Source organism: Tuber melanosporum (genome assembly GCF_000151645.1).
Source record: "Tuber melanosporum whole genome shotgun sequence assembly, scaffold_36, strain Mel28".
Taxonomy (NCBI): Eukaryota; Fungi; Ascomycota; class Pezizomycetes; order Pezizales; family Tuberaceae; genus Tuber; species Tuber melanosporum.
In genome coordinates, this window is record NW_003299041.1 from 588128 (window position 1) to 658157 (window position 70030).

The 70030-nt window shown below is 46.3% G+C and overlaps 8 protein-coding genes; 4 read left to right on the forward strand and 4 right to left on the reverse strand.

The window, feature by feature from the left end:
* Window positions 1–16245: 16245 nt before the first annotated feature.
* Window positions 16246–20748, reverse strand: GSTUM_00007503001 (uncharacterized protein). XM_002839468.2 has 8 exons: window positions 19515–20748; window positions 19167–19451; window positions 18765–19087; window positions 18260–18706; window positions 17916–18200; window positions 17717–17884; window positions 17446–17663; window positions 16246–17380 (listed from the first exon to the last, which is right to left on the reverse strand). The coding sequence occupies exons 1-8, from the start codon at window positions 20476–20478 to the stop codon at window positions 16963–16965; spliced, it is 3108 nt and encodes a 1035-aa protein (XP_002839514.1). The 5' UTR covers window positions 20479–20748; the 3' UTR covers window positions 16246–16962.
* A 1438-nt stretch (window positions 20749–22186) lies between these two features.
* GSTUM_00007504001 (uncharacterized protein) lies at window positions 22187–23633 on the forward strand (the record flags this gene model as incomplete). XM_002839469.2 has 5 exons in its annotated part: window positions 22187–22236; window positions 22346–22472; window positions 22547–22606; window positions 22659–22712; window positions 22775–23633. 5 exons carry the CDS (start codon window positions 22187–22189, stop codon window positions 23024–23026), a joined length of 543 nt encoding a protein of 180 aa, XP_002839515.1. The 3' UTR covers window positions 23027–23633.
* Window positions 23634–24834: 1201 nt separating this feature from the next.
* On the reverse strand, window positions 24835–27616 carry GSTUM_00007505001 (uncharacterized protein). XM_002839470.2 has 4 exons: window positions 26425–27616; window positions 26054–26301; window positions 25518–25935; window positions 24835–25456 (listed from the first exon to the last, which is right to left on the reverse strand). Exons 1-4 carry the CDS (start codon window positions 26573–26575, stop codon window positions 25152–25154), a joined length of 1122 nt encoding a protein of 373 aa, XP_002839516.1. The 5' UTR covers window positions 26576–27616; the 3' UTR covers window positions 24835–25151.
* Window positions 27617–29241: 1625 nt separating this feature from the next.
* Window positions 29242–31018, forward strand: GSTUM_00007506001 (uncharacterized protein). XM_002839471.2 has 4 exons: window positions 29242–29824; window positions 29961–29978; window positions 30211–30319; window positions 30540–31018. The coding sequence occupies exons 1-4, from the start codon at window positions 29804–29806 to the stop codon at window positions 30611–30613; spliced, it is 222 nt and encodes a 73-aa protein (XP_002839517.1). The 5' UTR covers window positions 29242–29803; the 3' UTR covers window positions 30614–31018.
* A 4347-nt stretch (window positions 31019–35365) lies between these two features.
* Window positions 35366–37175, forward strand: GSTUM_00007507001 (uncharacterized protein). XM_002839472.2 has 6 exons: window positions 35366–35478; window positions 35555–35698; window positions 35769–35940; window positions 36064–36272; window positions 36460–36604; window positions 36899–37175. Exons 1-6 carry the CDS (start codon window positions 35410–35412, stop codon window positions 36910–36912), a joined length of 753 nt encoding a protein of 250 aa, XP_002839518.1. The 5' UTR covers window positions 35366–35409; the 3' UTR covers window positions 36913–37175.
* Window positions 37176–38054: 879 nt separating this feature from the next.
* On the forward strand, window positions 38055–40213 carry GSTUM_00007508001 (uncharacterized protein; the record flags this gene model as incomplete). XM_002839473.2 has 3 exons in its annotated part: window positions 38055–38714; window positions 38794–40002; window positions 40081–40213. The coding sequence occupies exons 2-3, from the start codon at window positions 39056–39058 to the stop codon at window positions 40211–40213; spliced, it is 1080 nt and encodes a 359-aa protein (XP_002839519.1). The 5' UTR covers window positions 38055–38714; window positions 38794–39055.
* An 860-nt stretch (window positions 40214–41073) lies between these two features.
* GSTUM_00007509001 (uncharacterized protein) lies at window positions 41074–45325 on the reverse strand (the record flags this gene model as incomplete). The annotated part of the gene is made up of 4 exons (XM_002839474.1): window positions 41074–43875; window positions 43993–44610; window positions 44685–44795; window positions 44846–45325. 4 exons carry the CDS (start codon window positions 45323–45325, stop codon window positions 41074–41076), a joined length of 4011 nt encoding a protein of 1336 aa, XP_002839520.1.
* Window positions 45326–46111: 786 nt separating this feature from the next.
* On the reverse strand, window positions 46112–48095 carry GSTUM_00007510001 (uncharacterized protein; the record flags this gene model as incomplete). The annotated part of the gene is made up of 5 exons (XM_002839475.1): window positions 46112–46336; window positions 46384–46947; window positions 47120–47514; window positions 47587–47825; window positions 47911–48095. The coding sequence occupies 5 exons, from the start codon at window positions 48093–48095 to the stop codon at window positions 46112–46114; spliced, it is 1608 nt and encodes a 535-aa protein (XP_002839521.1).
* Between the last annotated feature and the right edge of the window lie 21935 nt (window positions 48096–70030).

Below are 70030 nucleotides of genomic sequence, written 5' to 3' on the forward strand. Positions count from 1 at the left end.
AGTTTTCACTGCAGTTTCTCAAGAGGATGATGTAGAGAGTAGCATCATCAAATTCGGCCTCGTATTCTAATAGTCGGCATTTGTTCCAGTATGCCGAAAATGTTAGTTTTCCTTGTTGGAGTTTTTCCCGCTTTCGTCTTGCGGTTTCTTTGACGTTGGGATCTCTGAATTGTTCGAAGAGTATCTTCTTGAACTCTTGGTATGTGACCCATTCCCTCTGCTTCCTTCCGTCTTGGAAAGGCATGATCCATTGTCCTGCGACTCCTCTGAGGAGAGATTCCATGTATGGAATCTTGATCTCATCATGGTGATCTCCATATCCTTTAACGGCAAAATATCCTTCACATTACACTAAGAATATTCATAGCTTGTCTTCAGCTCCTTCGTATGTGTCAGGCTCCTTTGCTTTCGGTCGTTGGATGTTTCCTTGTCCTGTGTTTCGTGTTGCTGCGAGAAATCCCTGAAACTGATTTTCAGTCATTCCAAGTATGCTAGTTCTTGGTGCCAGAGCGGCTGGAGCCAGTGGCCCAGGTACTGCTGATCCCGACATTCTCTCCGGTCGTGGAGTTCTTACAGGAGAGCTATCAACTGGTGATCCTTTCTCTGGGGTTACTGGGCTTGCTGCTCTCGAGGGTTCTGCTGAGACATGATCTAGGGCATCGCTGAATCCTCCTAGGTTAAGGTTTTGATCGTCGATGTCGATATCTTCTTTCCTGTCTAGATTGAAGGATGCTGTCTTATATCGTTTGGCGTCGTACTAGGTGACGCTTTGTAATGTAACAATCCCTCCTTGGATAGTTGGTTCTTGGCGACGGGGAACGATACTTCTCGTTTCTGTCTTCTTCTTCCTTCGTCTTACGATAGCTCTAGGCCTCTACCTACATTACCGATAGTACAAGACCCTTGTCTTCTATCGGGAATGCCTATTATAAGCTTTCTGTAACTCTTCTTTGTAAAGCACTTTCCTTGGCGTAACGATAATGTTGCAATAAAGATAAAGATCGTAAAGGTGTGTTATATTTGTTAAAGTAATAAGTAGGAAAAGTACTTAGAATTCTCTCTAATTTTATTTATACTAGTACCACCGACACTGGCATACGACCAGTCTCCCCCACGCCCTACAAAAAACAAAATATCTAAAATACACTACCGCGGACCATTCCGCCTTGCAACCACTCCTCCCAAACATAAATCCAAAAATCACTACCTAAGTGGGCTCACGGGCGCTCACAGCAACTAGTGCTGCTCCGGATTAACGCATCTACCCACCTCGCTACCCAGCCACCATCTCATACCCTTACTCCTGTCCGCCTCTAACACAATTTGCCCTACAAACTCAACAAAAGAAACATACAGTCTATCCCAACATCCTTCTGTCCTCTTATAATGTAGTCCCAGGTCCAAGTACCCCTCAGCCAAAACCATCCCGCAAAATGAACAACGCTCTTCTTTCAACAACCCATTTGTCTTAGCCCACCGTAAAACTACCGACGTTTGAGTTGCGAGGTCCAGCTTGTCCCTTTGCTGGTATCGAGCATGCCAAAACTAATCGTGACATGTCCGTAAATAGCGGGGCTTCTTCACGAAGTGTTCAGCGAAGGTGACCCGCTTTTGGGTGGCCATCGTGGAAATTGCGGTCCCACAACAGGGACAGTCGCATCGTCGCTCGTCTAGCACAAAGAACCATTTTTTCGGCATGGTTACCAATTCCGGCAGAACGCATCCACTTCCATCGTGTTTTTTCTCGTACCAGATGCAGGTCATGGGATCTCCTGCCGTTGCCAATCAGCCACTTCTTTCCACCATCAGTGTGCCGTCAAATGGGTTACCTGCTACTACCAACTCCCCGTCTACCATTTCAACATGCTGGGGAATCCCCAGGCCTAACCACCTGTGACTTACCCACTAGGACTTCCATCACGATATCACCGAATCCTTGTATAAGTCCTCGTCAGCAGGTCGTCCCATAGCATAACGGGGGCATTCAATCCAGTGGTGTCTGTTATCCTTCCCCTCACAGCTGTCATGCCCAACTAATCACATCCCGCTGCGAATTCTCAGCAAAACGTAGGAATCCATGCAGGTGAGACCTCAAAGATGCCGAGGTGCCCTAGGTTCACGAGCATAATACCTGTGTCCCTCCCTATCATGCCAGGAATCCTACTCTTCTTTTCGCAACTCGCGGGCCAAGGCCGCATGCCCGATCCCAAAGCTAACCCCTTCCCAAAGAAAAGGGCACAATGGACGACCCACATAGACCTTAGCTTTTTGGTCTACCATCTCATTGCCGTCGATGCCCATGTGTCCAGGAACCCAGCTAATGCTGACGTGGTTGAACGTGTTAAGCAGTGGTACCATAACTTCCCACAGTTCAGCCAAATCTCCTTCCAAAAACATGTTGTCCACCAGGGTGAGGGCTAGAACGCGGTCCAGAAATATACGAACCGGACGCCTCTTGGCCGTCTCTTGGGCATGTCGGAGCGCACAGACAACCGCAAACAGCTCGCACTTAACAATGCTCCAAGATGGGAGAACCGAGCACCCGTCGACACGGGTCAGGGCCCCTTTCTCAAATACGGCCTGTGCCACACCAGTCCCTCCAGAGGACTTGGACCCGTCCATGTATATGACCACATCCAAGAACTTGCACAGATTTGTGTATAGCGAATGGTGGCGTGCAGCCATCTCGGCCTTGCCTTTCCCAATTGCAATTGTGGGGCGGCGGGTGAGCTCCTTGTCCAAAGTCTGCCGATGTGCCACCATCCCTTCCTGCTTCCAACCAAGCCATATCTCACCGAACCATGGTTGGTGATCACAGTAACAGTAGTTAATAAACTGGCTGTAATACCTTCCCTGTAGATACCTTTCTTGGATGGTAACTGGCGGCGTCCCAAACTCAGCTATCAGTATGTTATTTGCCAACCTCACAGGCGTTCAAAATACTGATCGGAGGCAGTCATTAACGTGGACCTGAATCTGTTTCATATACGATGCGTGGTCGGTTACAAATTCAAGCCCGTAATACACGGTCGGAAGGTAGGCTGCCTGCACCAAGCAGTAAGTCTCCCATGCCTCCAACCCACCAACACTCCCAAACCTCCTCCTCAACGCCGAAATCCTTCTCCTAACACCCAACCCCCTTTCCAACCAGTACTTTACATGAGAAGAAAAGTTAAGAAATACATTAAACCTATACCCAAGAACCCGCAAATCCTCAAAAGGCAAAACCATTTCTCCTAACAACTCCATTCCTCCCCACGTCCTGTCCCCAAACCCAATCCACTGGATCTTGAGGGTACTGAACCCCATCTTCCTAGCCCTTGCTATGTGATCGCAGTCCGCAAAAATTTCCCCTGCATGGTATCTGGCAGCGTTACAAGAATCTGCAGCCACCATGATGACCCCGTCATCAATGTATGAGATTACCAATTGCCGGAACCCAGGGGAGTAATGGATTCGCGGTGTGAATATATCCGCTATGTAGGCTCCAAAGAGAAAAGGAGATAGAGGCGAGCCCTGAGGCACCCCTTTGCTGACATAGTAGATTTTAGAGACATATCCATTAAAAGGGAAGCGAATCAACCGACAGGAAGTCCATCTTCGCACCCACCAACACAGGTTCGACGGACACATCCAGGCAACCAGGAAGTCTGACAGGAGGTCAACATTAATGTTATTGAATCCTCCTTCAACGTCCATGGATAAAATCAGCCATTTATAGCCCTCATTATGCCGTAGGAATTCAAAGACCACCACCATGGCATCGTGAACCCCCCTGTTTCAGTGAGAACCAAACTGTGTCTCGCTCAGGTCAAGGCACATGGCCAGTCTTAGCAGGACCACGCATTCTACAACCTTTGCAGGTATCAGGAGGAGGTGTATCATTCTCCATGACTTGAAGACATCATATTTGGGTTTGTCAATCTTCAGTATGAGTACTACCTCTGCCCGATGCCAATCCGGAATATCATGACGCAGCCCGTAGTCAATCAGATGTTGCGAAGTTGTTGTATCCCTCCATTTCCAGAACCGTAGGAAAGGATATCCAATATCATCCTCGCTTGGACCCGTGTTCGTAGGGGACCTAGCAAGGGCAATCTCCATTTCCTAAGCACTGTCCATATCAATTATGGAGTTCTTCCAAGGGGCAGGATCACCAGGGGATAGTTGTTGTGCAATCAGGTCACTGATGTCAGAATGTATTGTAGCGTAGGATCCATCTGGCCGGGCCATGGAGGGAAGCGTCCGCTTGGCTTCCAATTTTCGTGCCAGCCGAAAAACGTCCGGGTCCTGACTCTCAGCTATCTTGGCCCTGATGTGTTCAAACCTAGCCCTCAATAGGCAAGCCCAGTACACACTCCTGACCAGTTTGTAGTCCTCCGTTCACTCCACCTTGCACTTGGAGTATCGCCGTAGCAGAGCCACATCCGACCTCATCATCTCCAACTCCAGTGTCCACCACTCGCACCGACCTCTGCCATTGGAGGCCCATGGGAGTGCGTCCACCACCCCTTTCACACCTTCCCACAACTTCTCGTCTCCCACCTCTTTAAGGGCATCCAACTGTTTCCCAACCTTTTCCCAGACTGCCTTTTTCCAAGCCAGCCTCCGACGCATAATGTTGTCAGGGATATCCACTTTCAGCTTCAGGGCTTGAGCACTGTGCTCACAGCTAGCAGCGTCCATGTATCGATGTCGGACATGAGGTGCCCAGTGCAGGTAAAGGTTGATTCTGGAAATATCTCAAAAGATTGGCACTGTCGGCGGCACCATATTCATATCACGAGCCGGGGCCGTGAACCACTGTTTCAGCCACCGTCCTCCTGTATTGTTATGGTCCGCGTTGGGGTCCCAGTCTCGATGTCTGGCGTTGAAATTCCCAAACGCGATATCAGGTTCCCCAAGCTCATTCAATCATTGAGCAAACTGGTCCTTGGTATAGCCGGGTCGAAAGTGAACTCCAGCAAGTACCCTCTTTACCCCTTTTTCCCAATACCCAATCTGAGCACTGCCTTCCCCGTACCCCACCACCTCAAACAGCCCACAGATGTGGGACCGAACAAATACCTCAACGCCTGACCCTTCAACAAAGGAAAACAAATCCCACCCATCAACATCTACTGGTACATGTTGTCCCTCCCGATCAATGGGCGGTTCAATAACAAACAACAAATCAACAAAAGAAAACAAATTAAATGCCAGCACCCGATTCCGACTACTCCTCCCCACATTTAATGCCAATGTCGTAATAAGCATTAAAAGGGGCCTCAACTGATCCACTCGGGCCGTAAGAGCCAGAGGCATAGGCGGAGCCGGTATCCGGATCCCGGGCAACCCAACTCGTTTCCTCATCACGGGACTTGGTGGCGGTGCCAGCCCTAGTTTTTAAAATCCCACATGCTGGGGAGGGGGAAGCTCGTTCTGGTTCCTTACCCTTATCCCTTTCCAACGTACGGTGAGGAGCCTCATCTTCCTCATCACTGCTGATCTCGACCAGCCTGGGTGTCGGGGACCTCCCACAGCTGCAGCTTCTTCTCCTCCTATTCCCTCCTGCCCTCCTACCCTGCTGTTCCGGTTTCCAAACAGGTTCCTTGGCGGGTTTTGTCAGTGTGGCTGTTCCTTGCCCAGCAGGCAAGGAAGGTAGAGTTGGGGATGACAACTTGATACCTGGGCATCGCTCATATCCTGTGAAGTGGTCCATCTGGTCGCACAACCAACACTGTCTCCTGGTATGTCCGCAGGCCTGACCCACTCCTCCGAGACACGCCAGCTTGCTGCACATGTGCTCCTGAGAGAAATGTTCTCCAAAGCAGAATCGGCACCGAGGGGGGCAGCCACACATTGCCTCAAAATGGCCAGTTTCTAGGTACTTACCACATACCTTAAGGGGGTGATGCTCTTCGAAAACCCAGACATTGCAGGCACCTCCTCGCAACCAAATCTTTCCCTCTGCCAGTCTTTCCTTAATAGCCTCATTATTTTCCACCATGAAGTGGATGCCACAACTTGTAGCATTGGCCTGCCTCATGGCGTGTATGGATCCCATAATGTCTGGCCGGGAAACAGTAACTACACCAGTATTGGATTGCTCCAGATCAGTGCAAAGGCCATCAAAAGCCACTCTTCCAGTCCATCCTTCCACCCTCCAAATCAATCCCCATCCTGTGTCAGCAAGCGGGACACCAGAAACAAACACCTTCACCTTTTCCAGGTTCCTCTGGAATTCAAACTCCGGGAGTGACAATTCCCTAAGCAGATCAAGCCTTGCCTTGTCCAACCTGTTGCCTAGCTCTGTCTTGGAGTGTGCCGCTAAGGTCAGGAAGATGCATCCAATTTCTGGCCGGAGGTGTCCTGCGTGAATATAAGGAGTATTTCCCCTAATCTTACCCTGATTGGAAAAGGTCCTGTTAATCTGATTTCGGATTGCCTCAATGTCGACACCCTCTGGCAGGGTGACCTTCTTCTGGGTAGCGAAGCACATGGTGATGTGCCTTCCTCTAGCATTCGGGGTTGGCGACACGCGTGGTGGTGGTGGTATCGAGTTCAGTGGATCTGGGGGCCCCATTGGTACCAGTCAGTATTCCTGTCGTGTCTGAGCCGCGGCTATTTTGACACTGGCCAGAGCTGCTAGCCCGGATTGGATCGTCATAGTAGCAGGTGTCGTATCCTTTGGAGCTAATTCCTGTTTATCAGCCTTCCCCTGAGTCTTGGCTGAGGTAGCCACCTCTCTTTCGTCACCAGATCCTCTGGCAGCCTTTCTTCTCCTTCTAGCAGCACCACTCAGGCATTTGCCACGTTTTCTTTGTTCTTTCTTTTTATCTTCTTCCTCCCCCTCCTCCTCTTCCCAGTGAACAGACTTGCCTTTACCTCCACAGGCTACTCACAAGACTACCCCCCCTTCGCTGGAGGATCTGCCACTGCTGCTGGACTGGTGGAATGAGGCCGCTGATGCGGGCCTGGCAGGACGTACCCATTCCTGTGGGCTAGCGGGGGGCTTGGGCACATATGCCATTCGTTTTACTACTTCCGTAAAGAAGGCTTTAGCAGTAGGGGCCTCCGTAGAGGCCTCCTTTCTTTTAAGGGTAGGGGATAGTAGGGTTGGCTCCGAAGAGACAGTGGAGGTGCTATGAAATACAGCAGGCGGGGGGCGGCAGCCGGGGGATAATTTTACCTGAAGGGCCTCAATTTCCTCTCCCTGCCTGCCAACAATGTCGGTCAGTGTCTTTACTGCCCGTTCTAAGACATGAACTCGACTCTAGTAGTTTATCCCATTCCTCAGACCTTCATCGTCAAAGGTGGGGCCACTGTTCATCCAAGTTCGTACATCCTGTACCGTGTCGTCTTCAATCGACCCAGACTCCGAGGAGAGGAGAGGCTGAGTATTGCCAGACTGGATGTCTTCCAGGCCTTCCAACATGGACCCGATTATGCTACCTGAGCGGGATCCAGGAGATGGAGTCCTACCGGCATCCAACATCTCACAGACCCCTGCCATGATTGAGTCTGCCTGGGTCACCACAGCGTTGACGTCCTCTGGTTGGATTTCTGGAAGCTGAACTTCCAATGGGGTTGACTCGCCACTGGGGCCTTCTAAAGGGCCCTCCAGTTGGTCTCCGGGAGGTGACACCCATTGTTCAATAATAGGTGGAGGTGATGAGCCCATAGCTGGTGAAGGGGCATGTAAACTGTCACCCAAACCGGTCGCTTCCGAGTTATGCCCATTACCTAGGTCCATAGGAATGTCTCTAGCCATCACCCCAGAGGTGAGTAGGACATCCTCGGTCATTAGCGGGGATGGAGAAGGGGGTGTGGCCTCAATTGTCGATGGGAGTACCACAGGCGGAGGAATGGCCAGGCACCCATGGTGAACGCCTAGGGGTAGGCTAGGAAGAGCAGGAACAATCTGTTTTTTCCGTCCCTCATCAATATTGATAGCCCTCAAAAATTGGGGACCAAGGAGAGGAGCAGCAGATCGCTTAGCGGGAGATGTCGACCGTGTCCAGCGGCATATTCCAGAGGCAGGAGGGTTATAATCCTCGTCATCAAGGTCGTCCAGCTTGAACTTTGGGGTTTCATAAAAAGCCCTTTCACCTGGAGACATTCCTACTAGGAAGGAGGGAGTCGAGAAGCCGGTCCCGATAATTTGGGCCTGGCGAAAGAAGCTGAGCATCTTGCTTTGGACAGCCCTAGCGAGAGGAGGAGTAGCGGACCAAGAGCTGGCCTCAACCGTGGCAGCAGCCGAGTTGCCCTTGGCGGGGTGGATGGAGGATTCAGGGACTACAGCCTGAGAATCTTTAGGAGGAGAAGGTACGGGGGCTGGAGAATATTCTAAGCCATGGTCTGAGTTGAACTGAACGAAGAGTCCTGTGGTAGTGTCTTTGTCCAAGCCACATGTGGCTGAACAGCCTCTCCCAATCAGGAAACCTCTCACCAAAACCTCTACTTCTTTCATCATGGCAACGGTCGCCTCAGCGACCGTTTGCCGAACCAAATCATCAAACTGCGGGTTCACTGCATTCTGACACCTGTGACAGTGGCGAAACTGTAAGAAATTAAAGTTTCCTTTGGGTGCAACATATGACCATGTAGTTGTGGGGATGAGGCCACGGCCAGCCTCAGTAGCAGGCGCAAGAGATAAGGCCGCAGAGGCTGTCTCAAGCGAGGAGGAGGGGTTGGAGTCGAACCGAATGGGGGACAACATTCTCAAAGGGGGGGGAGAATACGTGGAGGAGGAGGCTGTCGAAGATGCCATCCTCACCCAAACTATACTCAGTGATTACCAGGACCAGGCCACGGATATCTCACACTAATCTTCTAAGCGAGAACAACTACTTCTAACCGACCGCCCGAAACGAAAAACACAAACAAGTAATAGCACATGAAGTATTTATCGCAAGCAAAATAAGGTGAAGTATGGGTTATGCTCACTTCCAACACGGAGTGTAAGAAGTAGGAAAAGTACTTAGAAGTCAATCTAATTTTATTTAAACTCGTACCGCCAACACTGGCATACGACGAGCCCTCGCCAGCACAGGGATACCGCTAACCGGTATACCACTAATCCTGAGCTAATCAAGTCTACGGCCCCGCACCTGCCATCCTCGAGTCATGCCCACACGAGAACTAATTACAAGACCATCACACAACCCAGCACCCTCTCCGGTCCAAATCCGTAGCCCCTCTGGTATGAAGCCAACCTGCACCAAGCGTAGCCGAAGCCGAGCAAGAGACCGACCCAACCAGATTCCTCATCTAACAAACATAAAATCACTACCACCCGGTCTGAACACCGTCCCGCAAAACCTCCTTCACAGTAGAAAACCAACAAAACACACACAAACTAATACTACAGGCGATACAATAGCAGAGAGGAGGTAACCAACATGTCCACCTCTCGCATCCGCATGCCCAGCCATCGACCCTATGAACCTACTTTGCCAAGTGCCTCTGAAGAGCGTAGTGGTGAGGAGGACCTGTACCTGCTGCCTGTCTCCCAAAACAAACATATAAACAAAAGAAATACATAGAGACGGTGACAGACCTAAAATGGCCAGTGGGGCCTTCCTCCCACCCATAGTGCCTTGCCCCCACCAGCCATGCCCATTACCAAGCCAAACAAACCAAACAAACCCCACAAACCCCAGCACGCAAGACCCAAACAAGTCCAACCAGGTGGTCGCAACCCACTATCCGCACAGGTGGCCATCAACTATCCGCGTCATTGAAGAGCGTTGCAGTACTTAGCAGCTTCACCCAACAGCCCCATCAGGCCGGAAACACTTAATTAGACATCGCCCAACCTGATGCATGCCCGACTGATGCTCACAGGTGCCTCTCCCCCCCCAATCAGCCCCCCCCAAGCCCCACACACTAGGCGCCACAGAGCTCATCCAGCCCTCCAGCCCCTCAGACAGATCAACCATCCAACAGCCACAGGACAGCTATACCTAACCCAATCAGGCAGCCACTGGTCTTGGCCGTGCCAACAGAGCCACAACCCTCAACTTCATATAGCCAAGGGGAGCCCACCAGCCAAAGCCAGGAGCCACAAAGGAGGTAGCACCAATACCCAAAGGCATCAGCACCAGCCACACCATCCAGCCCAGCTGAACTGAAGTTCAACCGAGCTGGGAAAAAGGGTTAAGGAGGGCCAGCCAAAGCCAGCCCCACTGGCCCAGCAACAGGCACGGACCAAACGATGGGTAAGAGGCATCCCCAACTGACGCGACAAGAAGGAGGAGGGCGAGCAAACAGAAGCAGACAAACAGAAGGTAGGCCCCACTTGCAATGGGTGAAGCCGCCAACCACAGACCACAACCGAACCACCCAAACGCACAGACAACGCGAGTGCCTGGCAGCCAATCGTCCCACACCACCTCAGGCAGCAATAACCACACCAGGGGGTAAGAGTTTTCAGGGTCAAAGCCATCCCCACGAATGCGAGGAGGAGACGCCTGACTGAATTACTGTAAATACCGTAAGGACAAAAACTCCAAGGAAACGGCATTAAAGAACATCATAGGATTCCGACTGTAGAAACGAAAACGTAGCGAAGAGGGGCTGGGCGGGTACCACCCTGCCACCTGAGGAATGATGTGGCCGGTACGACGAGTTGATACTTGAGAAGGTCATCAGTCTAACCCAAGGGCATTTTTTATCGCAAGAACTAAGGACTCCGTTAAAACCCAACAAAAGACATGAGTTGGCCCAAAGAATGACACAGGTGATCCCTCTAAACACATTGTTCAATCCCCCAAATCAAACGCGAAACCTGCAAGTAGACGATAGACAGGAAGCCGTAGACATTTTACTGAAAAGGGCTCGTATGCGACCGTGATGAAGTGCTCGAAGTGCTAGTATCGTGAGATAACCAACCCAACGAAACGAGACGTAAACAAGTTATCTGCCATGCAATACCTAACAGACCACAACACCAAAGACCCCAGGAACTACTGAGTGAACTCAGATATCTCCCCCAGAATCCAAGGCATCAAGGCCCATCATGATGGCAAAAGAAACACTCGAGGCAAAGCGACGGCAAGGACGAGGAAAAGTACATAGAACCAAGCGTAAAGAACCTATCTTCCTCGGCCGCATCGGCCTCCTTATCTAGTATTCTTCCCGCCCGTAGTCATGTGACCTAAAGTGGTCACATGTGCGAAATCAAATCATAACAAACTAGTCATGTGACCAAAGTGATCACATGCTCAAAACCCATGACCTCATAGCGAGGTCATGTACAAAAACTCATAAACCAATCATAACGCAATAAACAAGTCATATGACTCGACTGAGTCATGTGCGCGAAACCCATGACCTCATAATGAGGTCATGTGCGAAACATAAATCATAGGCACAAGGCTTACCCGCAAGGCACCCTCGTAAGGCATACTTGCCAGGCACACATCCCATGACTCATATTTGAGCTATGTGCAAAAGCATCACAAATCCCACACATAACAAATCATATGACCCGAATGAGTCATATGTGTGAAACAATAACATACCTGTGACTCATAACCATGTGTCATGTGAAAACCTCTTTTATACCAAGCCACATTCATGACAATACCATCTATCAGCCTTAATAATTGCTTCTACCCTATCCACCATTGATCCTGCCAAAGTATCAAAAACTTTTGAGTCCAAAAGTTCCCAACAATGAGTAATAGCCTCCTCTATAATTTTTTTGATCTCATTGACAGGGCCCTTCAGGAGAAACAGCTCAGGATAGTGCCTATGAAGCTTTGTCTTTCACCAGAGACCAAATATTTTCAATTGGATTGAGGTCTGGTGAATAGGGAGGAATTTCCATCAGAGAAATTCCATTTCTCCTGAGCCATCTCCTGAAAGGCAAGTGAGTCTTAGCATTGTCAATAATCAAAAATACCCCTTCCTCCCCAACATGCTCCTTGATATCCTCCCATATCCCTGGAAAGTCATGTTGATCATAAACATCAATAATTGACTTTCCAGTCACTCCACCTCCAGCAGAAGTAGGATCAGGAAAAACAGGTAAAAAAAGACTATGAGTTTGACCATAGAAACAACCAGTCATCATCTGACTAATCTTTCTCTCTCCTTTCCTAGCAGTAGGTTCAACACAATCCTTATTCCACTTTTCTTTTGAGTATCTAAATACCCATTTTCTTCTCTTTCCTCCTCCCCTCTCTACAGCTACCTCATCCCCCCACATTGCCTTCCTTCTCCACATCTGCCTTGTCCAATTCCTATGGGCTAATGCCCATTCTAATCTCTTTTGAGCTAGATTCTCATCTAAATGAACCCTCTCTTGTGCCATCCACTTTTTAAGATGCTTTTGTGCAAGTCTTCTCTTCACAGTCTTAGCAGAAACATTCGGAACCACTCTCTCAGCAATCTCAGAGTAGCTGGTATGGCGATTTTTGAGAGCTTCCTCTACTATAGCATTATCCTACCACTTGGTAGTTTTAGGATGTCTTCTTCTACCTTCATTCTCCTTGTCCTCTTGATCTCTCTTTGCAAATGTGCTTTTAACAGTACTGAGAGGAATGTCAAAGTAGTGGGAAATTTGGTGATTTGTCATCTGAGTCTCACGTAACCTGAGAATTCGTCCCCTTGTAAACTCAGAAAAGTGCTTGGAGGGAATAGGCTGTTTGGTATGACTGTGAAGAATAGGAGGCATAGTTTGTTGAAAAAAAGAATTAAGTAAATTGGTTTGGTTTTGGTTGGTGTAGAGTAATTTCTTTAAGAAGTTTTGAGGGAGCGGGGTGATAAGGAGGGGAGCGTTACCATTGCGGTTGAAAGCTAGTTAATTTTGTCCCCGGACAATAGAGACCAGAGATTCTGATTCCAAGTGGGGTTATCCTACTTAAAATGGTTGCTGGATATCGGATTCTAGTACTCCTAACAGGAGAATTGGATTTTTTTTAGATTTTTACTAATGTAAGTAGAAGCAAAATGTACTAATATCAATAAGAGAAAAATCTATAAGAATGAGTATATGAGAGGAAAATTTACTAATAAAAACAGGTTTGGAATAGGGATAGATGGGATGGAAATATAGGTGGGCTGGTGGATAGGAATATCCTGATGCAAGCAGGAATAAATCTTCCAGGTAAGTTGAGACCTCCTATTCTTTTTCTCATTAATGAACAGTTACTAACACATAGGAAATAAATTATATACCATGTGGTAGAATTATAGGCAGGTTGGTGGGTTGAAATCTACTTACATAACACAAAAAACATTACAATAGGTGAGTGAGAACATCTCCAACATAAATAGGTAAAGGAACATATAGTTGAGATGGAGAAATTAATGGACTAGTGAGTGGAAATTTACTAATACAAGCAGAAGAAAGATCTATAAGGACAAATAAACTTAAGGGTTATCTGGAGGATATTAAAGCCAGCATCTCTACTAAAATAAAGAATACTTGGTTAGAAAAGATTATTGGGAATCTGCGGAATATAATATAAGCTCAAGTGATAAAAATATCCAACTCTGAGCTGTTCCTTAAGGAACTATAAATACTGAGAAAATGGATAAAATCTGATGAGCATTGTCTGTCATTGACTATTTTTTTGTATTTTATAATAATAATAATAAAAATTGTATATCAACTGTCTTTTTTCCTTTTTGTATTACTTCTCACTGGCAGTAATTTATGATAATTGTATAACATAAATCTCAATAGCAAAAGCAAATGTATTGCAAAATTAAATTGTTCTCTCATACTTGATTTTGCTTTACATGTGCTACATTTATAACTTGCAATAGTTAAGATATACTAGTATCATAGCGCACAGTTCAGTACTTACCAACCCAGCAAAACAACACCAGAACGGTGGGGAAAAAAGAAAAAAAGAAATGGAAAAAAAAAAAAAAAAACAGCAACTCCGATTTCACTCTTTCAGTATCCGCCCCCCACGGATTACTATAATAATATTATTATCTACAAGCTGGCGGGCTTTGCTCTGCTTTTAGAGCCGAGACTCATCTAGTTTAATCGATTCACAACCCCAATATGCAAAAAAAAAATCATCCAGAGTTTCAACAAGTCGCTCACTCTCAATAGTGAGAACATTTCCTACTTGTGTTTTTGTTTTCTGCAGGGGGGGGTTGACATTTTTGGTCTAAAATGCGCACCACCGGCTACCCGCACCCCCCCCTCCCGGGGACGAAAACAGGAAAAAGCTTTTCCCGGTACAGCACGATGCGACAGGGGGTGAGGAGCAAGGCACTGTATGCTCGTTCCCGCCAATGGCTAGATGGGATGGACGGGAACGTGCCTACTAGGTAGCTAGTTAGAACTAGCTAGGTATCATAATCGTAAAGGGGGGATGAAGGGATACCATATCACACCGCTGAATAAGTCCATGACAAACCAAACCTTTTAGTCAGTTAGAAATTATTGCTATTATTTCTGTGAATCCCATTCTTAGCCCCCCCCCCCCCCAAAAGCTGGGACAGTATCATTCAAGATGTACATCACAGTTGATCACTCGGGTCATTCCCCCCCCCCCCTCTAATCCGAGCTATGATATGATGGTACAGCCTGGTGTTGTTGTAAGATGGGCGCAAACAAAAAAAGAAACAGAAAGAGTTCCTCCCTTGGCGCGTCTAGATTTAACTAGTTATCATACACCAATCCACTGAGTAGAGGGGATAGGTAAGTTTAAAACATTGCTTAACACTCAGCACTATAATACCGACTGTGGTCCTAAGAAACCCACTCATTCAAATGGCGGATATCCTAATCTGTGTTTTTTTTTGTTTTTTTTAATGTGTATCTGCACAGCCGAGCCAACCCGCGGCCGGGTGCGTGGGTAAGTGCATCTCCCTGTATAATCTTCATTGCCCTGGGGATTAAGTCTAGCCACGCAGTAATGTTGGTATCATACGCTCCGAAATCCGAGTATATAATAAAACTACGCAAACTTCGCGCTTGAGGCAGTCGATCATCTCAAGAGGTGAAAGAAGAAAAAAATCCCCCCGCTACCCTTGCCTAAGCTATTGTGAAAAGAAAGCGATGAGTATGTACTACACTGACTACTAAGGTGTTTTCCTACGCTCCGGCTCGCCGAAAAGCGCGCGAGGCCCCGCCGTAGGAGCTTAGTTGAGAACGGCCCCGAGAAGCACAGGTTCTTTCCCTTCCTTCTCGGGTCCGTTCGGTTCATGGGGTGGCTTGCGAACCGTGATGCGAGGAAGTTGTATATTAGGAGTCGACGCTGGAGGAGCGTGATACCGTACCCTGACAGGTGGGTGAACCCTTCCGAAGCTGGCCAGTTTAATACGTGCATAACGACCTGTCTCGATCGTGCTTCGGGTCCCCCCCTCCCAGCTCGAATGTGAACTTGGACCATGCTGGTGTGGCAAGAATCATAATTGCACTAGCCTATTGACTCTATTGATCTCGAAGCTACTGGATCACTGTATCATGCCTACTACTTTACTTCTCCTACCTCATTCCATCATGTCACGCCAACCCGTATAAAACGCACCAGAAATTTCATCACGAGAGCTCAACAGATTATCCCTCCCCTCCCCCCAAAACTGCCCCCTTCCCTTCACTCCACCCAACCTACAACCCCCAACTACTCGTAACGGGGGGTCACACTGCCTGAATTCACCCATTCATACTCTAATTCCTCCCGTAATCACTACAATACTACCCCATGCTTCAGCGGGGGGAGAGAGAGCACTGTTACCCGCTGTGCCGGTATTTGACATAGTGATGGCATCTCACACACTGTGCGCCAAGGTGGTAGCCTCTGCGGACTCTCAGGCAAGTGATGTTAGGTGAAATGAAGGTAGCTTAGATGTACAAGCACACCTATGATATACTTGTAACTACCCGCCCCCTCATTACCCTTCCTAAAAATTCAATAGGGCACTGTCCACACCCGGACACGATATCAACCTTTCACGACTCCATAAAGAAATGGAATTCCGGGTGTGCCGCACGAACCGACGGGCGGGGGTGGGCACGTGACATAGAACATAAAACGTCCAATAATCGCCTTTTATCAATATATCAAGCAAGCAAGTACAAATGAGTAAGGAAACGAGTAGTATAAAACAATGGAAAGGAAAAAAAATCACCCTTGAAAAATAAAGACAAAAACAATGAAAACCCTATCCATCATACAAAACATCCAAGAATACAATAAGATACAAAAGCAAAGCACCTCCCTTATCCGGCTTCCCAAAGAAAAGAAAATAAAATAAAATAAAATAAAAACTCAAAGACGGTATCATTCATTATATATCTACCCTGTCTTTCCTTCCTTGCCCTGCCTGTCTTGCCTTTCCATCCAGTTTCCCAACCACAACTCCCGTTCTTCCTCCCCCATGACCCCTGCCTAACAGCAACACCAACCTCCACCCGCATCCTCAGCACCAAACGACATGAAAACATCCCAAAATCTACACAACACAAACAAATCATAAAATAGCAGTAGTAATAGTAAGAGAAAAATAAAGGAACCCATTCGTCATACACCCTAAACCAACAAGAGAATAATAGATGAAGGAAAAAAAAAATTGAGCGAAAGAGAATAAAATAAATAAATTACATCGTACGAATGTTACCAAAACAAAACAAAAAATATACAAACCAGACAATTTTTTGTACCAAACTGAAACAATAGGAGACAAACTAGGCCAAACCGAAGTGAACTGAATCAAACCTGAACGCCCGGTTTGATGAGCTGAAATAAAATAAACTTGTGTGAACTGAAGCGGACCAAAAGGGTGCTGCAAGTGAAAAGATAGTAGAAAGGGCCAAAGGAGGAGATAGTTACAAGGAGACATCAGGGACCTAGTAAAAAAAAAAAAGGACGAAGCAAAAGGGTACTAGAAAGACGAACAGAAGAACCAACGACCTCCCTGGCAAATGAAGGATTGAAACTAACAAGATGAGGAATCGACTCCTTCCGTAAAAATAATATCTTTCCTTTGTTTTCCCAAGTTGTGAATTTATCCGCCTCCACCAACCAACGACTCTGGTGACATCATACCACCATTCCCGTCACCGTCTACTTCTGATATCTTCGATAATGAGCGATCCATGGCCATGCTCTTTGAAGGTGGCGGTGCGGCCTTTGGGGGTGGTGGTGCCGGTGGGTTCGGTTTTTTCTTCTTCTTTGAATTCCCCCCTTGGCCGTGCATTGGGCGCTTCCTTGGGGCCAAAATCTTCCCGCTTGGAGGCAACCTCGGCTTTGGTAAACGCTGTTTAACGGGTAGGTCTTCATCTTCGACGAGGGGTTCACCGCCGCCTGCATGGAGCTTTGCCAAAAAGAAGTTTTTGACCAGGCCAATTTCCCGCTCGAGAAGCTCGTGAGTGACAGGTTCGAAGGGGGGTGGCGGCTTGTAGCCATCCGCTAATGCCACAGCACTGTAGAATTTGTGACGTAGTTAGAAACTTTCTTATATATATGAAAGCATGATACAATATCGTACCTGGTGTTTTGTGTTTGATATGTGCTATGCATCCTCCCCTGAAGCAGGTGCAATGGTACAGAAAGCGAAGAAAGTCCAAACTCCTTGTCCAAGCCCAACTCCTTAAAGCCAAAGAAATCATCACCAATATCCTCGGCGAAATCACCGCCAACGAACTGTTCACTGCCATCATTAAACATCCTCGAACCGTCACCACCGACATCCTGTAAGGCAGGACGCTATACAACTGGTTAGTGCCCACATCAGATCAAGTAATCGAGGAATGGCGTACTAAAAGTTCTGTTAGATGAATCTTCATCCGCTGGTGAATGCCATTCAGCTTGGAGCCTAGCCTCTCAATATCGTCCTTGATGTAGGTGTCCAAAGATTCGACATCTGCACCATTTTCATACAAAGCATGGAGTAGCATTTCCTGTAGCCAGGTTAGCATCTTCAGAAACTCCAAAACAATTTATCTTCTAGATTCCCACCTCTGGCTCAAATTTCCTCTCATGTTGTGGAGCCTCCTGGTACACCGTCAAAGTCTTCGACAACTTCTGAAAGTAATCAACAGCAATATCAGTCACGGCATCAATTGCTGTCGGCTGGAACTCCTCAAAGCCAGCATGATAAAATATCTTGCCGACAGATTTCTGCAATGCAGCTCGTGCTACAGTTGCGCACATGATGGGACCTTCCTCAGAAATCACAAAGTCTTCTACATCAGCTTCGACAAACTCCTTTGGATCGTACTTGGTGAATTGATTGGAGTACATCTGAAAACCCCAAGGTTAGCACCCAAGGGCACAAGGACCAGACTTAGGATAACTCATACCTGTGTCTGCACCTGCATCTGCTTGATTACACCAATTTTCGAGCACAACTTCCTCGTCTCCTGCATCTGTTTGATATTCGCATCCATCCGCTTGCTGAGCTCAGACTTTGGCTGTGTAAATATCCCTCTCGGCGCAATACGGAGATTGTCGTCCTGTAGATCTACTTCGTCGCCTTCGCCATACCATGAGACACCAGAAGGAAGCTCCGGGACCGCGGCCAAAGGGTCGTAGTAATCCGGAAGTAGTTCCTGAACGTCTGGTTGTTCCGTATCAACCAATTTCGTATTACCACTTCCTTGTTGCATGCTGCTGTCGTCAGCATCCTGGGTTGACTTGGCGTGCTTCTCTTCGTTCCTCAAAAACCGCCCCATATCATCCCGGGATCGTAATAAAGCCGGTTCTTCCGGATTCAAACGATTGCCACGAAATAACTTGTGTCTCTCGCTCTAGGTGGAATCATTAGAAAACGTTCAGTGCCATAAGTCAGTCCAGAGGGAAACCCACTGCCACCTTCGCCCTTGCCTTCTTTGTCAAAGTTTTCCACGTCTGATACTCTACATCATGCGTATCATCATCGACCCTGTCATGATCAATATCCATTTGCGATATTGAGTGCACAAGGCCATTAGGAATAGGGGTGCTGCCAGATGGTGTTGGAAAACCATTGATGCCAACAGAAACTTGACTATCATTACCCGGAGGGTTGGAATCTGCTCGCAAAAGATTTACGACTGGCGCTTTAACTTCAGGAGTCCCTTCCAGCCGAGCACCTTTCCTAGTCTTCTTAGTTCCAGGTGCCTTTCTGCCACGAGTAGACATTATAGGCTCTGTAGGCAAAATATAAGCACATACAAGCAATGAGGCGCCCCTCGGTCAGAGCAAAAAATCAAACAGGGTCAGATATACCATCATCGCTTTCCCCCTCAGCGTCAACCTCAAGGGCACCTGCTTCCTCTAACTCAACCTCCGCCCTATCCCTAATCACGATATCAGGAATTAAAGGTATGAGATTTTGAGTAGCTTTCTGCATCGCTTTTGCATGTTTCCGAAGATAGTGTGACGGTTCAGCATTATAAGTAAGGCAGTTTTGCCATATTAAATTAAGATCGTCGACAAAATCATTTTTACTCTTGTAGTGGTGACCCTTCAACTTCTTCATTACAGTACCCAGATCCATTGGGTGTTTTATTACTGAAAACCAAAATTAAAATTAAAAATCAGAACTTTTGAACGATATAGTAAGGAGGAACTCACTAGTCGTGTAATCTGGTGCGTCTCGCTTATTGACCTTATTGAGAAAGGCAGTGGAGTGCTCTGTCAACGCTCTGAGCTCTAGTACCACTTTCTCTGCCGCTTCATAAAGATCCTCCTGACCAATTTTGTCTTCATTGGCCCACTTTGACCGATTCTTCCGGACCTCTGACATCAAATTCCGTAACTCCATATCTGAAACCACGACCTTCTCACGCTTGGCATCGATCCGAGCGATAAGGTGCTTCAATGTTAAGCTTGAAGCACCAAGGTTTGCGCTGCTAAGCTTCCCAAGGGCGTTCGCTTGAGCCGCATTCGCTTCGGCATTGACCTGTCTGTCGGATTCTTCAAGTTTCTGCTGCTCCAGCATGGCATCCCGATCGTTCTCAAGGGTGAAAAACATGGAGGGTAGAGCACGCTTCACAGCCTCTTCAGCCGCTTTCCTATCAGCCTCCAGCTTCTCCCTCGTCGCGACAGCGCTCTTCTTGGCATCAATTATATTCCCAGACGAAGGTTCGCTAGATTGAGACAATGAGGAAGCTGATTTGAGAGGTAAGAATGGGGGAGCTTTAGCCTTTGTGTCCTCTTCGTCTTCATCGTCCTCAAAGTCATAATCGTCGTCGTCGATCTTTCGCACGGGTGGCCGAGCATTGTCCGCAGCGGAATTTCCCGAAGCATTGACATTCGCTGAGGAGAAATCGTCGTTAAGCTCCAAGGCAGCGAATTCCATATCCGGTGGAGCGCAGCAAGGACGTCGGGTGTCGAACATCATTGCTATGCGCTTTTCGAATATATCGTATCGCTGGCGAAAAGCGGCGATGGTGGGATCGACAACATCGTCCTTGTCCCCACCCTCTACCCCCGTTTCAATGGAGTTTGTCCGAGTGCGTTCCGCAAGAACAGTAACATCGTCGCGAGTGCTCGGCTGGCGTGACCATGAAGCTGGGAGAAGATTGTTGTTGCTCATGATGCGTATGTAAGCAGGAATATGTATGGGAGGGGGGTGGTGATTCGGGGGTTTGGAAGGGAGAGGGAGAAGGGGTTTTGACGCGAATATGGACGTCTTTGGAGCAGGCTAAGCTGCTCGGGTCATAGCCCGAGCTTTTAGCAAGCGGCTCTGAGGAGAAGAGCGATGGAAATGGGATGAAAATCGATGAATGTCGCGATGGAATTCGTGGTGATTTCACAGGGAATGGTACAGCGCGCACCAGGTGAGGTTGAGACGACGCTGGGCGTTGGATGAGGCTGACTAAGGAAAAGGGAGAGAGCAGACAGAAAAGCAACAAAACCCTTCCTCCTCTTTTGATTTTTTTTTTCCCTTTTCTTTGCCTGTCGTCCACACGACGCAACCGAACGAAGCGACCGACAACGAGAAGGAAAGAAAAAATTTAACCTTTTCCCCGTAAAAATAGGATAAAGGAGCTCAGAGTACAAGGAATCAGTGATTTTCAAAGTTCAAGAACGAGAAAAGAAAAAAGAAGAAGAAAAAGATGGAAGCAAAATAAAAGAGCACAGGGAATCAGAATCTATCGCGTAGTTACTCGTATAAAATACTCACTTGATGTAGGTAAGCGTTGTGTGTGTACTGGTGATTGGAGGGGAAGAGAGAAAGCTGAGAGAGTGAGAGAGGTGAAGGCTTGTTAAGCAGAGAAGAAAAGACACTCTTCTTCTCGACAATTTCTATTTCTCGCACCATGAACCCGCAAAGAAATCCACCAAATGAACTCCCCGGTCAAAATGAGCGATACGAGGCAAATAGAGTAGCCGCACGACTAGACAAAGGGCCGAAGAGGCAGAAGAAAATAAGATTCTCTTGATTTCGGAGTGTCGTTTGATGGAGGATTGTTTGATACAAGTAATGATGGCTGCGGTGCGAGCATGGGGAATAACCTGTGGAGGAAAGATGGTGTTTTGGATTCCTCTGTGGCATTACCGTCTGCCGTATGGTACCATCGTAGTGCGTAGCTACAGTACCAGTGAACTTGCAGGTGAACAGAGCAATTGAGTTGAGTCGTGAACCGTCAAGCGAAAAGGCGAGTTATGATCTGATCTCTTTTCCCCTTCATTAGCCCTTCAACCATCCGTTCCTCTCACAATTCCGAGTGATCATCCATGAACACATATAGTAAGCACGACACTCGCTACCATCATCAAAATTGGAGATAGGGCCCCAAAACCCCATGTTAGAGGTTAGCATTTTTATAAGCTTAAAACTTGGTTGAAATATTCAAATTTTTACTGGGCATCTCATAGCACACGTGACCTCATCTTGTGAGGCTCAAAATGTGACCTGGCCACCACAGCACTCTCCGTGATCAAAAGATGGCGTATGATCTAAGAAGCATGCGCACAGCAAAAGACGGCCGTTACTGTAATAGCCCCCATTGTGCCCTCCCCGAAACAACAAAGTAGCCAAATGGCATAGCCTGAACCAATAGCATATCGCCAACGTCCTGCGTTTATCTTCTCGAGTGAGAATCTGTGAGTGTTAAATTGCTCATTGGCTCGTAGCTTGATAGTAGTTGATATGTGTGAAGGCTACCAGTAACTCTCTCATAATAAAATCGTAATTTACTGAAAACCCAAAAGCGTAATCGGGGAACCCCCTGCACGGAATCGTGCCTCGGAAAATAAAAAGCTCCGGAATATCATGGTTCGCTAGGCTTAGTCATTACATGCTTGGCAACAGTTACGTCCACCGCGGATCATTTGATCCACGGACTTTGTTCCACTTCGTACCCACAGACGAGGGAGAACAAACATGAGGTATTCATCCCCTATCATCAAATAGCATCCTATATTCGGTATTGTGCTTATGGGGGTTTATTTCGCAGGGTCCGAACACCCTTTGCGATAGCTTTCATTCTACTATCGTTATTCTCGCTATGGCTGGGAACGACTACCACTTCCATTCCTGTCAACGATAAATTCCTCCATTATGCCGTATTCTTTGTTTTGACGGTTTTACCCCTTCTTCCCTCCTTTCTGTTCAGCCCCCATGTAAACGTTTCAGAGAGCTAATATTTGGATCACAGACATCTTTCTACTGGATACTGGACACATCTCGTCGTCGAGTCTTCAACCTCACATTTTTCGTACTACTTCCGGACCCTCACCTTCTCGCAGTGTGCCTGCTGACCCAGCCAGATATGCACCCTATTTCTCTCCATACTCAGTGAATTCCTCCAAACCCTTCTATCCGTAATATTTCCCCTTCATTAGTGCTTTATACTCGACTCGGAATCAACTGACCCTTTCAGCAGGTCCGAAAATTCGACCCATGGTACATTCTCGCCGATATCTCCGGATCACTCTCCGCCCTAGCGATATGCACCTGGTATCACAAACGCATGCTCGAGCGCAAGCGGCAAGCGAAGGGCTACCAAGGTGTTACTGTAGATGAAGGAGATGAACTCGCAGACCTGGAGGCCGCTATCGCAGATAGGGAATTTGAATTGTCCGGTGATGAAGGTGAAGAAGAGGAGGACCCCGTGACTGGTAGAGGGGGAAAGTGAGAGTGAGAGTAGTCAAACAAATTATCCGTTAACACGAGTGGATTGGATTGCTTGATTGATTGGGTGTGCGGCATTCGGCGTTTTGGGGTTTTTATATCATCGCGGAGAATGTGGACGGCAATTATGTCACCTTCTGGAAGTCCCTATTTTCTTTCCTTTCCTTCTTTTGCTTCATTAAATTCTTCATTTTCCCATTTTCCCCATTTTTTTTTTGATATTTATGTTCCCGAATTCCTCGGGAAGACTGCATTGCATTTGGACGACGGCCGCGGGTACTTGCGCCAGAAGCGCTTCGGCGCAACCCCTTCACACACTCGCCAAGAGCCACGTGATTTCATGGATTGTCACTCGTGGAGGCAGCAAGCTGCACCCAGTGAGGACGGTGGGGGTAGATTGCCAGTCAGCTCGGACTCGCGACTTGGGGGAAGTGGCATATTTTGTAGAATATCCGGCTTTCTTTTGCTTTGTGAAAATATTATCTTTTCTCCCTTCTTTTTTCTTTTGGCGGTTGAACATTATATTTCGTACTGCCTTCGCAGACTACTGGTATCGGTTCTTTGAAGATATTAATAAAATAGCTTTGGGAGTAGCGGCCCTGATAGGACAATGGCATGCTCACAAACACAAGCACCTACGAGTAGGCGTCACAGTAGGCTACGGCCCGTTCACAATTGCACGACATGGATGCCCACCAAGTCGTCTCAAAAAGCATCCGAAGAGCAAAAAAAAAAAAAAAAAACGCTATGATAGCAAGCACTCACTCACCCCCCTACAGGGGCGCCCTTACCCACCTCCCCCGAGGGGGGGGGGCACTGTACCACATGCACAAGAGCCAACTCACGAGTTCGTGATGTCCGGGTGAGAATATGTGATTTCACCTACCATCAATCCGCAAAGGGGGCTTCGATAAGTTCAGCAAGCCTATACAAATTTAAAATTTTTTTTTTAATCGAAATCACAAAATACAAGAACAAACACCCTCCACCAAACAAAATTCACAAACTCTCCCAAAGCATCATAATAACTCCCGCTGGAAGGGAGCGAACGGAACAGAACAGTGCGCATCTGGTAAATTCGGAGGAAAGAGGAAGCTCCATGTACCCAGTTACCCCGCCCCGGTCACTATCTCGAAGCGGGAGAATAGAATTGGGTCCCGGGGTGTTTGCGTACGCTGTGGGGTCGCAGTATGGTTCTCCGTGGTCGTCGGGTCTGCGCATAGCGCTTCTGGGGATGAGGGGGAGGGGGAGGGGGGACGCGGGGACATTCTCCGGTATTCACAAGCTTTTGCTCCCTCCTTTTTAGGTTGTTGTTGGGGATGTGGTACCGTATATGTATCATACTTGGATTGGGTGACAAATGAGTTGGGTGGCATATATATAGTTGGCTAGGAGTGATCAGGTCCAGGACTACGGTGTGAGTAATGTGGGGGCTACCCACTACACCTAGTGGTAACCGCAAGGACTTTTTTTCATCTCACAGGTGCGTGGTCATGTTTTTTTTTTTGTTGCTAATGTACTTGAAGCTTCGCAAGAGGAGGGGGGGGATTTGTGGAGAAGAGGAGAAAGGCTTAATGAAAGGGCATAATATGGCATACTTGTAGATGGTTCCAGGATAGCTAAGTTTATGTGTACTATATCATACAGGCTTTAATTAATTAGGGTGGTCGGGGGGGGGAAGGGTGGTTTCCCTGTTTTAGACCACCCCGGAATATGAGTCTATGATACCTCCTCCAGCATTATCCACTAAAGGGTACAGCATAAAGAGACGCAAGTGTGATACTCGACGGGAGGTAGTAAATGTGTGAAGATAACAGGTATAGGGCGAAGGGCTTGAGTAGCTTTGAGTGAATAATACAAAAGGAGAAACTTTAAACAAAAACAAAAAACTCCTGTGCCTTTATCTTTATCCTCCATTTCCCTACCGCAACTACGGAAAGAAATAAAATAAATGAAAAAATGAAAAAAACAACAACAGTAAACCGTGAGTTGGCGCAATCCAAAGGATATTAATAAAAGTGGTACAGAACAAACGCCAAGCGTGAAATAGTCAAGAAAAAAAGAAAAAAAAGAGAAAATAGAGGTTGGTGTATCCACACTACACACTCAAACAGGAGTCGCCAGCAGAGTTAATGCAACCGCACCCCGCCTTGGCCATTCTCGAACTCTGAATCCGTCTCCGCCGGGTCATCTAACGGAACTGTTGGCGGAGAGGCCGACTTTGCTCTTCGTTGGAACCTCTCCTTCAATACTTGGTATAAGAATTCATACTGGACCTGGCTCTGCACCATGTACATTCTTTGTTCACGAAGCCGATTCACCACCTCAAAAACCGGATCTTCACGCTCGTCAGCGGAAATAGTGCCCGCATCGATTTCACGAAGGAAATGGTCTAGGGTGATGAACGTTCCTGATCGGCCAACTCCGGCGCTGCCTATGAAGAGATAAGGGTTAGGTGATGTTCAGCCTTAAAATTGTTCAAGAGAGTTACTAACAATGGACAATCAGTGGGTTCTGAGGACCACTGTTCTTCTCATTGGCCAACTTGATTGCCTCCAACAACGCGCTTCGATTGTCTCCCTCGGGAACATTGAAGTCCGGCCATCCTTTAAACAACAGATGCCACACAATCTTCTCCTTCTCACCAACCTTTAACGAAATTTTTCGCACAGTGCATGAACTTCGCTTATCCTTAGTCTTCTCCAAAAGGCTTATCGTCGCCTTGAAACCGTCTCCAAACTCCTCATCACCATCAACAGTCCAAGGCTTATCATCAAGCTTTTCAGGAAAGTACTGGAAGCATTTATCCCGCCCCAGTTCGAAAGTCTTCGTGAGCATGACTATTACAGCGACATCGGAAGTCTCTTGCCAGACCATTCGCCATATGTGGTTGAATTGTCCTTCCTTCGGTCCCTAAACAACGCATTAAGAAACACACGTCAGCTCTACCTTTCCCCACGCATTCCTACTTCAGCCCCACATCTTGGAGAATAAACACCAAGATAGCGCCGCCCGCATCCTTATCACGTACCTGTGTAGCGATATACCGCTTTATTGACCCGTTCCGACCCTTCAAAACGATTGGCGAGGCATTGATATAATCACAGTGCTCGGTAGGCACGCGTAGTCTTACTCGGTTACTGTCCCAGGGCGCAATATTGCAGTACCTATTTCGTATCCTGACTTCATTGCTATCATCAATTTTCCATTGAGTGTCTTCGTTATCGCGCAGCCGCTCGCTCTGCAATAGCTCTAGCTCCAGAAATTTCCGACGGATATCTACCGGAGTGAAAAAGAAATGTTAATTCTCTGTCTTCATGTGATCAAGAACTTGGTTTCTGAAGAAGATAATGAAGAAAGCAATAATAAAAAGAAAAAGAAAAAATTATCAATTCCACTTACCAGCAACCGTCTGGGTTAAGAAACCTGGTGTTCCCTTCTCTCTTGAGCGGCCATGGCGAAATCGTGATCGAGATGGGCGTTGTAACGATATACTGGGCGGAATGGAGCGGTGAAGGGACTGGGGCCCTGCTCTCGGGAGATGGGTATTCATTGGTATTAAAGTGTATAGAGGGAAGGGTGCTTTAGGCAGCTTGAAAGATATTTTGGCGGAGAGAGTACGGTAGTTAGGGATAGGATGGGGACGAAGGGGGAAGAGATGGAGTAGGTGCTAATGGGATGGGTGAATGTATTATTGGGGGGGGGGAGTTGCTGTGAACGGATAGGTAGATGAATGAGAAGATAGCTAAGAGATAGCAGAGATGGGGTGTTCAAGATGGCCGTTCAGGATCAAGATGGGACGGCGAAGGAGGGCCTTTTGACGGACAGATCACGATGGCTAGCGGCAGATCGCGTGCGTCAAGTGTGCCAGAGGCAGAGGGGTTTGAGACAAATGTGGGAGAGAAGATCGCACGCCCCAAATCCAGGGGGTGTGGGGTGATGGTGTGTGTGTGTGAAGAAGGGGCTGATTGAGGAAAAGTGGGTGCCACTGCAACTATTTCTTGCCGGTTGCAGGAGAATAGAATGGCAGAGACCAGAAGGTTGACTGACTAACTTTGCTGTGGGGTAGTCGAAAATAAAAGCTACAGTACCCAAAAAGTGATCTCTCTCCCCGTATCTTCCTGCAGAGAAGTTGATAGGAAGTAAGCAGGAGGGGATTGAGTGGGCGATTTATTGGGGCAACAATTGTCTACCGTACCCTTTCTGCCTGTGCTGTCGGTGTCCGTGGTACTGACCGAGTACTAAATGACCGATTGAGTGCTTTTAACGCTTCTCTCCTGTAGTCTTTGCTTTTTTTTTTTCTTTCTTCCCCTTCCCCTGCCGAATTTCTATTTTTCTTCAACTCTCCTGTGGGGGGTTCTTGCACGGATTCCCGGGCCGGGCACGGAGGGTTGTTGGACAAATTTCGGGTGGGCACAGGGCCTTCTTCTGAGCCACTGGTGAGATACGGCAGTTGATTGCTCGATTTTCTTGCTTGTTGCTGGTTGAAGCTCCTTACTGTAAACAACAACCAGTGTTTGTGCTCGCGATGGTCCGATGTTGGCAACAAATAGAATGAATCAGGTTGAGAATATCGGTGGAAAGATTCTTGTGGTGAAGCAAGTATGGGGAATATGGAGGGAGAAGGGAAGTGGGAATATATATATATACTCGAGTACTGTGCTCTAAGGGAGAGGCTAAGGGGAAAGAAAGGTAGGGATGTAAGGAGGAATAGGAAGGAAACAATAGGAAAAGGAGGCAGACAAATGCACTGGTGAGAAGGATTGAGAGTAAACAAACCCAGACACAATGGGAGCAACAAGAACACGGGAGTAAATGAATGAGAGTCAAATGACCATTCATGTTCCCCGAAATCTAAATCATTCCCGCCATCGTTCCATCACCAGGCAGATTGCAGGATCGCTTAAGAGCTCTCGCAGTCCCATTATCTCCTCCCATCCACTCATTACCTTGAGCGCGGAGCCTCAAAGAATCACGTCTGGTGTGGGTTTGTTACCATGGATTAGGCCGCGTTGCTTGGGGGGGGAAGAAACGGGAAAAACTTCACGTCCTCTCTGACAACGGGTCTGGCACCTGTTGCCTGCTCGGGAATAAAGAGATGGATGGGATGCACCGAGTATTATTTTTTTTCTCCTCCCTTGAGCTTCTCATGGAAGACTATTGGTGGGAACAAGCCGGGGGATTGCATCAGTCCGATGATTCATCCCAGATGAGATGTCGTGAAAGGCGATTGTCCTCTTCGCCCTTCATCCACCCTTACCATTTCTTATTTTTATTTTTTTTCATGCGAACACAGCCTCCTGCATCATATTCTGATGCGGTTCTCGCGTTCTGTTCAGTCCAGACCACTCATACTGTAGGAAACAATTTAGCAATTAGTAGGAAAGGCAGCTGTCTATCCTATCAGAGCTTGTCACAGCATGGAGAGCTCGTATGGGTGAGTGATAGATAGCCTTGCGAACTACGTGTAAAGTGCATGCACCGGTTGGGTGCAGCACAAGCAAAGGCACTTTTACCATACCGGTGCTCGCCACCAATTCCGTAGCGCTGGGACTGGACCCTTGCCCGGCTGGGGGCCCTGAAAGCAACTTTTTCCAAGACTTTTACCCACCACTTGTACCATTGATGCCAAAGTACCGGTACGAGTATTGGGTACCGTACTCTACAGTTGTCTAAGGAACAAAGTTATGATACCTTTCCCTTTCTCTCCACCTTCTTTCATTCCTCCTTCCTTCCTCTGTGACGACGTGGCTTGGGTGCGTAGTATGACGATAGGCAGCACAGTCGGTACCCTACCGGTAGGAGTAGGCTTTCTCGAGTGTTTGAGGTCGCTGATGCGGCAAAAATCAGGATTTATTGTGCAAGCACTGAACTTGTACTCGAGTACTCGTACTGGCATTTGTACAAGTACTGTACCTGTACTTGCGGGTATAGTACATGCGTTGCCCCTCGCGGTTTCGGAACACACCCGTATCTCCAGTTTATCGCCACCTTACTCACTGCCCTCCCTCTAGAATCGTATACAGCCTTTTCCGCCTGCTGGAGTTGAAAACCTCATTTGCGGGGAAACTGCACGTGGCAATGGTCAGAGTGCTCTCCCATCAGGCAGTCGGAAGAATCATGCTACATGGCTCGTAAAAAGCACCGTATCCCCCTCCCGCTGACCAAGGAATGACCCGACTTTCTATCGTACTCGAGCACGGTACTAGTACCGGTATTGTTCGAACAAATTCTACGAATAGAGTTAATGATCAATTGATGGGTCGCATCTTCCATGTGCGGGCTCATTACAAATAACAAGGCCATTGTGAAATTAGTGTCGCCCTGCTGTAAGGTTCCGTTAGGAAGAATGTTTCGAAGCCCCAGGAAGCATGCCCGCACCGACACCACACCGCAAAGTGTGCAAGACTTGCTGCTTGGGGGTCCTTCCTTCCCCTGATCAAGTCTCTTAATTTACCCTCAACAACTCCAACCCTCCCCGTGCTATGGGTTTCAAAAAACTGATCGCCGTAACTTGATTACAGTTATTAGCCTGGAGCACCTTACGACAGCCATTCGTGCACCGCCAACCGGGAAGAAGGAAGGAAAAAAGAGAAAGAGGAAAAAAAAGTACAGTACAGTACCATCATCCGCTCAGCAACACCAGTTGCCGACACAACACCAACAACATCAACCACCAAAAAAAAAAAAAAGGAAGGCATCGCCATCATCATCATCATCATCATCATCATCCCCATCCCCATTGTCATCTGATCCGATTCTTCTCAAGAACCAAGGAAAAATGATGATACGTGTCTTTGAGGTGTGTTAATCCACCCCGCTCTTCGCCCCTCCCCCCCCCTCCCACCCTGCTACAGGAATTACGGATCCGCAATGAGGAATACCCCGCTCCTCTCAGCAGCCACGGCACAACGCTAACGCCTCGCACAACGGCTCAGGCATGGCTCGTAGCAAGAGTTGAGTTCTAACCCCTCCTTTGGAAGAAAGAAAGAAAAGAGCAGAGAATCTGCCCACATTGCGCATCATCGTGGGCGGTGCGCTCCGCTCCACCGCAACATTACTACCAGCCTGACCTAGTGAGCATCAGCTGGGGCGGGCCTAACCGTCCCTCCGTGATCCGTGTGACGTGGGGGATATGGTTGGAGCACTGTGCTGTATCATACGGGAGAGGTTTTACTGACCGAATAGTTACTGCGGAGCCCTTCCTTTCACCGGATGGTGGCTAGAATGCACGGTCGTTTGACGGGAAAGGGACAGGTGGAGGATTACAGCAAGTTAGGCGGTACAAAACTCGAAGGTTCGCACTTTTTTTTATATCTATTTCACTTACCAGCTGTACTTTGTTTACTGCTATAATTTCCCTGCGCGTGTTTCACGCGTGGTCAGCTTGTTTGGCTGTGCGGATGATACATTTTGTTTGGGGACATTTTTTTTTCCTTCGGAGGCTGAGGAAGCTCCTTTCTTTATTTTTATTTTATTCGACGATTACTAATTGGCTAGGTTTTATCGATGCTTAGGCGGGAACGAGAATGGCTTCAAGAAATTCGTTGATATTTATATTGATGAGTTTAAGAACAACTTTAAGCGATGATTCGACTGGCACTCTTGCTCCAGGCTTTTCCGATTGCTTTTTATAGTGGTTTTGATTCCATGTTCTTGTTTTCAGTAGTTTACATATTCCCTACACTATACCGTACTGTACGGCGCAGTAACTGTACTTGTACATACCGTATGACATCCACGGGCTAATAGGAGTCTGGCGTTTCGGATCATTGTTCATTTGTGTGCTACTTTCTATCTTTCTATCTTTACCTGTCCTATTAAACATCTTTGCTCTTTTTGTCCCATTTCTCACCCGGGGTTTTTTTTTCCCCTCAGAAAGCTTAACTTCCTACATCCTTGTCCTCGTATCACCCCGTGATACCTTCTTCTCTTCATTTTCCTCCTTCCTTTTTCGCCCCTTACTTTATTTAACCCAAACGGACATTAAATTGGGCTCTTTCGACCACACCCAGTCATCTGGCTCTCATTCCGTCCGAAGAATAAACCTCCCCCCCAAGAACGCGAAACACCTTCTCTGATTGTTTGCACCACAATCTGGAGACTTTCGTTCGGATGTTTGGTTGGTCCGTTCCTGGCACATTCCTGGCGGTGGTGGTGTTCGTTGGAGTCGGCTGTCATGGCTGGCTGGCTCTTGGTGCTTGCATAGTACGATACTCGTACTCGAGTGCCGGTGACTTAGAACAAGTTAGAATTATTCATCATACTCGTACTAATCAAGCATCCAAAAATATCAGCGCGGTTTACTTTACGACAATTGAGTTGGCCTTCTTGCTTGCTTTTTCCCACGGTGTAACACAAGTGCTGGAAGAATCCATGTTTCGCCCCGCGGGTGGCGCTTTTACTTTTGTGGTATCTAGCCGATCACATCCAAAACGAGCTAGCTAGTTCTATCGTTGCGAAATCATGCCGAGACATTCGGCTGTCCTGTAGTCTATCGTAGATCTGGACGATACAAGTTACTGTATCATCCATAGAAGTTTACCCTTCTGATACCATGACGGTAATTCGACGTCATAACGTGGTGATGCTGTTTTTCTTCTCCCGTTTTCCGTTCGGCGGGGAGTGTAAGCGAATAAAAAGGTTCTGTTTCCACCGAGCCACAACATACTCGAGTACTGTACATGATAGTCGAGTACTGTACAGGACAGTACTCGTACATACCTTTTTTCGTTGTGACCAACCAGCCGAACGCCCCGAGCGGTCGTAACCGGAGCAACGGGCATAGACGGCAACACAATCCTGGAAGCCCCTTCGAAATCTTCTCGCTTCTCGAATCTCAATTTGGGGACGTCGGACGGAGAGGATATATACGCCTTCTATACGCCGTCTACTCGGGTACATGGGGGAGGGGATGGTGGATGTCAATGGGCGGATGTTGGTGGGTGATAATTGATGATTGTATGGGTACTTGAGCATGGTCAGGGCAGTCTAAGCTCCCCGGGGTTGACGACCCGACGCGCCCGCTGAATTTTCATTGCTCCCGGGGGGATATCCTCAGTGGTGAGGCGAGAGGTAGGGGCCGGGATTGGGGGAAGTTTTGGTATCCGCATGGGTTTGGTGACGGTTCTTTTTTGCTTACATGATAAATGGTACTCGAGTATTGTCGGCTATGCTCACGGTAGGTTCATTCTTGGACTAAATATGGAGGTCTGTCCATTAACGTTTGGTAGGAAACCGCGCGAACATTGCATCGGCATTGGATGCTTACGTAACTGTCTGGCATGAATTGAGCGAGCCGTTGTTCTTCCTCAGGGGCGAGACCTCACGCTGGTTGGGACGGTCGTAGTTGTTCGAACCCTGTTGCTGGTATGATAACTTTCCCCCCTTCCCCCCGCCAATCGGAGCGCATGTTGGTATCGTCGGGTTTTTCGGCCGTGTTGATCTTGTAAAGCGGAGCCAACGGTAGGAGCGGGGGGGATATCAGAAGCTACGGGCAAGAGAAGGCCACTCGGGCGTCCAAGAACTTTGCTAGAAGGGGCGGGGGGAGTTGTGCCTAAACTTGGAGCCATCAACGGTGCCTGAGAAGGTGGGAATTTCGAATGCATGCGCACGCTGGATACCCTTTGTGATCAAAATTATTATGTGGGAGCACGAAATTATTTTCTTAGCAGAAAGCCATAACCTACCGGTCCCCCGGAGCCCGTTTAGCGCCAGCCCCCCCTTGAGCTAAAGAGTGTGTGATGAAGGATGGTAGAGTGCCGTGGGAAAAAATACCCTGGGGGGCAGGTTCAAGGGACCCACTCTTGCCACCATATGAACTCGGATATCTGATAAACTATTCCATATTGTCTTTTAGTTCAATACCTACTCGTAAGCTCCTCTTAGACTTGAAAAAACCCAACCCGAGTGATTGAATATGACCTAATAAAATATTAGAAATGGATAAAGGCGTCACACTTATCATTGTTTCAAGTAACAAATTTATCCTATAGTCTAAACCTTAAACAGGCTGAATAGGCTGTAGACAACAGTTCTCGCTAAACTGGGTTGAGAAGCGGCGGGGCCTGGAACCGCGCAACCGCCCTGAGGCCCCTAAACTATGATAGCGAACGCAGAGCTCAACGAGGGTGATGATGGGTAGTCTAATCGTTTGTAAATACGATACTTACGGATCCGTTACCACATATATTTTTGAGAACCCCCTGCCTTCAGACACTTCCCCTCATGGAGGTCCCATTTTCCAGGAATCCCCTTTGCAATCAACATCCCCGTTTGTCGGGACTCCTGAGCGCTAAGGTGATGGATGGGTAGTAAATAAGGATGCATCTATGTCTATGGACGACACCTCAAGCACTGCTTCATGGGGACGTCTCAATCGGACTCTTGTTGATATTCCGGCGGGTTGGTGCCAGTAGGCATCACTAAGGCTGATAGCTACTCTCAGGTTTCCCTGTTGACACATTCACAGTCACCCAGCGGTTATTCCCCGAAAGGCAGACTAACTCACCTGGGGGGAACGCAAGCTACTATTCTGGAGCTGTGACTCGGCTCGCTACCTTTAACGAGTGGAGCTCAACATAGTCTGAGTCTGGATGGGGAGAGGGGTTTTGTGCTCCCCACAACTAGGCTGCTAGAGTGCACGAGGGTTCAAACTACCACTTATGGGATCTCTGGGCGTCACACACCATGCTCAGAAGTGTAAATGTGCCTCATTAGAGGCACTACTGAGGTAGACTACCTATTTTGTTTATTGCCACACTTGTGGGTTTGGCTTAGATGGATGTGAGGTTGTGAGTACCGCGTCTGCCTGCTGCGCACCCAAGGCTTGATCCTCGGTCCAACCAACCAACAAATTGCTATTTGCTAACATATGCGGTGACATTCGGGTCCCCATATCTAACATACTCGCGGTGGGGGTAAAGTATTGGAAAAACCTGTTGTCTGAGCGTAATTACTTTATTTGGATATTTCTGTGAGTTCTTCATTCGAATCCTACTGGCTTAAGCAACATTGGTACCACCCTTTCTACTCGCAGGAGGTTTGCGTGATTCCGCCACTGATTCACTCCAGCACAGAATCCCCTGTATTTTCCCATACTTTACCCATACCGCGAGTATCAAACATCGGATCGGAGAGTTTGAGATAGCACAGCTCTATTTCTGCCCGATCGGTCACGCCGCAACGCTTGGGAACGTACCGCGCTCACCGCTCGATATGAGGCGCAGGTGCATAAAAAAGCCCAAAAAGACTTCCATCAGCAATCAGACTACACATTTATTCTGTCTTATCCACAACAGAATTCCGGGTGCTAAACTGCCGATGTAACCTCTCTCCCATCTTTTCGATAACCCAAGCCTAATATCTCTACTTTCGGAATGCTAAGAAAGCGCCGACGAAACGAGATATACTTGGAAAGGATCTTATCGAAGCGGTTCGCGGTTATCACAACCCATCGCCTCACGCGGAGTATGGAAGTGAGGCATTTCCCCTCAATGGCGAGCGGGCAGTAAAGTGCCGTACCGGTGGCGAAAAGGCTCTGAGACATGCGCTGGCAAAAAATCTCACGAGGAAAAAGAGTAAGCTTCCTCCGATATATCATGCTCCGATTGTAGTCTTTTAGTGAAGTAGAAAGCGGGAAATTATTATAACCCACTTTTTCTCACCTTACTTTACTTCTACCTTCCCGCGCGTGGTTGGGCTGTGTGAGGGGGGATGCGTGTGCACATACATTCATAGTGTCAGTTGACAGATGTATGCACGACAGAGTTTGTGGCATTGGTTGTTATGTCTTGTGTGTATGAGGCGAGCATGAAGATGAGGGCGGAAAGGTAAGTAATGAGTGCCCATGTGAAATCACAGCTTGTCACTCGGCGGGTGGTGACAGCTGAATAGGTAGTAGCTACTGGCAGCAGGAATGTGCTCGGTTGGGGCCGTCAGCAAGATGCGTATATATGACGTCAATTTTTTGAAAATTGCACAGGCTCGGCTGGTCTAGTGGTATGATTCTCGCTTAGGGTTCACTCTAAGTTTATATGCGAGAGGTCCCCGGTTCAAACCCGGGGTCGAGCCAATTCTTTTCGCATTTTTCCGTTCGTAATGCCGTGTGGATATTTATTCTAGTATCATATCATACTCGAGTAGATTCGGTTACAATCCAACACTTTCTCAAAGCGCCAACGAGATTTATCTCATGTTTTTCCACTCTTACCTTTTAATTTGCCTTTTGTGCCCAAGCGAAGCTTAGGGCTAAGTACCGTATTTTGTGACGTACCGCACGGTTGCACTTATACTCGAGTGCATCAAATGCCTCTGTAGCTAAGTTTATGTAGCAACGTTTCCAAACTCCCACTTCAACCATCAACTCCCGAGTCGACGTCAGCTTAAATGGCAGGCAATAAGAAACGCCGCAGCGACAATGAGGGCTTGGATCCTAAATCGGTCAAGAAGAGCAAGGTTTGTACGCCCATACATTGTTTCCAAATTGTAACCATCATTATAGCTCGTGCTGATCGGTGGACAATCGGGCCAGGCCAAAGAGTATTGGAAGAGCCAGGCAAAAGCCAAGTACCACAGCCTCCACAGCATTGAGGAAGGCTCGCAGGGTATATTCGCTACCTGTGACAGAGGCCGAGAAGCGAGATGCGTCGAAGAGATGTATAGGCTGCTAGGGCAGGTGGGGCACAAACCTAGCCCCTCTTCCTCCTACTCCAGTCGGAATGGTCGAATGGCTCACAATTGATTAGGTGGCCTCCGAGCTTTACGGTCTCGACCTGTCCGATGACAAGAACGGCGGGGGCGAGGACGATGAGGACGAGGATGAAGATATCGAGGCATCGATCCAGAAGGAGATTAGTGATCTGAAAGGAGCCAAACCCGAGAAACCATTTATCTCGGTGAAGCTTGATGTGGAGTGTGGTAAGAAATATTTCCCCAAATACCTTTCCCCCACCTCCTCCCCAGTCCCTTCTCTCTTTCTTCTTCGCTTATCTGTGGGTCGGGATAATGTTGTCTTCCTTCTATGGCCTGGACAATGCTCAGTTATCTTCTTCCGCCTAAAACCTCCTTGCGAACCAATTGCCATGGTCAATGCACTCTGTGCCGGAACTGTGGAGAACCGTCTCAAGAGCCGACACGTCCATCGCCTTACTCCTGTTACTCGGATTGGCAAGGCGAACGCTGAGGGCCTGGAAGCCGTCGCCAAGGAAGTCCTTCCTCCCCACTTTCACCGAAGTGAGGAATGCATCAAGGTGCGTTGTGCCTATTGTCCCTTTTTCTCCCTTTCCTTTTTCATTTCTTTCTTCCCTGGAAGGAGAACCGAAAGGGGAAAAAAAATGATATCGACCCGAATTCCGTTCATCGGGAAAGGGAGAGTGTTTTAATTTTCGGTTACTGAAACCTGGGTCATTGCGCCCTTTTTTTTCCTTCCGTTTTTAGTTTGCTATCAAACCTACTTCCCGCAACCACAGCCATTTGAAGCGCGATCAGATTATCAAAATTGTAGCAGACGTTGTCGGGACAAACCATAAAGCTGATCTGAAGAATCCCGATTTACTCATCTTGGTGGACTTTTACCAGGCAAGTAGTCTCTCCATCGCTGTCTTCTCCATTCACCGGTACTATCACGTCATATCTTACCCTTGTGTTGTTGCCGTTGGGCGTCTTTTCCGGTATCCCCCTTTTGGTTATCAGGTAGAACTACTACAAGTGCTACGGTGCTTCTAGTTCAATTCCTCTTCATGTCGAATATCTTCCCTTCCTCCGTTACCCCTGTCTCCCGCGTGATATGTTATTGTCATACCTATGGCATGGGAAAAAATGAATTCTGGCTAACCAGGTTTTCTCCTTTTGCCTTCTTTTCCCGGGTGGCACAGAGCATTTGCGGGATGAGCGTTGTGAAAGATTGGGAGACTCTGAAGAAGTTCAATTTGGCTCAATTGCAGGAGTCCAAGACTGATAAGGAGGGAGGAAGTGAGGGTGTGACCGTAGCGGCGTCCGGGACCGCGGCGGCGACGACACCCTCATTGGCACCAGTGATGGAAGTGCCCGCGGAGAAGTCTTAAGCTAAACGAGCGTAAATAAAGTTGGGGAGAAATATGTATCCTAACTTATCACCTCATCTGCATTGGAAATAAGGGTAAAACAAAACAAAATACAGTGACCAGGCTTATTCCTACGGGAGTCTTTATACCGTCCCGTGCCCGCACAAACACGACCTTTAGGGAAGGAGGGAAGGGAGAGAGAGGATATTCTTCAAAAATGATGGATAGAGCACGATTGGTCTGGTATCCCACAGTTGTCTTTTGGACACGCTCGTTTGAGACGGCGTTATCAATCTCACCGGTATACCGGCGACTTCGACACAAGAAGTGCTTCCATTCGGCTTATCCTTCCCTTTTTTTTCTACTGCGCTCGGGTATGGACGTGGGGTGGCCGGACAGCCAAGGATTGGAGGTGTCAAAGCTTTTTGCTTGTTTGAGCAATCTCCATACCAAACCCATTCTTCTGTTTCCCACGAGGGTAGAACGGTCAGGCCTCCAGAATGGCTGTCCGGTCACCTACCTCCATACCCGAGCACACCTCCCCCCCTTTCTCTTCTTGCCTCTTGGCTGCAGTCCAGTGACATGCCGGCCGTTGGTAATTACTTGCATTGAAGAATGTTTAAGTTACCGTACCGTACTCAAGCAGTAATTGTGGATATTGAATTGGACTCAATCGGGCTGGTATGTGTCGGTGACAATACTTGTAGGAATCTTTTTCCTTTCTTTTCTTTCTCAGTCACTCACTTGGAAGTTACATTTTGGGTTCCTAATATTGTATTGCAAGTACTCGAGTACAATCCGGTCCAGCAATCAAAATTATCAATGGCAGTCTCTAACCTATGATACCCGGACTTCCCCCCCTCGCTATCCATCCCTGTGCACGACCTTTGCAACGTTACACGAAAACAGACGAGGATGCCAAGGAATTCAAGCCGTATGCGGAACTGTTTGGCGAATCGAGGAGTGGTCCGCCTGCCTGCCTGGTTCGGCAAGATATGAATACGGGATCGCTCCGGTGGGTTATTACCCAACAGTGCGGTACTGCAATGATTTAGTGAACGGACGGAAAAAAAAAGGTCTTAGGAATAAGTTCGTTCGCTGGACTGCTCGAGCAGTTCGGTAGGAAGAAGACGGGTTCCGGAATTTTCCGCTTTCGAAGAGAGGAAGGAAGGAAGAAGTTCTCACACTTTTCCTTTTTTTATGGGGGGGTTTCCTTGCTTGATATTGTACGAGTACTGTATCGTGCTTACCCTCACGATTCCACCACACATTTGCCATTATGGATGCACTTGTCTAGGGCAAGCAGTATCCGGGGACACAAGTTGTGAGTTTGTGCTGGCGCTCAGATACGCACGGGTATTTTACAATATATTTTGCGAATCCCTGTTTTCGGACACTTATTGCCTGGGGCGAGTATGATATCGTATGGCACGGTACGAGTACATTACCGTACCACCCAATACCGAGGAATAACAAAAGCACAAGTGAACACAAGTGATCGGCGCCGGAAGTATGGTTCTGTTGGCGCCATTAAAATCACTGATATCCCCACCCCCCCTCCACTACTTCCTCTACTCCACTCTACTCCACTCCCTTCCTCACTGACCCTCACTCACGATACGGTAGTAACGTATCCGGACACATTGCCAGGTTCGTATCATAAGTGAGTACTGTATTCACCCATACCAAAGCTCAGCTAACAAGTGGACTGTGGACCCTACGGCATAAGTACAACTGCCCCCTCCATCCTCCGCTTCAGTATTCTTGGGAGTTACGGTATTGTGCGGTTGTATTGTTTTGAGTTACGGAGACACGATTGCGGCGGGAGCGGAATCAGCAATCTGTTCTTTTCTGTCCTTTCCCCCTTCTAATACCTTGCTCAGTCACTCGATTCCTTGAGCCACCCGCGATTCCGAATAGGGTTTTGGACAACCTGATCACGGCCTCTCACCCGCAAGCACAATCTCGGTGATAAACCACAGACCGGGGCAATGGTTAAAACATCCGTCACAGGCAGCGTCCCTGAGCCTAGTAGTCCTTCCGGAGGACAGCAGACAGTCCCCTCAGAACTCCAACAAATCCTGGCCAAAGCCCTTCTCCACCCCTCGTCCTCACCCTCCACCACACCAACAATAACGGGCATAACAGACCTCTCCACCTCCCAAACCACACGAACCTACAATGCATCATACAAAATCACTCTCTCAACCAACACCTCCTGCGTCCTGAAGATCTCCCCATCCCTCGAGACGCGCGTTCTCCGCTACGAGCGCAGCATCCTGGAATCCGAAGCGGATATTTTACGACTACTGGCACTGCTGGGCGAGAGGAAAGGCGGGGAGTTGGCGAACGTGACGATACCGGAGGTGCTCTCCTACGACGACACCGGGAACATCATAGACTCACCATACATCCTACTATCCTACATCCCCGGCACAAGGTTCGACTCGGAAAGAGGGCGCATGAGCAGCGAGCAAGTGGAGAGAGTGGAAAGGGGGATGGGCCGATACCTGCGCTCGCTCGCGGACGCCACCTCCCGACCGGACGGGACGGGGGGTGGATTCGGTCGTGCCACGAGGAGCGCGAAGCGCTACCCCCTCTGGCGCGACGCCTTCACAGCGCTCGTGGAAGCCGTGCTGAGCGACGGGGAGGAGATGCTCGTCCTATTGCCCTACCAGGAGATCCGGCTTCAGGTGCGCCTGTGGTCATCCGCGCTCGACGAGGTGGTCGGGCCTTCCCTTGCCGTTCTGGATTTCGATGATGGGGCTGTGCTGTTAGCGCCCGGGAGTCTGGAGATGGTGGGCGCCGTGGACTTTGAGAGGGCCGGGTGGTATGATCCTTTGTTGTGCGCTGCGTGCTTGAGGCCTTCCCGCGCTTTCGTCGAGGGGTATGGGGCTGAGGCGTTGGAGGTTGGGGGGGCGAAGGCTAGGAGGTTATTGTGAGTTCTGTTTGTTTGGCTGTCTGCCGGTGTTTGCTTTGTGGGCGGGATTGTTAATTGATGGTTGGTTGGTGTTAGGTACTCTTGCTACTATGCTTGTGTCAAAGTTGTCAGCGCTTACTGTCGTGGAACTGGGGATTGCGATGAGATGGAGGAACGGAAGAACCTGATGAGTTCCCTGAATGAGTTGGCGAATTTGGCCGGGCAATGACTGCTTGCTTGATTAGATGAATGTTCTCTTTGCGCTTTGGAAGCTCAGAGGAATGGTGTAACAGTGGTCCTCGCGGGACGCAACATACATATTTAGATCTTGGTTAAAAATTATAAAGCTTGCTTTAAAATTGCCGGGAGAGCATTATATAATGTCATACACGTAAAAACACCCGCCTCGAAGAAACAGAGGAGAAAAACATGCAAATGCGCATACCGCACAACTATGTTACATAAGTATAATAATGATGACAAGAGAGGAATCGGGAGTGAACAAGTTAGGAAACCCGAAACTTTGAGACAATCACTAAGCTCCTTCTCCCCGTAAAAACATGAAATACACCAGAACAAAATATACCTTGGGAAAAGAAGGGGGAAAAAAATATCATGACATTGTAATCTAAACCTCCGCATTCTCCATCCTTCTCACTCGCTCTAACGACTTGGCCAGAGAGGTCTTTAGCTCCTTGTTTGCTGACCATGACCGTTGAAGTTTACTGTACGCACATATTAGCAAAAAATGTAGAGCAGAAAGGGAGCTTATCAGTCATCCAGGACTGTATGAAAATTTGGGGCGAACCTCATACGGATGGTGGCAATGACTGCCTGTACCACCGATCTTAGTGCCGGTCGCTTCTCGCGTATGTAGCGGTCAGGGAATATTCCCATCTGTTCTATCAACTGCATGTTTGCCTCATTGCTGTGGGGGGGGAAAGATTTATTATAAATTAGCCATCAGAACATTTTGTAAAACGTAGGGTTACTCCGCGGAGCCAGCTCGGTATTATCAGAGTGGGGCGCAGGAGAGTGGGCCATAGTAGCTATATATTATGAAGATGAGAGGAGGGAGAAACAGATTACTCACCAAGCACTGTAGAGATTGATTTGCATTAGGAAGAAGTTCTTGCTGAAGGACAGGTCTGCGCGGAACCCAGCCTCGCGAGCTACCTTGGCCCGGAGATATCGGATCTGTTTTGCGAGGCCCTTGATCTCGGCCCTGTGTTGCTCGTCTGCGTCTTGAACAATCTTCTCGAGAGCCCTGACTTCGCTGCCAGTCTTCGCATTCTCCCGCCTACTGGTACTCTCTGAAAACCGCACCCTCTGCTTGATTGCCTTGCGTTCCTCATCCCAAGCGGATTGGAGCTGGGCAGTTCTCTCAATGGCACGCTGATACCGCCGAGTGATTTTCTTCAATTCCTCGTTTACGCTAGTAGATTGCGTGTCCTGTTGCTGCCTCTCCTTGCGGAGTGACCTTATTTGCGCATCGAGTTCCTTCTCGCGCCTGCGGCGGTTGCGGATTTCCTCCTCTCTGGTATTCAATTGAGACTGCAACTGCTCGATCTCAAGGGTGGCAGATTTGATGTGGTCATGGAGTTCTTGCCTCTCCTCGGCGGCCTCCTGTTGTGCGGTTCGGGTGACCTCCGAGCTTTTGGGATGCTTGTTCAATTGGGCGTCGTGCAGCTCCCGTTCCAGAGAATGGATGCGCTTCCTAAGGTCGCCAATTGTAGTGCTGGCTTGGAGGTTCTTCGCAACCAGGGCATCATTGCTCTCTCGAATTTCATTAATTTCCTGTTCAAGCATTGATTTCTCGTATTCGATCTGGTCGTGCGAAGTCTTTTGATCATCGACCTTCCTTTGTAATGACCTTGCCTGGGAGCGGAGTTCCCGAACTTGCTCATTGGCACTGGTAAGTTGGCGCTTGATTTCCTCGACCTCGGACTTTCTGCTGGAACGAGGTGATCTCCCGTTCGGTGACAAAGAGGCAACGGCAGCATTCTTAGCCTCCATGAGCTCTCCCTCGAGTTGGTCGATCTGTGATCGCAATTCACGAGCAGCCTTCCTGCCTGCCGACTCCTTTTGAATTGTTTCGTTCTCCCTCTTCCTTGACTCTGCCAACTCGGCCCGGAGAACTTTCAATTCCACATCAGACCCTCCTCCATCTTGTCGGTCGGCCTTTAGTAGCTGCTCTATTCTGGACTCCAGACGTGCGATATTACGCTTGGCGGCTTGCTGGTCATGATCACGGGCATCAGTGATAGATTTCAATTGTGCCTTCAATTCCCGAGTTTGCTTCTCAAGTTTATCCTCCAACTTCTGAGCTGAGTCGAGGGCATCCTCGAGTTGAGCTTCCAAGTCGCCTGCTTCTTGTTCAAGAATTTCTCGCTCGCCGCTCATTCGTTGGAGATTGATTTCGAGTTTGTTCTTACTCTTTCTCAATTCCATCTTTTCTTGATCGTAGCCCTTCGTAACATCAACTTTATGGGACAATTGCTGAAGCTGGCTCTTGAGCTCGTCACGTTCGGACTCAATCTCCATCGATGTGGCTTTGAGAGTATGGATTTGTGAGTTAACCTTTGCGAGTTGTTCTTGGAAGTTGTGCTTGTCCTTTTGAACCGTCTCTAGTCGTCGGTTGGCATCTCTGAGATCAGCCTTAAGTTGGTCTTGAGCACTCGCCTCGGCCTCCAAATCTCCCTTGTAAGTTTGAATATCTGCGCGAGTGCTGGCATGTTGGTTCTCCAAGCGAGTGAGTTCTAGTCTAGTGGCATTGAGCTTCTGGCGGAGTGCTTCAACTTCGGTTCTGGAAGCACTGACTTGCTCTTCTGCGTCCTCGTTAGCCTCATCAAGCTGAGCGCTGAGCAGTTCAACCTCGTCATCAAGAGCTTTGACCTTTTCGTCCAACACTCTTTCGGCCTTCTTTGTGACTCGGTACTCCTCTTTAGCAGCTTGGAGTTCTGCGGCCTTAAGATCGAATGCCGCCTTTCGGTCTTCAATCTCGTTTTGAAGTTCTGCAATTTGTCTATTGAGAGCATCTTCCTCCGCCTTGTGTCTCTCATTCTCAGACTTGAGAGCATTGTGTAGCTTAGCCTCTTTCCCTTGGATCATATGCTCGACTTGCTGGAGGTTCTCAATCGTCCTCTTCAAACCTGCTGTTGCTTCCGCCTTCTGGATCTTGGCCTCGAGTTGACGTTTCTCGGTACTCCAATCAGAGGCAGCACGCTCACGGCGCGACTCCTTCTCCCGGATCTCCCTTTCAAGTTGTTCCAACTCGTCGTTCAGAGCATTCTTGTCTTCTTCCCATTCGCCTCTCAAAGCTTGCTCGTTTGACACCGCAAGTTGCCTCTCGGTTTGAAGTGCCGCATTTGCCTCTTGAACAGCAAGCTTTAACTTCTCAACTTGCTTCTGGAGGTCTTGGGTTTCATTCGTTAGAGCGTCGTGGCGCATATGGAGAAGATCCTTTTCGGAGGTGAGGTTGTGAAGATCCGATTTGGACTTACGAAGCTCAGTCTCGAGCTCAGCACGCGATCTCACCGCCCCCTCTCTCTCGCGCTTGAGATTAGCGATTTGCCTCTGTAGAGCTGCAAACTCACCCTCAATGTCACCGTCCCGTTCATTGAGTCTTGCTTGCAATCGCCCCACTTCTTCACTCTTCTCTTGATGCGATTGTTGAAGGTCTTCATACTCCTGGCGGATGCGCTCGAGTTGATCCCCGAGCTCTCGGTACTGACCCTCACGCGCTGCGATATTGTCCTTATATGTAAAGCTGCGATCCCGGATACCATGCTTCAACTTTTCGACCTCGTTCTGGAGGTTATGTTTCTCTATGCTAAGGTTTCTATTGTCCGATTCGAGCTGACGGTTCTCAGCTTCTACTCCCTCCTTCGTCTTGATAAGCTCTAATTTCCCAGCCTTTGCGTCGTCGAGGGTGTTTTGAAGATTCAACATATCCTACCAAAAGTTATTAGTCCGAATCCCAAACACGCCTTCCGGGGGACAAATCACCCTCTCCATTTCCTTGATCGTTCGTTCAGCCTGCCGTAGGGCTTCATCCTTCCTCGCAAGAGCCCCATCTTTATCGCCCACTTTTCCTTCCAATTCCCTTTCCAACGCGATGACCTTCTTTTGAAGAGTCTCTGCCTCCTGTTCCAAGTCCTTGATTCGGTCGTCACGGGCTTCAATGTGTTCCTCAACACCTTCCATCTGCTCCTCCCGTTCATCGAGGGCCCTCTCTTTCTCATTCAATTCGGCTTCTAAGTCGACCTTCTCGCCCTCAAGCTTGTCGACTTCCTTCCTCAGCTTTTCTAATTCATCATTATCGTCATCCTCAATGTTTTCCAATCGAGACTTATATTCTTCCGCTTCTTCCCGAAGTCTCTCGTTCTCCTCAAGGATTTGCTGAATCTCCTGTTCCTTCGCATCAAGCTTTTCCTGGGCCTCCTGTAAAACCCGGGCTTGTTCTTCACTCTTCCGATCGTCAGTATATCTCGCCTGCTTACCGCTCTGCATTTTGATCATTTGCTCCCGGAGTTCGGCAATGGCTTTCTCGGAATCTGTGAGGGATTTCCGGTAACGCTTCAGTTCTGCTTTGAGAGTTGCTCTCTCGACCTTGATCTCGATGTTCTGTGCTTCCAAAGAAAATTTTACAAATCAGCTCGTTCTCATTCAAGATAATTATGTAGAAGAAGCTGACGTACCTCCTTAATAGCTTCCTCATGATGCTCAGGTCCCAGTTTTTGTAGCCGTTGCTCCATGAACACAATCTTAAGTTTCAGGCCAAAGTTCTCCTTCTTGATCTCATCAATGATCTATCCCAAAGTTAGCAAGCTTCGAAAAACCACAGCGCGTATCCAAGAACCCATGCCTTCTCCTGTTCTCTCAGCGTCATCTGCCCATCATGCTCCAACACCCCACCATTCCCTCGAGGTATAGGCGCAAGGGGAGTAGAATTCACACTCGAAGACGGAATCCCAGCAGGCCCAATCGTGGTCTCATCCCCGCGAGTCTGGTAGGTGGAGTCGCCAACATCCGAGCTACCAGCCTGCGGCAGCGCAGGACTGTCCGTAATGTTGAGCTTCCCGCCTTTCAGGAACGCTGGCGTCGGGGGCGCACCGCTGTTGTTGACTTTTCGGGTGAGGTTCGACCGTTGCACGCTCTTGAGCAGAGGTGTGAACTCGTTCTTTCCGGCACCGCCTCTGTTCGCTAGACTCCCAAAGATCTGGCGGGCCGGTGTTATCTCGCTTCGGCGGTTTCGTCGTCTGCTGGTTACGGCTTGGGGGATATCGTCGCCGCCTGGTGATGCGAAGGATTCCATTCGCGAGCCGAAGTCTGCTTCCATCTCTATCGAGGACTCAGTTGGGTACTCCGTTCGTGGAGTATCGATTACTCCTAGCGCACCCATGAAAGCCGGCTTCCAAGTAATGTGCTCGGGGCCTTTTCCTTTTTTTGAGACCTGAGTTTTAATTATGTTAGTGGGGCTTTGAAACTATCCTCCAGGTCCCGCTTGATAAGTTTGTATTGTTGTAATTTGATAGTGTTGTAACCTTAGGTAGGTATCTCATGAAAGAAAAAGCCCTGACGACGGAGGCGTTGTTTTTGTTTACTTCGCGGGCCCAGGAACGACTTCTTTGTTCCTCAAGTCTTGGCAACAACAACAAACTTTGGTCAGCCCCACCTACCGTACTGTGCGTATACCGTACCACCCTTGACCCACAACAAACACTCCAGGCCCAGGCAGGCTAACAAATACCGGTAGCCCTAACCTCAAGCATCACTAAAACTGCAGTGATATATTATGACGCCGTTATTCGACTCCTTTTAGTTTATTTACAGCTCATATCTGCCATACTCTATATCGGTTTAATTTTTTCGACTGGCCACGAAACCCTGACTTTAAACAGCCATCCCAACAGCAATTAATCATGATACAAACAAAAAAGGAAATTTAAACCGAAACCGAACTTAAACAAAGACCAGAAATCCACAATCAGGATATAATATAATAACTTTGAACATGCCCCTACCACGTCCACAACAACCTCTGACCGCAGATAAAATCAACCAAACAACCAAAAGAAGCCCAGATAAATCCGCCAAGTAGAAAACCACTCGGCAAATCTGCACCTCACATATGACCATAATCACCCTTATTAATGATTGCTGCCTGACATTCGGCCAAGATCTTAGCTTGTCTGCCAACTTCGCCCAAATGGCCGATCACTTTCTTGTTGCCATCATAGAATCTGTAAAGAGCATACGGGACACCTGATTTTTTGCAGAACTCCATAACTAGCTCCCGAGCTGTTCGGAGATTGTGTCTCGGGATACGTGGGAAAAGGTGGTGGATTGCCTTTAGGACAAAGTTAGTGTGCAGCTCTTCAATCTACTGGGGCCAACCATGTGGGGGCATGCCTGGAATTGCAATCCCCCATGCACGAAATCCAACCACCGTGGGCAGTCGACATCCATAGTAGTCCTCAACATTCTCTGTGCAAAGCTCTCTTTGACCCCCAAGTCAGACGTCGACATGGCAAAATGTGATAGTGTAATCTGCACATGTAGAGGCATCGTCACCGCATGACTGATCATAACAAACAGGAATCGATCCCAATTGGTGGGTATAGACCTGTACAAAAGTTGATACCCAAACCAATACCAGAAGACTGCCATGCCAGTAATTTCGAGCCATCTCTGGTACGCAGCAATTCCCTTACGAGGGCCAAGCCCGAGAATAAGGTACTCCCAGGAAAGACGGTATAAATTGAATCTGCCAAAGCAAAGGATCGGGTAATAAAGGTAATTCTGAAACTTGACTAACGCTCTAGCGACGGCATCAAATTGCATCACACGATCGTAGTAAGTTGAGTATAGACTGCTGAAGAGGCGATGGCTAACGGCAAAGAAAGGAAGATGCTCAATATCGGGATCATGTTCTGGGTCATTTGTAACAATATGATGTACCTGAGAGTTGTACGTTAGTAGGTGCACTCGCAAGGTTGTACTCGTCAATTCATAAAGCATCCGGACATAAAATGCCGAGAACTGGTATTTCACGCCAGATCCGAGGATCTTGGCACCACTATTCCAGATACTTTACGAGTTGGCAAGTATTGCACGATAAGGGAAACTTTACATTGTGGCTTCTCTTCCACCACCCCAATGAGAGACCTCCACAAAAATCTGCAATGAAGATACCGATACATGTGTCGACATGAAAGTGGTGTGTTATTCCCATATGACCAGCGTCGTGAGCAGTGAAGGTGATCTGATGCCAGAACACTCCCAGAAAGAACGCTGACATCTTGTACCATCCATAGTGCAAGAGTATTAACGAAGTCGAGAGATACGTCAGGTAACGCGCAACTTCCCTCATATACCGAACATAGTTGCAATTGTAAAGCCCAGCCGATCGTACCTGCTCGTCCAATTCTCGATAAAGACCGACTATTTTTCCTTGTGTCTCTGCGTCAAGGGCTGGGTACGTCGCGAGATCGTACTCCATTCCCTTCCTCGTCAACTCTTCCATGCCTGTCTCATCATGGACAGACACTGAAGTCATTGAAGTCGACGATGAAGCAACAACAGATCCCTGATGCCTACGACGAAGGCCGGGGTCCAATAGAAAACTATTGTCGTCACTGCTGACGGACAATGATGACGGGGATCGAGCCCCCTCGCCTTGTGGGCATTCGGGCTCGGACAATTCTTCATCTTCCTCACCCTCAATGTATGGACGAAACTTACCGCCATGCAGAGGCGGTGTAAAGCTTTCCCAAGGTTGCTGAACCTTTCCAATTATAAAACGTCTCATCTGAGCCCGAGATTCAATTGAATGTAAACTACACCCGTTGTCAGTCTCCAAACGACTCAATTTCTCATGATGTGCCGGAGCGCGGGGTCTAGGAAGAAGGAAATGATACGTACGCATTAACCTCATCAGTAGCATCTCTACCGACCATGTGCAGAATAGTCTTATCGCCCCCTGGATGAAACCTCAGCCAAGCATCGGCTCGTACAACATTCCCGTCAAAGATGAAAATAGTTTTCCCTTCAGCAATCAATCCTTCAACCTGCCTTCTTGACAGCATCCTGTCTGCCAACCGCGCCATGGTGGATAAAGAACGTTGGAGTTGCTAATGATAAGACAGGGATAAATAGGGCACTCTTCGGAGCAGGACGCAAAAATCCCGGGACAAGCGAGAAGAGCACACCTAAGGAGGAAACGACTGTGTAGATGCGAAGTGTTTAAATACAACACGTGGAGAAATAGAGCAAGATGACCCCTAAACCAGATGTATCTCGAAAAGCATGATATGATATAAAGATACAAAGGGTAAAAAAAAGTAGGGTAAGGTTGAATGGTGAAGTTTAGAACAACCGATGATCTGGTGAGTTGATGATGAGGCGACTTCTGCGGGATTGTGGGTAAAGACAATCCACCGGTAATTCACTGTAGATACCGCACCCACTTTCGATTTTGAAGGATGATCTTTGGAGGGTGTTTACCGTGGGCAAGTTGCCCTCCGCAAGTACCGGTATGATACAAGTACAAGAAAACATGTTGGCCAATGAAAATAGATTGTCGTTCAGCCAAGGGAAATTCCATGCAGGGGAAGCTTCCCCTTTTGAAAATGGAGGGATGCTGTCTTCGAAAGACAACAACCTCTGTTGAGCCTCTCCACGCGGGCTAAGGTTCGGGCCATTTGCAACGAACGTGCTCCTTTACCAGTATGGTGCCGGCCCCTAGAAGAATCGACCCTCAGTGCCATCCACAGGCTGTGCACTAGTCCTAATGCAGTATATGACCTTACTTCTCTAGGAAATATATCAGCGTATTACTCAGCCAAACCTTTGTTTCCCAACACAAGTGCCAACCCCCCAGCCCCGCCCAAATTTTACCTCAACTCTAAGAAATCTACTCTGTAAATGTGATCTCTACATGATTTAGGACCTTTATACAGAAGGAATAAGCAGAATAATGGCATTTGATGTTGTTGTTTGTTGAAAAGTTGGGAAGATTTGGTTGCCGTGAAGGTTGATTCTAAGGTGCCAGTACCATACTATGATAATATTATGATAGTTGTGTTCGAGAGAGAAAAGGAAACTTGTCGCATCTGATATCAGCATTACAATAACATTATGAAGATAACCTTATTATCACTTTAGTAATATTAATAATACTATATTACGGTAATTGTCTTCAGCCGCACAACCAAGTAGCACGGTGCAGCATGGGATCCAGAGAGAATTCTCATGGTTCTCGTAAGTACCTATTCTATCATACCGATGAACTATCGATTCCGTGATCATGTCTAAGCCTGCCGCGCCTCTTGATTAACTCATCATCAGTGCTTTACCCGGTGGCATAATTCAGCTTACACTCATGTATCGGGTATCAAGGATAAGTTTGTCGATCTCACAATAATCGGCTAGTATATGTTGTACCAACAGTGAACAAGCAACTGCCACTTGTCCACTCTTACATAATCAAATATACATTGTTTTTATCATAGATGGCTACCATGACTGTGACCAAAACTGAGATACTGAGCATATAAAGTATATTCACTCAGATAAACTGAAGAAAATATAAAGAATAAGGGATGATGAGCAGATCACATACCTTCTGGCGCAAGTGCAAAGAATCTAGAAACAACACGGAATGAAAGAATACAGATCCTAGCCCTCTGGGACAAAGTCAATATGACTTGGCAGGTTAGCAATTCCCTATTATTGACTATTGCTTTGAGGGTTAATAGTCTTATGCAATTGGTGAATGGATAGATCTAGATTTTAGAACCTGTCAGAAAATCTACAAATGTGCCAAGGAGCAAGGTACGCCTTCAAACTGATGAAGATTAAGCCATCCAGTCATCTTTGATACTAAGGAAAAGGAACAACTATGGATATTTATTGCCTAAGATAGAAGGACTTGCTAGTTGTAGTAGGGAGAAGTGGTATAGTGCAAAGCGACTCGATTGTGGTCCTCAAAACAGCCAAACCTGAAATTGAACTAGTCAATCAAAACAAGGAATAAAAATAACAAAAAATATCAGCGAAGAGGACATTTAAGGGGAGAAGAGGCCTGATATTTTTTGTTTTTAATAAAGTGTTATTAGAATAAGTAGTTCAAGTTTGAAAAGTGCAAATTTTGGTAAGAGTAAAATATAAGATAGAACATATATAGGAGCAGACTGAAAAATACTGAGGGGCCAAGATGACTAAGATGTAAATATAATTAATAGATATCAAGTTATGAGAACTGTATACAGCGAGAGTGATGAACAATTACATATTTCACACAATAATACTATCAGTATGCTTTCTTTTAAGAATAAATGGAAATGCTAATGCAAAGTAAGAGCCCAAAGGGGATATCCTACAAAAGTACTCAGCATCCCAGAATCACCAACTGGAACCTCCTGCAATTGTGACCCAAGTCTGATATCAGAGACCAAGTCCCACCAGCAAGAAGACTCAATCCAGGAAGCAGAAGAGTTTACCAAATCTCAAACAGTGATCCCTTTGCCTATTGAGCCTTATAGAACAAATGTCTTGAGGCTGAATTTTCAGAAGGGACTATCTAGAACAATGCTATGGCGAAGGGAACGTAAGAAGAAAGAAAGAGTAGTAAGACAGCTGGAGGAGCACAGAGAGAAGCATAAACTTGAGTATTGGGTGAATAAGGAAAGGGAGGTTGAAGAAAAGTGGCCAATGGTCATAAAAGAAATGAGGATGACAGTTTTCAAGAAAGGTTTGATTATTTTCCTGGAATATGAATTGATCATAGTACTGTTATTAGGTGGAAACAACCTGATAAACTTCAAAGTTGCTTAGATTAACAAAAATTCATTTTTGTAGGTGGATGTAATGATTCCTCCTTGGATAGTTAGCTCTTGGTGACGGGAAACAATACTTTTCTTCTTCTATTTCTTTCCTTAGTTTTACGATAGCAATAGGCCTCTGCCTACATTACCGATAGTACAAGACCTTTGTCTTCTATGGGAATGCCTATTGTAAGCTTTCTCCAACTCTTCATTGTGAAGAGCTCTCCTTGGTGTAATGATAACGTTACAATAAAGATAAAGATAGTAAAGGTGTTTTATATTTGTTAAAGTAATAAGTAGGAAAAGTACTTAGAAATCAATCTAATTTTATTTAAACTCGTACCGCTAACACTGGCATACGACGAGTCCCCACCGGTATAGGGATACCGCTAACCGGTATACCACTAATCCTAAGCTAACCAAGTCTACGGCCCTGAACCTGCTATATCCGAGTCATGCCTGAGTGAGAACTAATTACAAGACCATCAAATAACCCAGCGCCCACCTGAGTCCAAGTCCGTAGCCCCTTTGGTATAAAGCCAACAAGCACTAACCGTAGCCGAAGCCGAGCAAAAGACCAACCCGACCAGGTTTCTCGTCCAACAATCATAAAATCACTACCACTCGGTCTAAATACTGTCCCGCAATACCTCCACCACAGTAGATAACCAAACAAAATACACAAACTAAACCTACAGGTGATACAATGGCAGGGAGGAGGCAACTAACATGTCAACCTCTCGCACCCGCATGCCAAGCCGTCAACCCTATGAATCCACTTTGCCAGTTGCCTGCAAGGAGCGTACAGGTGAGGAGGACTTGTACCTGCTGCCTGTCTTGCAAACAAAACACTATAAACAAAGGAAATTCATAGAGGTAGTAACAGACCAAAAAAGGTCAGTGGGGCCTATCTCCCACCCGTGGTGCCATGCCTCCTCCTGCCAACCCTGTAGCCAAACCAAAGAAACCAAACAAACCCCACAAAATGCAGCACGTAAGACCCAAACAAGTCCAATCAGGTGGTCGTAGCCCACTATCCGCACAGGTGGCCATCAGCTAGCCAATCCGTCAGGGAGCTTACAGCACTCAACAACTTCACCTCACAGCCCAAACCAGACTGGAAACACTTAATTAGACCTCGTCCAACCTGACGCAGGCCCGACCGGTGCTTGCAGGTGCCTCTCCCCCCCCAATCAGCCCCTTCAAGCTCCACATACCAGACGCCACAGAGCCCATCCAGCCCCCCCAGCTTCTCAGATAGATCAACCATCCGATAATCACAGGACAGCTCATACCTGTTGAGTGTTGTTACTATGTACGGGTAACGACCTGAGTTGTGGGATGTGTTCCAGTGGTATTAGGGTTTAGATAGTTATGGATATAGAATTAGATCGTAGTGCGCATGATGGTTACCACTTGTACTTAGCCAGCAGGTAACCGCCTGAGCAATACAACTAAGTTCAATCCTTCTTAGAAAACACTCCCGCTCTACATCTTCCGTACAGCCACGCATTCTTCCACTCAACAATACCTAGCCCCATCAGACAGCCACTGGTCTTGGCCACATCAACAGAGCCCCAACCCCCGGTATTTCGTAGCTGAGGGGGCCCACCACTCACAGCTAGGAGCCACAAGGGAGGCAGTACCAATACCCAATGACAATGGCACCAGCCACACCATCCAGCCCAGCTGAACTGAAGTCCAACCAAGCCAGGAAAGAGTAGGCAGAGCTAGCCAAAGCCAGCCCTACAAGTCGGGCAATAAGCACTGACCGAACAACCGGCAAGAGGCACTCCCAACTGATGCGACATGAAGGGGGAGGGTGCGCGAACAGGAGTAGACAAACAGAAGGTAGACCCTACTTGCAATGGGTGAAGCTGCCAACCACAGTCCACAACTGAACCACTCAAACATACTGACAATGCAAGTGTCTGGCAGCCAATCGTCCTACACCACCCCAGGTAGCAATGAAAACCGCACTAGAGGGTAAGATTTTTGAGGGTTAAAGCCATCCCCGCCAAGGTGAGGAGGAGACACCTGACTGAATCACCGTAAATACCACAAGGACAGAAACTCCAAGGGAATGGTGATAAGCAACATCGTAAGATTCCGACCATAGAAACAAAAACATAACAAGGAGGGACTGGGCAGGCACCGCCCTGCCACCTGAGGAATGATGTGGCCGGTACGACAAGTTGAAGCTTGGAAAGGTCATCAGTCTAATCCAAGGGTGTTTTGTATTGTGAGAACAAAGGACTCCGTTAAAACCCAACATAAACATTAGCTGGCCCAAAGAACGACATGGGTAATCCCCCCAAATATAATGTTCCATCCCCCCCAATTGAAAGCGAAACCTGCACGTCGATGATAGACAGGAAGCTGAAGACATTTTACCGAAAGGGGCTTGTAAGCGACTGTGATGAAGAGCTCCAAGTGCCAGCATCATGAGATAACTAGCAGGTGACGAAATAAGAAGCAAACTAGTAATCTGCCATGCAATGCCTAACAAACCTCAATACCAAGAATCCCAGGAACTACTGAGCGAACTCAGATATCTCCTCCAGAATTCAAGGCATCAAGGCCCATCATGAGTGTGAAAGAAATGCTTGAGGCGAAGCGATGGGAAGGACGAGGAAAAGTACTTAGAACAAAGCGTGAAGAATCTATCCTCCTCGGCTGCATTGACCTCCTTATATAGTATTCTTCCCACTCATAGTCATGTGACCCAAAGTGGTCACATGTGCGAAACCAAATCATAACAAACTAGTCATGTGACTAAAGTGGTCACATGCTCAAAGCCCATGACCTCATAATGAGGTCCTGTGCAAAACTCATAAACCAATCATAACACAATAAACAAGTCATATGATTCGACTGAGTTATATGCGTGAAACCCATGACCTCATAGCGAGGTCATGTGCGAAACATAAATCATATGCACAAGGCCTACCTGTAAGGCCTACCTGCAAGGCACACTCGCAAGGCATACTCACCAGGCGCACTCCCATGACTCATATTTGAGCCATGTGTGAAAGCATCACAAATTCCACACATAACAAATCATATGACTCGAAGGAGTCATATGTGTGAAACCATAACATACTTGTGACTTATAACCTTACGTCACGTAAAAACCTTTTCCTCACCAAGCAATATTCGTGACAGCTCCCTCGTCCCTGGGCCTCATTCTCAAGGCCCTAGCCCTCCGCTATATTGTGTCATTTTTTCATCCAACTCTTTCTTTGTTCTATCCTTTTGCGGATAATATCCCGCAGTGATTTTCTTCATCCTGTGCATCTTGCATGTGTTGTTGAAGCACTGTTTCCAGTGCTTTAGGGCATGGTCTAGGTGCGGACCAAAGTTTTTGTATTCTCTTGGGAACCATTCCGAGCCCTCTTTGTCCCCATAATGTGTGGGGCATCCTTCATTGTAGCATACCGTTAATCATATGATAGGTGGTTTGACTTTGTGGATGTTGTCCGTAATTCGTGAAGAAGAGTGTTGTGCTGATCGTTTCTTGTTTTCCATTATTGTATGTGAATTTAGCTATTGATAGCAGTTTGTACCAATCATCTTGTTGGTAATTGATGTATGCCTGTAAATATTGTTCGAGTATCACGATTACCCATTCTGTTTGTTCACCCATTTGCATGTGAAATGCTGTGCTCAGCCTGTTTTTTATTCCCATTTCTCCAATTACTTTTTTCCACAATTCTGATGTGAATAATGTTCCTCGGTCGGTAATGATATTCTTTGGGATGCCATGAAGTTGGAAGACTTCTCAGAAGAATGTTTATATAAAATCCCTTGTGTCCATATCTTTTCTAGCCGGTATAAAATGACTCATTTTGGTCAGACGATCCACCACAACTAGGATGCTATCACAATTTTCCAATACCGAGAGGTCCGTGATGAAATCCATAGTAATTGTTTTCCATAGTCGTTCGGGAACTTCGTTCGATTTCAGTAATCTACATGGTGCATGTTTAGCTGTTTTCGTCCTTTGGCATATGTTGCAATTTTTGACATATCTTTTGACATATTCGTGCTGCCCTCACCAATAGAATTACCTCGTGATGAATTCTGTGGTTTTAGCCATTCCTCCATGTCCTGCTGTTTGGATACTGTCGTGTTGTCGTATGATGTCTGTTCTTATCTTTTCTTCTTTGAGAATTCATTATTTTCTGTCGTACCATATGTTTCCACCCTCCCATTGGCATAAACCCAGAGCAATTCTCTTCATCTCCTTTTTTCCTTCCTTCAATGCTTCTCCTATTGTCTGAATTGTTCTGTCTTTTTCGTTTACCTTCTCGATTTCCTTGTCTTTTGTTGATGTAAATTGGATAACCTCTATTACCTCGCAGTAGGTTTTTGGTAATAGTGTTTGTGTTTTTTGTTTGATTCTTTCGTCTTCTTTTGTTTGTGGTTTGTTGCTTGCAATCCTTTTGAGAGAATCTGGCTTTCCACTCTCTTTGCCTGATTGGTATTTGATTTTGAAGTTGTATTTGCAGAGGTATTCCATCCACCTTATCTGGCGGTTGTTTAGTTCCTTCGTAGTCATGAATGGGACCAGATTCTTGTGGTCAGTTAGAACTCGGACTGGATAGTCGTTGTTCAGAATGTATCTCCTCCATTCCTTTAATGCTTGCACTATCACTAATAGTTCTTTGTTCACAATATCATAGTGGCACTCCGCGGGGGTCATTGTCTTGGGTCGATAAGACACTGGCCTCTATTTTCTGTCTTTGCATTGTTGCAATAGTATGCCTCAGTATACATGTTTTGAGGCGTCTGTTTTGATTATTGTCATTCAGTTTGGCTTGAAATGAACCAATATTGGTGCCGATATTAGATGTGTTCGTATTGCATCATATGCTTTCTGTTCTATTTCTCCACATGCCTATTTATTGTCTTTCTTTGTTAGGTTATAGAGTGGTTTTGCAAGCCAGCTAAATCCCTCTATGAACCTTCGATAAAAGTTGCAAAATCCTATAAAGCATTGAACATCTGTTTTGTTGTTTGGTTTGGCCCAATCCCATATTGCTGCCATTTTGACTGGGTCGACCTTGACCCCACTTCGATTGATGATAAATCCGAGGTATTCTATTTCTTCTTTATGGAATTGGCATTTCGTTGGTTTGATCTTCATTCCTGATCCTTGTATTATGGCCATGATATTGTTGATATCCTTCTGGTGCTGTTGCATGTTTTCCGAGTAGATGAGTACGTCGTCCAAGTATACGATGCAACATATGTCGAGGTACTTATTGAGTACCTTGTTGATCCATCTTTAGAATGAAGCAGGTGCATTGGTTAGCCCGAAAGGTATAACCAAGTATTCAAACATTTCGTATCTTGAGATGAATGTAGTCTTCCATTCGTCTCCTGCCTTGATGTGTATATTGTGGTATGTATCCTTGATGTTGAGCTTGGTGAAGTATTTTGCTGACTGTAGTCTATCCAGTGCCTCTCCAATTAAGGGTAGTGGATATCGATCTTTCTTGGTAACTGAATTGAGGGCTCTGTAGTCTACACTGAGTCTCATTTTTCCATTTTTCTTTTTGACAAATAGTATTGGAGATCCTCCTAATGTAAAGGAGTTTCTGATCCATCCTTGATTAATGTTTTGCTCAATGTACTTTCTAAGTTCTTTGAGTTCCGCTTCTCCTAGTGGGTATAACTTCTTGTAGGGAATCTCTTTTGTTTTTCCTGTTTTCTCGTCTTTGTCCAGCTGAATTTCGTGATCGATTCCTGGTCTTCAGAATGGTAGCTCAGTAGCTTCCTCTTCTTGGAATCAGTTTGTAAATTGATGATATTCCGTTGGAATCAATTCTTTCCATTCTTTTTTGCTATGGTATTTCTTGTTTTAGATTGCTAGTTCCGTGCTAATATTGATTTTTGCTAGGACCGCATTTTCGTCTTCGTATGTCTATTTAAGAATTCCTATTGTATCTCTTCTTCAATAGTACCGTTCAAAGGCTTGTACTGTGATCTCCTTGATCTCGATTCTTTTTGTTGTATCATGCTGGTTTTGGTTTATGCTTCCAAATTCCTTGTTATCCCTTGTGGTTTCTTCCAATTGATTGACTTCGTGTAGATCCTCTGTGTTGATTTTTTCGATGATCAACTGTGCGATTCGATTGTCTTTCTGGACTTCGTAGTCCTCTTGAGCCAGGTTGACCAGGACCACTTTGATTTCACTTGTATAGTCAGTGTCGATCACACCTGCCATGGTCATGAGTCGATTTTTGACTGCTAGACTACTGTGGGGTGCTATCCATCCATAGGTACCTTCTGGTAGTCCGATAGCTATTCCTATCGCTATCGTTACCTACCTGTTAGCAGGTATCTTGATTCCTTTGTTGACATACAGGTCGTGTCCTGCTGCCTCTTTGGAATCCTTGGTAGGTACTTTTACCTCTTGGTCCAGTTTTTGTATCCCGACTCTCTTATCTTGCAGCATCTTGGGGAACTTTGCATGCAAAGTTTCTTCTTCCGCTTCTCGTATTAGGGTTGAGTAAACTACAGGTGAACTGGTGAGACATTGTGTCACGCACAGTTCGCTGGTGAAGGTCATCTTGTTCTTGTTCCAATCGATCATCAGATTATATTTTTGTAACCATCGAATCCCTAGGACTATCTCATAGTTTTTGAGTTCTGCTACCTGAAAGGTTGCCGTTTCTCTATGGCTGTCAATGTCCATAGGTATTGTTGCCATATGGGTTATAGAACCCATTGCACTTGGCTTTGTATCTACTAGGTAGACTGGTCTCGCTTTCTTCGCTTCTTTGGTGGGGAGTTCATATTTGTCGCAAATCTCTTTGTTGATGAAATCTTTGGTTGCTTCTGAGTTGAGCGTTACCTATATTGTTGTTTCTTTGTCTTTTTTGTTGTATATCTTTGTCTTGATCATCACATGATCTCTGTCTTCTTTTCTTCTTTACGTGTGTAGTACTGTATAGTAGTTCGCTAATATAATGGGTTTTCTATGTCCATATCTTGGGTCTCCCAGACCACCGTTTACTGGGAACCTCTGTTGTTTTCTACCGGTATATCTTCTGAGATTATTTTGCAAATGTTGCTCTTCTTTTGAGATTGGAAGTGATTATTTCCAGCAGCTTTGATCCCTTAGTATCTACTGTTGGGTCGGCTTCTGCATTCTCGTATCCGATGTCCTGCTTTCCCACACCTTAGGCAGAGTTTCCTGTTCGTTCTTCTAGTATATTCTTCCTTAGTCAGGTTCAGAGCCGGTCGTGCCCTTGATTTGTCTAATTCCATTGGCTCGCCTGGTGGTAATACTTGACCTTCACCTTAAGCTGCTTGCAGTTTGAAGGTTCTGTCTACGTTCCTGGATGATTGGGCCACCCTGTATGCTATAGTGTTTTCTGAGTTGTTTCGAACCATGTTTAGCTTACTTTCCTTATCGATGGCCCATCTTGCAAATGGTTCTACTGTAGTGTAACGCCGGTTGGAGATTCCGCATGCTTCTCGAAGTCTTTCACTATAGTTTCTCAGGAGGAGGATGTAGAGGGTAGTATTATCAAACTCGGCCTCATATTCTAATAGTGGGCATTTGTTCCAGTATGCCGAAAAGGTTTGTTTTCCTTGTTGGAGTTTTTCCAGCTTTAGTCTAGCTGTCTGTTTGGCGTTGGGATCCCCGAATTGTTCAAAGAGTGTCGCCTTGAACTCTTCGTATGTGACCCATTCCCTCTGCTTCCTTCCATCTTGGAAGGGTATGATCCATTGCCCCGCGAGTCCTCTTAGTAGAGATTCTACTTATGGAATCTTGATCTCATTATCGTATTCTCTATATCACTTAATGGCAAAATACCCTTTGCCTTGTGCCAGGAATATTCGTAGTTTATCTTCGGCTCCTTTGTATGTGTCGGGTTCTTTTGCTTTTCGTCGTTGGATGTTTCCTTGTCCTGTGTTTTATGTTGCTGCTAGAAATGTCTGAAACTGATTCTGAGTTATTCTAAGTATGCTAGTGTCTGGTACGGGAGTGCCTGGGGCCGGTGGCACAGGTACTGCTGATCCTGACATTTTCTCAGGTTATGGAGTTCCAGCAGGAGAACTATCAACTGATGAGCCTTTCTCTGGGGTTACTGGACTTGCTGCCCTCGAGGGCTCTGCTGAAGCATGATGTAGGGCATCAATGAATCCCCCTAGGTTAAGGTTTTGATAGTCGATGTCGATATCTCCTTCCCTGTCTGGGTTGAAGGATGCCATCTTATATCATTTAGTGTCGCACTAGGTGACGCGTTGTAATGTAATGATACCTCCTTGGATAGTAGGTTCTTGGCGACGGGGAACGATACTTTGCTTCTTCTATTTCTTTCCTTAGTCTTATGATAGCACTAGGCCTCTGCCTATGTTACTTGTAACCGGTACGGGTACTTGGTTTGTTTTAAGTATTGTTTGATACTTGGTTTTGTTTTATGTTTTGTTTTAAGTATCGCTTTAATACTTGGTTTGTTTTAAGTATCGTTTGATACTTGGTTTTGTTTTATGTTTTGTTTTAAGTATCGCTTTGATACTTGGTTTGTTTTAAGTATCGTTTGATACTTGATTTTGTTTTATGTTTTGTTTTAAGTATTGCTTTGATACTTGGTTTGTTTTAAGTATCGTTTGATACTTAGTTTTGTTTTATGTTTTGTTTTAAGTATCGCTTTGATACTTAAGGAGTTTTACCAAAGAGTATCAGTTGATACCTTTGATTAGTTTCGTTCATGCTAGACATGAACAGATTTGTGTATTTAAAGACCGCCTGTTTCTACGATAGAAAAGGCAGACTTCGACAGACAGTATTTCAATATACTTGGTTGAACGGTTACTTCTTTGTTTCTCAGTATACCCTCGAAGCCTCCTTTAGTTCTCAGCTCTCGCCTCCTGTCCGGAAGAGCAGGCCACCTGCTAACTATCGTATTCCTTACCGATAACGTGATTAGTACCTTGCGAACACATTACATTACTGATAGTACATAACCTTTGTCTTCTATCGGGAACGTCTATTGTAAGCTTTCTCTAACTCTCCTTCGTGAAGAGCTCTCCTTGGCGTAATGATAACGTTGCAATATAGATAAAGATAGTAAAGATGTTTTATATTCGTTAAAGTAATAAGTAGGAAAAGTACTTAGAATTCAATCTAATTTTATTTAAACTCATACCGCCGACACTGGCATATGACTAGTCCCCGCTGGCACAGGGATACCGCTAACCAGTATACCACTAATCCTAAGCTAACTATGTCTACGGCCCTGCACCTGCTATCCTTGAGTCATGCCTGCACGAAAACTAATTACAAGACTATCAAACAACCCAGCGCCTGCCCCGGTCCAAGTCCGTAGCCCCTCTGGTATGAAGCCAACAAGCACTAAGTATAGCCGAAACCGAGCAAAATACCAACACGACCAGGTTTCTCGTCCAACAAACATAAAGTCACTACCATCCGGTCTGAAAACTGTCTCGCGAAACCTCCTCCACAGTAGAAAATCAACAAACACATAAATTAAACCTACAGGCAGCACAATGGCAGGGAAGAGGCAACCAACATGTCCACCTCTCGTACCCACATGCCAGGCGGTTGATCCTATGAACCCACTTTGCCGGTTACCTCTGAAGAGCATACTGGTGAGGAGGACCTGTACCCGCTGCCTGTTCCCCAAACAAAAACATCATAAACAAAGGAAATACATAGAGGTAGTAACTGACCACACTGGACAATGGGGCCTATCTCCTACCCGCGGTGCCATGCCTTCTCCTGCCAGACCTATAGCCAAACCAAACAAACCAAACAAACCCTATAAAACCCAGTGTACAAGACCCAAACAAGTCCAACTAGGAGGTCACAATCCACTATCTGCACAGGTGGCCATCAGCCAGCCAGGCTACTGGGGAGCTTTACAGCACTCAGCAGCTTCACCCAACAGCTCCAGCCGGACTGAGAACATGTAATTAGACCTTGCCCAACCTGACGCAGGCCCGACAGGTGCTCGTAGGTGCCTCTCCCCCCTAATCAGCCCTCCCTCAGCCTCACACACTAGACGCCATAGAGCCTATCTAGCCCTCCAGCCCCTCAGACAGATCAACTATCCGATAGCTACAAGACAGCCTATACCTAGCCCTACCAGGCAGCCACTGGTCTCAGCCGCGCTAACAGAGCCCTAACCCCCAACATCGTATAGCCGAGGGGGACCCACCAGCCATGGCCGAGAGCCACAAAGGAGGTAGCACCAACACTCGAAGACACCGGCACCAGCCACACCATCCAGCCCAGCCAAACCGAAGTCTAACTGAGCCGGGAAAAAGTAAGCAGAGCCAGCCGAAGCCAGCCTCACAGGTCCGGTGACAGGTACGGACCGAATAATGAGCAAGAGGCACCCTCAACTAACGCGACGTGAAGGGGGAGGGCGAATAAACAGGAGCAGAAAAACAGAAGGTAGGCCCCACTTGCAATGGGTGAAGCCACCAACCACAATCCACAACCGAACTATCCAAACACACAGATAACGCGAGTGTCTGGCAGCCAATCGTCCCACACTACTACAAGCAGTACTAATAACCACACCAGGGGGTAAGAGTTTTCAGGGTCAATGCCATTTCCACCGAGGTAAGGAGGAGACACCTTACTGAACCACCGTGAATGTCACAAGGACAGACTTTCAAGGGAACGGTGATAAACAACATCGTAGGATTCCGACCGTAGAAACGTGATATAACAAGGAGGGGCTGGGCGGGTACCACCCTGCCACCTGAGGAATGATACGGCCGGTACGACGAGTTGAACTTAGGAAGGTCATCAGTCTAACCCAAGGGCATTTTGTATCATAAGAACTAAGGACTCCATTAAAACCCAACAAGAAATATGAGCTGGCCTAAAGAACGACACGGATGATCCCCCTAAACACAAAGTTCAATTTCCCCAATTGAATGTGAAACCTGCGAGTAGACAATAGACAGGAAGCCGAAGACATTTTACTGAAAGGGGCTCGTAAGTGACCGTGATGAACAGCTCAAAGTACCAGCATCGTGAGATAACCAGCTGGCGACGAAACGACAAGCAAACAAATAATCCGCCACGCAATGCCTAACAGACCTCAGTACCAAAGACCCCAGGAACTACTGAGTGAACTCAGATATCTCCCCCGGAATCCAAGGCATCAAGGCCCATCATAGGTGTGAAAGAAATGTGCGAGGCGAAGCGAGCAGCAAGGACGAGGAAAAGTAATTAGAACAAAGTGTGAAGAACCTATCCTCCTTGGCCACATCGGCCTCCTCATACAGTGTTCTTCCCGCCTGTAGTCATGTGACCCAAAGTGGTCACATGTGCCAAACCAGATCATAACAAACTTATCATGTGACCAAAGTGGTCACATGCTCAAAACCCATGATCTCGTAGCAAGGTCATGTGCAAAAACTCATACACCAATTATAACGCAATAGAAAAGTCATATGACTCGATTGAGTCACATGTGTGAAACCTATAACCTCATAATGAGGTCATGTGCGAAACATAAATCATATACGCAGGGCATACTTGCAAGGTATACTCGTCAGGTGCACGTCTCATGACTCATAATCGAGTCATATGCAAAACATAACAAATCATAACATAATAAGTTATATACCCTAAATGAGTCATATGCGTGAAACCATAACATACCTATGACTCATAATCATGAGTCATGTGAAAACCTTTTCTGTACCAAGCCATGTTCATGACAGTGGAGATTATTTAGAAAGGCTCGGACTTCACTTATTTTGTCTATGACTGCTAAGTGTCAAGTAAATTTGGTATAGTAGGATTGAATCCTAAACACAATATTATATCATTAAGGTCTCTTCTTTGTTACTTGATGATGTCTAAAGCTTGGGAGGCACTTTGATATTTTTATTCTACATCTGAGTGTTCACTGACTACCTCTATTTATTATACAACTATGTACTTCTCTGATTATGACTTACAATGTTGTGTATTCTTAAAAGATGTGAATACCTGGAGACCCTGAAAATCACTACATCCTCTTTGGCAATTATGATATAACTAACTAGGAACCATACTGTTCCCAATAGTAATTATCTGATTATTAGAGTTTTTAGACTTATGGCCTAGTTTTCAAGTCGAACAGAGTTGGCCCCAATTGTCTCCATCATTGATGAAACGATCAGCTTCATCTGAGGGTAGTATCTGCGAAGGTAGTCGTAATCGCAACCTTCCTAGTTCAACTAACTTCAAATCTTTATGACACTTTACCTAACCAATAGATATCCTCCGGTGAACTTCCTACTAATTCGCAGAAAGCTATTCCACCAGATTGATAAATAATCCCACTGTTAGCAACTCTGAGTTGCTCTGGGTAATAGGATTTCAATTACTATTATTGTATTAGGAGTCATTCTTACAGCTTCAACGTCTTCTGAAACCTAGTTGTAACACTCTGTAAAGTCCATTGGCTTTTATGGTAGAGTTCCGCAGAGTTCTAGACTCTTCTGGCTATCGTAGGTTGGATGTGAATATATTGGTCTCTTGTTGAGATCCTTTATCATTTGATACCATCTCTTCATCTGAAAGTATCTAGTTACTTAACACACCTGACAAAGACCTTACATCTTTGAAGCCTAGTAACTCTCTGAGTAGTTGGCAGACTTACTCTGTTCCACTTCCCAGACCTACCTGAAGGTCCCCTCTCTTGTATCTGGCAAACAGGATATGGTTGGACAGAGAGAAGCAATGTATATGGTATTATTCTGACACCTTTAATTCTGTGACATTATAGTCACAGGACATGACTGAGATTAATATGTATGATGATACGCAGGCCCCATAAGGGGGCTAGAGCAAGGTGTTAGAGAACAAGAATTCTGATTCTGAGTGAGGTTACCCTACTTAGGATGATTCCTAGGTATCGGATCTCAGTATTCCAAGCATGAACTCCCTCCTCTTAAGGTTTCGCCTGGAATTCCTTTTGGGTACATATAAAATAAATTACAAATTAAAAATTAAATTAAAATAATGAATTATTAACCTTCAGACATTAGCTCCTTTAGGACCTGATCAGAGCAGGGTAAAAAACCTTCTACGTTTGCTTGACTACGGTGGAAAAACCTTTTCTTTATTGTTCTTTCTCATCCCGGTATGGCATTTCTGGATTATCATACTGGAACTCTTCTACTATTTCCCTTGCATTATCCATGCCTGTGGCTGGTTCCCAGGTATTCTTGTCTTTGAAACAATCTTGCTATTTAACAAAGTACTATAGTTCACATACTTCCTGAGAGCGACTACGTACTCACTTTTGGTAAGAGTGTATCTCGCTTCTTACAATTTTCTCTATTACCTATGGCAAGTTATCTTCAATATTCTCAGGTTCTCTGGGAGGTTATTGTCGATCTGCCCATATCGACTCTCTGTAAGATTCTAATAGAAATACATGTAATACTGGATGTATATTCCATCAATCTGAAATATTGAGTTTGTAGGCACAATTTCCTTGTTTTTCCAAGATCACAAATAGTCTATATAATTTTGGATTGAGTTTCTTTGACTTCCAATATGTACAAATGTTCTTTGGGTTTAACATTCCTTTATCAACGATTTTGAAGTCAGATTATTACTTGGCCTTCCTATCATAATATTTGGCCATAACTTCTCGTATCTATTAGAATGACTGTCTTGCTTGCTTATAGATCGTCTTTATCCAGTTTGCATAAAGTGTAGCTCATGAACTTTGTACCTTGCATTGCTTCATCCATAGTTTACTTAGAAAGGGGTCATTCCATATGTATTGGTTGCTGAGTTATTGTAGGCATGTTCAGCTACAGGTAGAAATTGGTACCAGTTATCCTGATCATAGTTGACGAAACTTTGCAAATAACTTTCCTGCACTTGGCTGGTTCGCTCACTTTGTCCATCTGTCAGTGGGTGGTATGCTGTAGACATTCTTCTTTTTATGCTTAATGTTTTGTACAAGGATTTCCAAAATTCCTCAGCAAACTTCAAGTCTATATTTAAGACAATTGATGTTAGTAAGTCATGTAGCTTCTATATTTGCTTTATAAAGCCTGTAGCCATGTTCTTTGTGGTGGCTGTCCCTTCTATTCTAATAAAGTAGGCCATTTTTGTAAACTGGTCAACTACTACAATAATTTGGATGCAACCTAGACTTCAGGATGACTTCATAATGAAGTCAACGGAAATTAATACCCATGCTGCATAAGGTATTGATAGCAGTTGTAGTAGACCATATTCAGCATGTTATAGGGATTCGTTGTGTTAACAATCATCACAGGACCATAGGTAATCATTTACCCAATCTGCTAGGCCTTTTCCATAGAAGTACCTTGTAATTTTCTTCAGAGTTTTTTCTTGTCCGAAGTGTCGTGCTAGTTTAGCATTCTGAGACTCTTCCACTATTGTTGTATAACAGTCCTAGTTTTTTGGTATAAATAGTCTTTGCTTATAGTAAAGCAGCTCATCTGATAGGGTCTAGTCTTTCGGAAAAGGTTGGCAATTGTCTCACAGTTTTTCTAACTTATTTTTTCTTTTAAGCTACTCTCTATCTTCTGGAATAGCTTTTAGGATTTGCTCTAAGAATTCCGGATTGAATTTCTTTAACTTTTTACAGGCTACTATAATGCTAGTCAGGAGAGTTCACTCAGGTATTTCAGCTGCATCATACCAGTGTGTATTATTGTCTATTGATGCATATAACTGGATGACTACTGGTTCTAATTTCTAGATAGTAATAGCACTTATTGGGATGTCTGTGCTGCGGAATCCTGATGTGCCTCTTTCAGTATCTTCTAGGTTGTCTATTTCTCTCATATTAGTAGTATTAATTTTTTCTACCACCAACTGGGCAATTCAAGTGCCATCTTTGATGTCACAATCTGCTTCTCAGTGCTTGAATATTACCACTTTCAGTTCTTTGATATAATCTACGTCGATTACACCTGCACTAGTAGAGATACTGCTTTTGAATACTAATTCGCTTCTCGGAGCAATCCTCCCATACGTTCTTACTGCTAGCCCAATTGTGATACTTATTCCAACAATTAACTATCCTATGTGCCTGGTTTATATCTTACTGCATAGTGTAAAGATTGTGACCTACTACTATCCTTAATCTTTTGGTAGGTAACCTTGCTCTTGTATCTAATGGTTTTACTCAAATCATGGAGTCTAAGTTGTTCCAATTTGCTATTTCCTATATATCACCTGTGCTTATATCATCTGCTGTGCTACTTGTTATTAGGTATGTATGAGTTTTGCCTTCTATAGTTCTTGTTACTGAACTGACTTGAAAATGTTTGGGTTTCAATATCGCTTGTTCACGATATGCAGCTCCCTACTTAGAATAGTACTCCGCCTGTTGGCTGAGTACATCAGGCTTTTCTCTTCTTACACTTAGGCAGTAAATAATTTTGAAATTGTAATCTACTTACTTCTGCACACAATGGATTTGGTGCCCGCTTTAGACCTTTGAGGTCAGGAAATATTAGAGGGTTTGGTGATCAGTGCAAACAGTTATTGGTTTTTTAGTTCCAACAAGGTATTAGCACTATTCTTTGAATACTTCCAATATGGCCAACAGTTCATTATTGTGGATCTTATATTAGGAATACCAGAACCCGATACCTAGGAACCACCATAGGGAGAGTAACCCCACTTGGAATTGGAATCTCTGGTCTCCAACACCCTCCTCCGGCTCCCTTACAGGGCCCACGCGTCATCATATATATCAATCTCAGTTGCGTCCTGTGACTATATTACCACAGAATTGAAGGTGTTAGAATAACACCATATATGTCGCCGCCGTCCATCCGACCGAGTCCTGTTCATGGGATATATGTGAGGGGACCTTCGGCTAGGTCTGGGAAGTGGAACGGAGTGATTCCGTCAACTACTCAGAGAGTTACTGGGCTACAAAGACATAATACCTTTAGCATAGGCCATAGGTAATGGGACGGTTTTGTCCAAAGAGATGGTATTAAATGGTAAAGTATCTCTACTAGAGACCAATATATTTACATCAACTAGAAGAGTCTAGAACTCCAAAATACACTACCAAAGAAGCCAACGAACTTTACAGAGTGTTGCAACTGGGTTTCGGAACACAACGTAATCATGGTATTAGGAATACCAGAACCTGATACCCAGGAACCACCATAAGTAGGGTAACCCCACTTGGAATCGGAATCTCTGGTCTCCAACACCCCCCTCCGGCTCCCTTATAGGGCCTGCGCGTCATCATATATATCAATCTCAGTTGCGTCCTGTAACTATATTACTACAGAATTGAAGATGTTAGAATAACACCATATACGTCGCCGCCGTCTGTCCGACCGGAACTTGTTTGCAGGATATATGAGAGGGGACCTTCGGCTAGGTCTGGGAAGTGGAACAGAGTGATTCCATCAACTACCCAGAGAGTTCCGTGGCTCCAAAGACAGGATACCTTTGGCATGGGCCGTCGGTAATGGGACGCTTTCGCACAAAGAGATGGTATCAAATAGTAAAGGATCTCTACTAGAGACCAATACATTTACATCAACCAGAAGAGTCTAGAACTCTAAAAGATACTATCAAAGAAGCCAACGAACTTCACAGAGTGTTGCAACTGGGTTTCAGAATACATTGTAACCATAAGGTGATTCTCAATACTACAATGGTTACTGAAACCTACTACTCAGAGAGCAACTAAGGGTTGCTGACCAAGGGATTAATTACCAATCTGGTGGAATAGCTTCCTGTGAGTTGATAGGAAGTCATCCAGAGAAAATCTATTAGTTAGGTATGGAGTTACAAAGGATCGGAGTCAGATGACCTACAATGGTTGTAATAACGACCACCTTTGCAGATATAGCTGTGGATAAAACTGATCATTTTATCAATAGTGAAGATAATTGGAGCCAACTCAGTTTGACTTAAGAACTAAGGCCATAAGTCCAAAGACTCTGCTAATCGGGATATTACTATTGGAGACAGTACGTTTCCTAAGAAGAAATATTGTAATTGCCGAAGAGAGTGTGATGGTTTTCAGGGTCCACAGGTGTTCGCACCTTGGAAGAAAACTCGATGTTGTGAATTACAATTAAAGAAGTATATAGTTGTATGATAAATAGATGTAGTCCGCGAACACTTAGACGCGGAATATAAATATTGAACTGCCTCCCAAGCTTTAGACATCATCAAGCAATGGAGAAGAGACCTTAACAATATAATATTGTTTTTACGATTCTACCCTACTTTACCTACTTTACTTCGCTCCTAGTAGTAATAAACGAAACGAGCCAAGTCTGAGCCTTCCTAGACAATCTCCGTCTACAAAAATGAATCTCCATTAGCCTAGACAATCTTGAAGTCTATCAAGTTATCTCTGCCTAACAGTATATTGTTAGATCTCCTTGTTTCCAAGGATCTCTAACTGGTTACCACTTGCATCGATTCGATTCACACTTTCAGTAAAGTCATTGATATTACGGTCGGCCTAGATACCCTCGAAGAACTATCGCGAACTAATTCAATTTTCGAACCACTGACTAAGGTTCACTTGCCATCTATTGGTCAAGTGTTTTCTAGTCAGTTTGAGCTTTTAGAAGTACCACTTCTGTTACAAGAAGCTCCTTCGTGGTATACCGACCCCAACCTAGTTCCTACGGAGGAACAATTTCAAAGAATATACGAAACCTGGTATGAACCAGAATTCAGTTAGAAACCCTTTCTTGACTTAGATACCAGCGAGGAAAGTTCTCTTAGTAGCAGGTTCTCTGCTACTATACCTCTAGGATGGACACTCGGAACTCATCCGAACTCCCATTAAGATCTATCTCCTCCTACTGTACGATGTGCCTAGGACACTAAGTGTCCCGCCACATATTCTACTTAAACGGAAACCTCCCAGAACATGGCCTTCATAGCCTACTTACGAGAAAAAGAAGCTCACAAACGAGCAAGAGAGAGGGCTCAACCTCCTAAACAGATTCTTCCAGGAGAACCAATGGATACCTCGGGAGATGATCACTCTACAAGTTTCAGTTATTCTTCCTCTCTCCCTCCCACTCTTTGGAAACCTATTGGAGGACAAGAGGGTAGGGCTCACAGTGTCCCTCCGTCCTCAAGAGCCCCTTCTCCCGCTTCACAATCTACCACACCACGTCCAAATACCCATGTAGCAGATCTCACAAGACTTGCCGCTAGGGTAGGAATTGTCATAGGTCAAATCCGACAAGACATATCAACCACTATTGATACTGCCAATATTGCCTTTGACACCCTATCAGCAGATTCTCAAGTCAATGTACGAGGACTGATAGCCATCCAGCAACGATTGTTGGAAGGATACAATATACATGACAATGATATTGCTATTATGTTATGTCAGTGTACAATGGTAGAAGCGAATATCCGAGAGATCCAAGAAAGGATCAATAGGGAGATTGCCGCCAAATTGGCAGCACAAGATGCATGACAAGAGCATCACGAAAGGGTAACCACCCAACTGCAGCGAGAGGCTCTAGAACGAGACCTCATCCTGGAACGCACTTTCCAAGAATTCAGAGCGCAACAGACCCAGCAAAATACCACAATGCGAACCTTGATATCCAATTTGGCCGCAAGGCAAGAAAGGGACTCAGAACGGTATAGCGACTTTACCTACACCATCCAGAAGGATCAAGTCCACATATCCAATACCCTATCACTAGTTCTTAACAAGCGTAAGATACTAGATAGTGGACAACCAGGTGGTTGGCACGCTATGGTAAAATCAGTTCCAGAAGAATGAGAAGAGACTGCAGAATGGGGGGAATCTGAGGAAATCCCTCCTCGAGACAAAGGGAAATAGAGAGAAGGAGAACCTCCAACCTTTTTAATACCGGGCAGTGACCCAGGCGATGGGAGTGATGATGGAGATGACGATGGAAACGGAGGAAAACATCGAGGAGGACCATCCAGATTCAAACGGGGATTAATCCCTGAACAGCGTAGAACAGCTGATGTACTTGCAGAAGCATTGGCTCAAACAGTTAAACGACTGGCAGACCTGCCCCCATTTTTCAAAGCAAAGACCAGTCAATACGTTTACCATTAGTTATCCCAATGTGTAGACTACTTCGAACGACGCCCTAGAATCTGGGATGATGATCGAGAATGCATCATCTACGTCCTGGGTAGGACAAAAGGGGATTAGGTCAGTCCAATAGTCGTATGGTATCGA

Excerpts from the sequence above, each read along its gene's own strand:
- GSTUM_00007503001 (XM_002839468.2), bottom strand. The coding sequence starts at position 20,478 with ATGAGCAACAACAATCTTCTCCCAGCTTCATGGTCACGCCAGCCGAGC. Across the intron at positions 19,088-19,166 it reads TGAGGGGGAAAGCGATGATG|AGCCTATAATGTCTACTCGT; the intron begins GTATATCTGACC and ends TTTTGCCTACAG. Across the intron at positions 17,381-17,445 it reads TATCAAACACAAAACACCAG|TGCTGTGGCATTAGCGGATG; the intron begins GTACGATATTGT and ends CAAATTCTACAG.
- GSTUM_00007505001 (XM_002839470.2), bottom strand. The coding sequence starts at position 26,575 with ATGAATACCCATCTCCCGAGAGCAGGGCCCCAGTCCCTTCACCGCTCC. Across the intron at positions 26,302-26,424 it reads CTTAACCCAGACGGTTGCTG|ATATCCGTCGGAAATTTCTG; the intron begins GTAAGTGGAATT and ends TCACTCCGGTAG. Across the intron at positions 25,457-25,517 it reads GAACCCACTGATTGTCCATT|GCAGCGCCGGAGTTGGCCGA; the intron begins GTTAGTAACTCT and ends ATCTCTTCATAG.
- GSTUM_00007506001 (XM_002839471.2), top strand. The coding sequence starts at position 29,804 with ATGATGATACGTGTCTTTGAG. Across the intron at positions 30,320-30,539 it reads AGGCGGTACAAAACTCGAAG|GCGGGAACGAGAATGGCTTC; the intron begins GTTCGCACTTTT and ends ATCGATGCTTAG.
- GSTUM_00007507001 (XM_002839472.2), top strand. The coding sequence starts at position 35,410 with ATGGCAGGCAATAAGAAACGCCGCAGCGACAATGAGGGCTTGGATCCT. Across the intron at positions 35,479-35,554 it reads AATCGGTCAAGAAGAGCAAG|GCCAAAGAGTATTGGAAGAG; the intron begins GTTTGTACGCCC and ends CAATCGGGCCAG. Across the intron at positions 36,273-36,459 it reads GAAGTGAGGAATGCATCAAG|TTTGCTATCAAACCTACTTC; the intron begins GTGCGTTGTGCC and ends TTCCGTTTTTAG.